We start from the raw sequence: 70,728 nt of genomic DNA on the forward strand, positions 1-70,728 counted from the left end.
CCATGGCCCTTTCTTACCTACTAACCCCATTGAGACGCAGAATTGAGATTCTGTTCCTGACTATATTATCTATACCTTTGATCAGAACTGCAAGAGGATTTGGGGCATCTCCATGCCTTCTTCCATTCCTCTCTTTCCATAAAGTAGATAATGTAGCTTGGAACACATATCGTAGCAGGAATAGTTGAGTCTTATGCCTTGTGTGGTCAGTTAGTAGTCGGATTATATCTTCCCATTCATTGGTGTAAAGCGAAGACAACAACTTCAGAGTGAGGTTTTTCCTACTTCTTCTGAGTATTGGCATTTGTAGAAAAGGTGGGCTGGAGTTTCAAATGGCTCGGTACAGAGTGAGCAAGCAGTAGTCACAGTTGTGTTCTAGTTTAAAATTCTGTCTCCTGTGGGGAGCCTGTTCTGAATAGCGGTCCAGACTGTAAAACAGTATCTAGGCGTATTGTATGGGAACCAGACCCCTGCGCACCAGTTGACCTTGGCATAGATTGGTCGAGTTAGGTTCCATGTCATCTTCAAGTTAAACTCTGGTCTGTAAGAGTTATCCCCTGATCTCCAAAGTTTGACATCCTCACATTGTCTCAGTCCTCTCATTAAGAAAACATTTAATGTTTTACATTCTCTAAACAAAATCATCATAATTATTTATCTAACCTAAATTTAACAGACAATAAAATAAAATGTAATATTATTGGTCATATAAACATAAGTTGTTATAAATTTTACATAGAAAATTTAAAAATACTATCTAATTTGAAACAATATATATATATATATATATATTTTTTTTTTCTTAAACGTCAAATATTAAAAACACAGAGAAAATCAGAATTAATATATATTCTACTGAATTTTCATATAATTTATTCTTAAACGTCATTTACTTTATTTTCACTCCAAACTATATATTAGAATATAATTTTCTACTTCTCCTGCATTTCAAAATTTAAAATAAAGAATATTCAAAAATAAAATAATTATTTGTATTATTATATTTTTATTTATCTTCCATTTCTTTTAAAAGTACTTTATTAAAAAGTAAAAATATATTAGAATACTCAAATCACATTTGCATTGTTAATGGACTAAAATTCATGAATCACCATTCTAAACAATAAAAATTAAAATGTAGTTATTTATTGTATTTTTTTTTTGAAAAATATTAAATTTATTCACTCAAAAAAGACCTTTTGTAACATGTGTAACATATGATTTATTTTTTTAAAATATAGAGCTTTGCTAAAAAGCAAAGGAGATCTCTGTTAACCAACTGTAGAGCTTTTTTCAGCTTCCTGAACCAAGCCGGGCTGCCATTGCCTTATCAAATCGATGCCCTTCATGTCTAGTGAGTGATGATATCCTATTTCGAACCACCTTATCAATGAATCTTATGAGAACAGCTGTGCTCTTGTGCTCCTCACTGCGTCGTCTCCCATTTCTTTCCCTCCATGTGGTGTGTACTGAGACGTCAAACACATATCTCAGATAAAACAAGTTTGTACTGTCTCTTTTATTGCTCGGCAGGATCTCCAAGACTCTGCTCCAGTTGTGCGAATAAAAAACACCAAGCAGCTTTCCCGTTAGGTTCAGCCAAATCTCTTGAGTATATCGTAGTTATTATTTATTGTAAAATTGCCTGTGTTTATGATTTATGCTACTTAGGTTAGGCCACAGGAGCGGCCCTGAAAGGAAGCGGCAGAAGCATTGGAGTCCGGCCTTGGTATTTATAAAATAAAATTCGGCCTTCAGTTTCAGTAAGTACCTTTGCTGTAGTGGTTAAGTCTCTGTCCTACCTGATTAGTATATACCCGGGTTCGAAACCCACAGATACCAATGTTTTTTTTCTGGTTATTTCCGAAAATATTTTTATTTAAGGAATATTTCTTTTATGCTTTCTGTAAATAAGGAAATCAAATATTTTTACTTAGTAATTAATTAATAAAGAGTAATTATCTATTATTGAAGTAATCTAAAAGAGAAAAACAAAAAACAAAAAAGAAAAACCTAATAAGCGGCTAGTTCACAATCATCACATCGTTTGTTATTTTTCTTCTTCATTGGTTTCTCTGAATTGTGATTTGAAAAACTTAGATCAGCAACGATTCAGATTTGTTATATGTTCACCAAGTTATTATCTTCTGTTTGCTGTATCTTAATTTTGTATAACGGGATAGTTATTTACATGTATTTTTTCTAGTTCAATATCTTCCAAGAGAATAAAGAATGAGAAGGGAGGCGCAGCAAAAATAAGAGAAAAGAAGAGGCAAGAAGCATTAACAAATTCAATGGCTGGTTCCATATTAAGGTATGTTAAAAAATCTAAACCTTCTCCACCCGATGAATCTGTAGAGGAAGAGAATGATAAAAGTAGCAAGGAAGCTAGTGGGTTTGATCATGATCAAGTTGAAAACAGTGGTGAGCATAGCAGTGAACATGAGTTTGATGAGAATGAGAATGAGAATGAAGAGGATAAAGCTTTTGGTGTTAAAGAGTATCAGATAGATAGAGATATAAATGATCCGGAAAGTTGGGGAAAAGTTGATAAAAGAATGAGAGATTTTATGGTTGAAAAAGGTCCAGTGGCAAGACCTTCAATTGATTATCACTTTCTAAGAGATCATCTAGGCAGATGTTTTTCCCATTCGTCTTATACCAGAAAAATAATGAATGGAGAGAAGCAAGATCGGCGATGGTTACTTTACTCCAAAGTGAAAGATAAAATCTTTTGTTTTTGCTGTAAGTTGTTTAGGCAAGACAAACTTACGAATTTGTTGGCGACTACTGGGTCTGATGATTGGAGAAATGTCTCGAAACTACTTAAGGAACATGAAAAGGGTCATAAGCATATCACATGCATGATTCAATGGTTGGAGTTGGAAGAGAGATTACAAAAGAATCAGACAATTGATAAGCATATTCAAGAAGAGCTAAACAAAGAGAAAAAAACACTGGAGAGATGTGTTGCTGAGGATAATTGCATTGGTAAAAGTTCTTGCCAAACAAAATGTTGCGTTTCGTGGAAGTAGTGATAAGATCTATATAGATGGTAATGGGAATTTCTTGGGCATGGTTGAAGTATTTGCAGATTTTGATCCAGTGATGAAAGAGCACGTTAGACGGATCGAGAAGCGTGAAACTCATTATCATTATCTCAGTCACAGGATTCAGAATGAGTTGATAGATATGCTTGGGAATGAGATCAAACAAATGATATTAAAGAAGATTCGGTATGCAAAGTATTTTTCAGTTATTCTTGACACCACTCCTGATATCAGTCATCGGGAACAAATGTCCATGGTTATTCGATGTGTGGATATTTCTGAGACTTCTCCAAAGGTTGAAGAATTTTTTTTAACATTCTTGGAAGTGAAAGACAAAACAGGAGAAGGGCTTTTTGACGCCCTTCAAGATGCGTTGCATAGTCTTGGACTGAGTATAGATGACATTAGAGGGCAAGGTTATGATAATGGATCAAACATGAAAGGAAAAGTTAAAGGAGTACAAAACAGGTTGCTTGAAGTTAATCCCAGGGCTGCCTACACACCATGTGGTTGTCATAGTCTGAATCTTGTACTTTCTGATATCGCTTCCTCATCATTGATAGCAACATCATTTTTTGGAATCATTCAGCGCATCTATCGTTTGTTTACAAACAACTGTGACGTTTTTAGAGAGATTGTGAATGGTTTTACGGTAAAACCATTATCACAAACTCGTTGGGAAAGCCTCGTCAAAAGTGTTAAAGCAATACGGTTTCAGGCTCCAAAAATACAAGAGGCTTTGATTTACTTGGCTGAAAACAGTGCAAATCCAGGAAATAAAAGTGAAGCTGAGTCTCTTGCAATGAGTGAAACTTATGGGATTGGAAGCTTTGAGTTTTTGATTGGAATGATTATTTGGTATGAGCTTTTGTTTGTTGTTAACAAAGTGAGCAAGATTCTACAGTCAAAAGATATGGATATTGATGTTGCTATTGCTCAAGTGAAAGGTCTTATTTCTTTTTTAAAGACTATAGAGAAACAGGCTTCCAAGCAGCAAAAGTAGAAGCTGAAAAGATTGCTATTGCTACGGAAATCGATCATGTATTCTCTGTGAAAGCAAAGCGGTTCATTAAAAAGAAGCAATATCATGATGAAGAGCCTAGAAAAGATGATGAAGATGTGATATTTACAGCAGAAGAGAACTTCAGAATCAATTACTTCATCAAAATTGTGGACCAGAGTTTGGTTTCTTTCGAAAAAAGGTTTGATCAGCTCCAAAGTTATGAAAAAACTTTTGGATTTTTGTTTGATCTGAAGAAGATGCAGTTGACAAATGATGATGAGTTGATGGTTTCTTGTGTCAACCTTGAAGTTTTTCTCAAGCATGGTAATCATTCTGATATTGATAGTAATGAATTATTTATGGAGATAAAGCTCTTAAGAGGGAGTTTATCAACAAATATTCAGAAGACGGCTGAGGTATTGGATTTTCTTAAGAAGGTGGATACTTGTTATCCAAACACATGGACTGCATATCGCATAATGATGACAATTCCTGCTTCAGTTGCATCGGCAGAAAGAAGCTTTTCGTAGTTAAAACTCATGAAATCTTATCTACGGTCAAGTATGTCACAGGAGAGATTAAATGGTTTGGCGATTATATCGATTGAAAGGAAGATGGCTAAAAAATTAGACTACACAAGTTTGATGAATGAGTTTGCTAATAAGACTGCAAGAAGAATTATTTTTGAAGAATAATGTATTTCCATCTCTTAGATACTATAGAATATCTATATTTTTGTTTGACATTGGTTTTTTTATATATATGTTCAAGTTTTTTTATACGAAAAGCGGCCAATTTTTTTTTTCGCTTCTGGTCTTTCAAAACTCAAGACCGGCACTGTTAGACCATCATTATTGCTGGCACGATTTTGAGTCCTTAAAATCAAAAAAGCAAAGGACGCATGACGCATCAAAGGACGAAGCAGGAAAGACCAGTAAAGACGTTGCTTATATAACAATTTTTCACCTCGGTCCTAGTGTTTTTGTGGATCCCTTCTCTTTAAAGATCAAATCAGGGACGCCGATGCAGATGCTCTTACTACATAGGGCTGGGCTTTTCAGACACCAAAATATAAATATTCTGGCATAGCAATTTCAACCTTTCTCAGACCGTCATGAAATATATCTACCAACCAAACCTGGAGGAAGAAATCTAACGAAAATGATTACCACGTTTTAATCTATTTGAAAATGGATCGTTAAGAAAATAATTGTGGGTCCAAACATATTTATCGGTGATTTAACACCACACTAGATCATGACCCGCTCGACTGAACGGGAGTCAATTTTTTTTTATCTTTGTTTTTACTAAATGTTATACATGATCGCAATGTGTATTAATATAAAATTTTGATAAATAACAATGTGTACTATGTGTTTAAATAAGCAATGTGTTTAATTACTAAATTTGATTTTTAAATTTTATGATAACGTAAAGTAAATTTTTCTATATTATTTTAAATATATAGTGCTACATAGTTTGTATTTTCAACATTTTCATATAAACTTACATTGGGATGTTATTTATATGAAAATATGTATAACATAATATATTTATATATTATATAAACATATGCACACCCGCACGGGTTTTATTTTTAGAATGTATTCTATATTATTTAGTTTTATGTAGTATCGAGTTTGTATATTCAATTTTGTGTTTAAAGAACAATATCAAAACTGTCTTTCGTATGTAAAAATAACATTTTGCAATCGCGAGTTGTGTCTTTTTATTGTAACACAAAATTTTATATAAAACTTATGTTTTTTTGTATATTGCGAAATTTAATTTTTTAAAATAATTATTACGTAATTTCAAAATGAATTTGATCTCTGATGTCTAATATATTTTGTGTGTAATGGTTCAAAGCATTTTTGATATATATTATATTTCAGTTTGGTTTGTTTTTAGTATTACTGTATAAATATAATACTATACAATATTACTATATTCTATACAATATATGAAGCTATGTGTTATTTGTTTTAGAAAGTAGATTAGGCTCAACATAGTTATAAGAATAGTCATATCTTTATGTATGTGTCTATGACTTATCTACCTAATGTTATTCGTACTAATAAAATTAATATGGCCAATAAAAGTATACTGATCAATTTAAAATGAATTGTATAGGGTAATTATAGAACGATTAATATTTTTAGTATTCTTAATATATATCTTATTTAAATCGACATGTAATAAATGTTAAAATCATATATGAAATATGGACAAAAAGAAGAACTGTATTTAAGGAAATACATCAATGCAAAGTTAGAGTATGATACATATTATATATAAAGAATGAGATATTTAATTTAAATATATGAGGTCCATCTTTAAAAATCCACCTAGAAGAATTTGTAATGTTTCTGTTTTAATAAGATAGAGGTAAGAAAAAAAACCTTTATCTGACCTGTAATCACGAAAAGTGGATCCCAAATGTTCTATTTTAAGTGGGATCTGCACAGTAAGGCCCATTCGGTGGTCGTCAAGAAAAGCCTAACGCTCCTCACCTCCAAAAGTAAAAAGCTATCTTCTTTTGTCGATAACTAATACACAAAACTATACAGTATTAATTTTCGTTAATGCATCCTACTAGCTTTATTCGTCCGTTTAATCATGTCGACAAACGACAGCGATGTCCATCATCATAATTATCCTCACTAGTTTATATACTTAAAAGAGACATTTTCCTATCCATGCACAACATATACCGAGTTTTAAGCTGTATTTATGAATCCATCCATATCCAAGTTATGATACAATATAATAAAAGAATACCCAAAATAAAACAATAAAGTAAAACATCAGCCCCATCTTTGATTAAGTTTCTAATAATTCTTTTCTAGAGATGAATACATTCACTAATCCATTTTTTCTTTATATTCTCATTGCCGTGTCCTAAGCAACCGGTTACCGATCGTTCTCATCTCGAAAGTTTTGACAGCGAGGCCAACATCGCGGATCGTAGTGTCCAACACATAAGGATTGTTCTCGAAAACAACTCGAGAGTCGTTGAAAAGGTGACGGCAAGGCTCACGGCGCTGAGAGATGGAGCCGTGGTAGTGAAAGTAACGGATCTTGCCCTCGGCCTTGTGGTATGTTTTCCCTTGTAAGTTCTGAGACATGTGGACACCCGTCGCAAATACATTACTCGGCTGGACCGCGTATTTGCGGTCCCGTCTTGGAACTTTCTTGACGTCTCTATATGCCATTTTCTCAAATCCCCAGTTCCTGGAACATAAAAAACATAAATTAGTATTTAGACATCAAATCATGTGATGTGAAAGAGAAGCAACCGACATAAGAGACTAATACAGAATGCACAAAGACTTTTACAGGCCAAGTGTTGACAGAATCAGATGCCGCCTACTTGTTCTGTGATCTATATTATAATTCGAAAAGGCCAATCAAAGACTTGTGCTTTTATTATTCTAACGTTACTCAACACATGGGTTTTAGTTAAAGTGTCAATCATTAAACCGACAACATCACGAGAAACAAAAAAGACCAGAGTCATCTAATAACAGCTTGTTCTGTCTGAACAATCAAAATCCAGTTAATCTGAATTACTGTAAGATAATAATTTTTTACCTGTAAGTTCTCGCAGGACCATCACCGGAGTAACAAATCTTACTACTCATCGGCATCTGCTCAATAGTAAACTGAGAATATTCCTCCAAAGATTCCATAACCGACGAGATCGTCTCCTTCTCCGGAACATACATAAACTCATCGACATCAAAGAAGAACATCCACTTGGCCGCGAACCTATACCTATGCAAGCAATCATTCACGACCATGAACTGGTTATGATAATACCCATCGAACCGCTCCTGCCCCCTTATATCATGCACCGTCACTCTCCCTAGCTCGATCCACGGCCTCAGAACCTCGAACACATCCCCGTGGATCCCTCCGGCGTCGTGGAGCACGAAATGCGACCGTTCTCCGAAGAACCTCGCGTGGTACGCGATCCATTCTCTGACACGTTGCGGGCTCAGGTTCCCGTAGAGAGACGAGCCGCAGTAGAGGTAGTCGTACTGCTTCTTCTTGGTTGAGGAGGTGTAGAGGGTGAGGTCGACGGAGTTTGGTGGCTCCGTTAGGACGGGGATGGAGTCGGTGAGGTTTAGGGATGGATCTCCGGTGGTGGCGTGGAGGATGAGGTTACCTCCGACGGGGGTGGTGGTTGATGGGAAAGTGCAGTTGACGACGACGGTTGTGTAGATCCGTCCGTATCCCCAGTCGGTTAGGATTTTAGACCCGGTTGTGGAAACCGGGTCGTGAGTCGGGTCGAGAGGGACCCACTCGCAGCGGTAAGAAGGATGGGAGTACACGTGGAGGGGTTTGGAGGATAGGCCGATGACGGCGAAAGTGTTGACGCCGCCTCTGTAAGCGCTCATCGATACGAAGTTGTAAGCTGCTGAGCCGTAGCCGGTAAACGTCCGTTTGATAACGCCGTTATCTAAAACTCGGTCTAGGACTAGCTCCGTGGTTGTGTTGTTTTCGGGTGAGAGTTTTGTTGGGGTTGTGGTGGTGGTGTTGACGGAGGACAAGCGTGAGATGCAGAAGCGGAAGTCGGAGGCGGAGAGTGAGAATGAGGAAGGTATGAAAGGTAAGAGAGTGGCTAGAGTGAATATAACGAGTAACGCCATGAGGATGAGCTTGAGCTCGGTGGAGAAGTTCCATATGAGGCTGACGAGGAGCTTCTTCTCCTTATTAGAGTTTTGCTCTCTGTCTTTGACCATGATGGTGAGTGATATTCACTTCTTCAGTACTGGATCTGAGTCGAGAGTCAGAGAATGAAGAAGAAGAAGAAGAAGAAGAAGAAGAAAGTAGAATTTGTTTCTCCAAATGTCTCTCTGTCTCTCACTTTCAATGAGTCGGCGAGTCGAGTCGCTTTCTGTTCTACTCTCTGTCTTTTATTGTACACCTGTTCTTCTTTGTCTTGTTCCTTGCGGCTGCCTTTATGTTTATTTATTTTTCTTTTACAAAATTTTAATTTTTTCTTTTCCAAAATTTTTAATTGAATCTTAGCAAACAGAGGATTGATGAAATTTTTTTATAAAAGATTACTAGAATTAAACAAAACACTGAGTCCATAACTAGAGCAGGAAAACATTCCTATGCAGGGAAGGGTTTTACTAAGGATACTAGATCTTGATCCGCGTTTTAGAAGCGCGGAATATTTTACGATGAAAAATTTCATTAATAACTTAACAAATATTTTGTTAATTTTTAAAAAGTGTGTATTTAAAATATTTTTGCATTTAAATCAGCGTTTTTAAACTCAACCCGATTGTGATTATACTGGTTAATCCGGAGATCTAACAATTCAATTTAGTTTTTTAAAATATTCATATTAAAAAGTTACTAAAACCCGAGACTAACCGATTGAACTGATGGATGACCGATATGTAATCTAATTTGATTAAAATTGTAATAGTTTCATAATTTGTAATCTTATAATCCAACTTTAAAGTTTATTATTTTGTAATTTATGAAATTATGACGTTTCTACGAAATTTTAAAGAGAAAATGATGGATATAAAATAATTAAGATTAATTATTGTATTGTTTGGAAACGTTGATAGTAGTATATAAAATATATTGTTTGGAAACATTGATAGTAGTATAAAAAATAAGTATATTGTTTGGAAATACGGATAGTACTATAAAGAAATGAACATTAGTGATTTAATGTAGGTTTCATTATAAAATATAAAAGTGTATTTAATTTAAAAACTTACAAAATAAATGTTAGGTCCAACAAAATGTTTCTGTTTTAATAAGATAGATGTTTACTAAGGATATGGTTTGGTCGAATATTCATATAACTTAAGGTTTTAATGACATTATTAGTGTTTACAAATACGTAACTTCTATGGTCCCTCTCCTAATATTTCTCTTTCTGTATTATTTTGACTTGCAGACGTCACAGAGAAACGGATAATAGTGAAAGGAAGGAACATAAATGTGAATATGGGCTGCAGCGCGTGGATTGGACCCAAGTAAACCTCTCATCGACATGTGCTAAAACGCCAAAGTCATACCATTATCAACAAGTAAATAATTTATGATACCTATTATTACCGGCCAATATATATCCAACAAGCATTAAAGCTAAAAGACAGACTTCTCAAAGGGCATGATTTGTCGTTTTTAATTACCACTATTTGCCTACATTTAAATTCTTAAAGAAAATAAAATTACGTGTTTCTCATTAGTTATCTTTTAACCAAAATTGAATTTATGATAGCTTGCTTATAAAAAAAGAATTGTAAGATAGTCGAATATGATTTTTATACAAAAAATGATTTTTTGAAAATAGTCAAACCATAAAATTGGGCCTATTCTCTTTTATATACATATTCTTTAGGTTTAAGGCCCTTAGGCCTTAGGCTCCAATCTTGGTAGATGCAGATAAGGACCAATCATAGCGGACGAAAGCCCATTTGAACACAAAAGTAGCCTTTATGTGGGGGGCCCAACGCCGTCAGGCCCGAGTAATCACTTAAGCGGAAGAGATCAGAGACGGACTCTTCGACTAAAGTAAAAAATCACAAATTCAACAAATTTCAGAAGATCGAAAAAGAAGAAAGGAGGATGGCTCTGAGTGCGACGATGGTGGGAGCTTTGCTGGGTCTCGGTACCCAGATGTACTCCAACGCTCTCCGCAAGCTCCCTTACATGCGCCGTAAGTCCACGAATCCGAATCCAAATTAGATTCCGATTGGATTATGTTTTTGTTGAAAAAGGGATTGTTTGAAATGGTGATAGATCCGTGGGAGCATGTGGTGGGTATGGGGCTCGGTGCTGTGTTCGCGAACCAGCTCGTGAAATGGGATGTTAAGCTTAAGGAAGATCTCGAGGTCATGCTCGATAAGGCCAGAGCTGCCAATGAGCGCCGTTACTTTGGTATGTCTCTCTGTTTTTCTTGAAAGTCTCTGTCTTTTCGGGGTTTATTACTTGATGGGTCTATCGTCTTGATTCATGTTTTCCAATGTATTCATTAAAATAATCACAGGTTCTGACCCACAAGAAAGTTTTAGGCCGCTTCATTTCGTTTTTATGGTTTTGTTGTTCTTTGTTTAAACTCAAAGGTTTGATCTTTTTTAGAAAAAAAGTTTTGTTTATGAAAAATTAGATACTTTGAGCAACATATTGTTTGTAATACAAGCTCGTAATAAGCGGAAAGATAGATGCTTTGGATATTTTCTTTGGTTCGAGAATGAGATCAGGCTGCAACGTGCGAGTAATACTTTTGCACTATAGGATACCGCAGAAACTAGAATCGAATTGTAGGTGTACTTGGTTTTAGGTAGAGTTCTACATTTTCTCTATTTATTGAGCGTGAGGGTGTTGCAGAGTTTGGTATATTACACTTCTTGTTTTGATGAATAAGTTTGCATACACAGATGATTTTGAATAATGAACATTTCAAGCTTTTCTATTGCTTTTCTGATGTAATGCAGATGAAGATCGGGATTAGTTATTGAGTGATCTTTGAAGTCTTCAGAAAAGAAGTATCTTCCCCTGGAGCCATCTCAAGTGCTTGTTTTGTTTGTTCTTCCCTTGTAAAAGCTTTTCATCTACTTTTTTTTCGTAGAGCTTGTTCTCTTTTGCTTCAGCACTAGAGTTCGTTTCACTCAGTTGTGGTTTGCACAATCCAAATCACATGAATCTGCGTCTACCTTGCTAATAATTTCGAATGATAAACCTTTCAATGCTTAAGGGGATATTTTTGAGTGAGTCTCAGTACTAGTCCATCCAAGTTGTTTTTATTTGTAACCACCAGCTGAAGACCACAAAAGAGCCAATGCATAGCTCCAGTGCGTTTGTTGGCTAATTCAAAGTCACTAAGAACAACCCAAAACTGAAAAACAGTTGTGATTGGTTTATGCAATTATATCAATCTAAAACATTAAAACTAAATGTTCCATACAGATGCATAAGCTTAAACGAAACAATAAAACACAATCTTTCAGTTTCATGGTACAGTTTCCAAATAGCTCAAAATGGAGTGAGGACCAAGTATGAATCCACCGCTAAAGAATCCATTTGATCAAAACAGTAACCGTTCTTGATAAATGTCAAGTGCCTTGATGATCTTTCCAATGAACATCTTCCTGTGCATTCTATACTTAACCGCTGTTGCAAACGTTGTCCTTGCTTCCGACAGTGAATCTGTTTACAAAACCAAGGAAGATCATTGATCTTTATGCTGTAAAGCATCAAACTTTAATGGTTATGTATATCATACCTAGCAATTTCTGGTCTTGCTCTGAGGTTGTGGGATATTCAGCAAGCATCTTTCTACATTCATCTTGCAACTCTTTAACCGCTTTTCTCTCGGCACTCGGAATTGGAGGAAGATCTATGTCTGACCAAATGGGCAGTGTCCTTGCTGCAGCTATAACAGCTCCATCAACAAAAGAATCATCTCCTGATAACTCGCCTGCCACATAGCGTCAACACAATAAGTAAACAACATTGCTCCTCATTTCTCCAATAGAGTGCGGAAACTAAAGTAACAAGCTTACTATCATGGTAATAATCTTCTGGAAGACCAAAAATGTTGAAGACAGATAAAAAAGAATTCAAATGGATACGAGAATCTCCAGAGAAGGGTATAGCATCCCACGGATTCTGCATCAGAGACATACAACATTGCATAAACAAGCAAACTTACTAAGTGAAAACAGTAAAAAAAAAAAGCATTACCACAGGAGTTGAGAAGCCATATCTTTCCATAAGCATATTGTTTTTCTGGCCTGGCATGTAGTTAATGGTCATCTGCAAAAAAAAAGCATTAAACTTGAAATCCTGCAATAGATAAAGCTATTGTTTTTGCGTCCCTTGCCTCTTCGCCTTTCTTAATTGCCTGACCAGCATTTGACATAACCTCAAGGATACGATCTTTGGGGCGCCAATGTAGGAAACAGTTTGGTTCGAAGGAATGGTTTAGCATGTCTGCAGAGAAGATGTTCAACCCGCTTAGAACCGTGAGAGCGTACCACTTATTATTAATAATAATAACACTTACCAGCATAAGGAATCATCATGTTCAAGTCTTGAACCAAGGCACCGACCCTTGTTTTCATACTAATGCATCTTGTCTGCGCGATACTAACCGCCCATATAAACCTTTCTGCATCTTCAGCAAGCCTTTTGATCTTGAGAGGAACACCTGAATGCTGTTTTTTCGAAACACAGTATATGTCAATGAACAAAAACATAAAACAGACATAACAGAATGTTGTCTGAGATAATGTTTACCCAATTCTTTTCCCAAAATTCAAGGACTCGTTGCTGTTGTTGTCTAATAGTTGAAACAAGTTCAGGATCTTGAAGCTCCGCAAGGTCTTCCTATAGCAAAGAAAACACTGAGAAGTAAGATATCACCAGTGCATACCTCAAAGGAATCAGTTTAAAAACAATGATTAGACTCAATCAAACCTCAGTAGCTAGAAGCAAGCTGCTACACTCATCAGCAGCAGGCAGAAAATCTCCATAGAGACGCCAGAAATGATCTTCCCGATCAAATGAGAATAGCAGAAGACACGCTAACCTGAGATCCCAGTCTCTCTGTAAACACACAAACCAGAATAAACTTAAGTTACAGAATAAATCATGAAACCAAAAGCAATATGCAACTTTGTTGTAACCTCAGGATCAGTTGAGTTGATGATATCGAAAATGGGATGACCAATAGGAACAATGTCAGGGAAAAACATCCAAGGGTGTTTCTGTCTGATTGTTATCATCAACTCATGAGGAATCTCCATTATCACCTGACACAAGATTAAAAAGAAAAACAATAAAGAATCTATAAAGTTGTGAACTTTAGAACTAAGAAGAAGACTGACTCTAGCACGACGACGAGGTTCAATATCTTTAGAAGCATAGACACCAAAACCATCAGGGCCTTCCTTAAACTCAACTCCATAAGCTCTCACTCTTCGAACATATCCAATTTTGTAGAAATCAGGATCTGCTGCCTCCAACTAGTCACAACAAGCTCTAAAGTTACAACCTTTTTCGAACTCATATGAACCTTCTTAAGATACTGTTTCATCCTTACCTCGGACGAGGAGGATTCTTCGGAAGGAGGGGACTGAAACAGAGGGAAAGGTTGTGTCTCGAGAGAAGCAACTCTGATGGGTTTTACACTGTTTTGTCTCTCTCTTGCGAAATTGCTTCTGGGTCTTGGCGCTGAGACAGTTCCGTTGCAGAAACCCTTTTGTCCGGACGGTAAAAATATGAGGAACTTAGACAATTATAGGATAAAGACAAGAACAGAATACATAGAGAGAGAGATTAAAGAACCTGAGGTTTGGAGATGAAGGTGTTGATCAGGTAGTGAAGAGAGACCGGAGAAGCCATTGTTCCGAAACTGAAATGGGTTTAGGAGAGTGGGGGGGAGACAAAGATCGTTATCCTTTGTTTTCAAGTGTTGATTCTGTGTAGATATAATTAAGATTATTAATTTTATGTAATCAAAACGCTTTCATAGCTCAGTTGGTTAGAGCACCCGTTTAGTAAGCGGGAGGTCTTGAGTTCAACTCTCAATGAAAGCAAATGTTTTTTTATTTTTGTGAAGGTTTGCAAGTAACTAGTAAATGTATTGCAATGTATTTGGTTTGTAAAGCTTTAACAAGAGATTCTTTTCTTGGGATCCTTACTGAGAATTTTCATGGTTGGAAGGTCCAGCTATATCCCTGTAAACTTCACATGAACACACACTTATCAAGTAACTAAACTGACATAATTGGGAAATTGAATCCTGAAACATACAGACTCTTTGATACTTTGGAGAAACACGACGGTATTCCGATTGAGTACATATTTTCCTGATGATGTTGAGATCCTTGTTCATTTGAGAAAATAAAATCTGAAAATTTTCTCGGTCAATGAAAACCAATTTAGAGGAAATAAATTAAGTTAGTTAAAAAAATACATGCCTCGAAATTAATTTGACATGAGTGAAATAAAGCAAAAATTTCATCTGAATAATAAATAAAACTATTTTTCGTTAAATAATTATAAGATATATAAATTTAATATAATTCAATAGTTTATAAGAGTTTCATAATCAAATTGGTCATACAAATCTAATAAATGTAAAAGCTGCAAAAACATACCAGATAAGAGTTAGTATATCAGTTAACGAAGCTAACTCTTAAAGCAAATGCTGAATTAGCACACGGTAAAAAAGATGAGATATAGATGCAAACACATCAACCTTTTAAGCTGTTCTCCCCAGGAACTGAGAACTCCATCCGGTGAGAATTAGTTAAAATTGAAGAGCACGGTAGCCACTATAGTGGCGGATCTAGGAGAGTTTATAGTTGGGGGCACCATCATAGAAATTGAGTTAGTTGGGGGCACTACCATAAGATTTGAGTCAGTTATAAACTATTATCATAGGATTAGTTAAAGAAAATAAAAAATGAATCGGGGGCACGTGACCCCGTTGGTAACAACGTACGTCCGCCCTGTCGGTAGGTCTACATATTCAAAGCAGAGAAACATCTGAAAATTAGAGAACATATTTCACTTTCACGTTATTTGTTAACTTCCACAACAAGAAATGGTTTCTAAAAACCTTAAGAGACTATCACATGTTACGGACACAACCCTTGACTCAAAATCATATTCCATATATGTTATTTAATTGTAGTAACTACAAAAATGATTGTTTATTTTTCAACTCTTCATTTAACATGTTTTTCATTAGTTTATTCAGCTCTCTATTTATCGTGCAATTGACATAACTGATTCCCCCTCAACAACCTTTATAAACAAACTTTCTTTAGCCTATTTCATTGGTCCGGCCAGAATCTGAATCTTTTTCAACAGAACCATATCATAATCTAGGTCGGAACTGCGATTTCGTATGCTATAAACATTTTTAAAAGATTTTGATAAAGAAATAACAGATATTTTTATAATTTTAGGGATAATGTACCTATTTGATAAACCTCCAAAAATTTCGGGAGTGAAGACCAATTTTCAATAGCATTGTGTCCATATTCGCCCCTGATCATAATCTCAGCGAGAAACAAACGCAGATCGAACCAAAGGATAATCCCAGTCTTCCTGTGTTCTTCACCTCAAGACTTGGACATATAACGATATATATTTTTCTTAGCATAAAACAAACATGGCCAGAAATGGAAGTACTTTATTCTTATAAGTGATGCATTATTTTGGAAAATCTTCATAGTTTATAACAAATAAACCTTAATCTAATCCTAGTCAAGATAATAAACCTCTGGCGCCAGAGAAGCACAAACAGATGTGAAGATCAACGTGCGCTCCTCTTAATAAAAGTGTAACAATATAGTAACGTGCGCTTCTTCGTAACCAATCTCTCTATCTCACTATCTCTCTCAAGAAGAGGATTAGAGGACAAAAAAAAATGAGACTCAGTTGCTTTGTTTGCTTGTTACTATTTCTCCTCACAGTTTCAATGAAGTTTAAAGAGACATTATCCTTCAGAAGAAGAGATATGACAAAGCTTTCCGAATACCAAGACAGAATCCAAGAAAGACTCGCGATCATTCCCACTCTCCCGCCATTGTCATCTTCTTCTCACTTTCCCAAAATAGTAAGCTTCTACAAATGGTATATACATACATATACGTGTTTTTAAATTGTGAGTTTAATTATGAGATTGGTTTGTACAGATGGGGAAGGTGATATACCCGATTGGTTATGGAGCTGATCCGACAGGTAGACTAGACAGTAGTGACGCAATACTTGAAGCTTTAACCGACGCTTTCAAGTTGCAATCCGGGCTTCACATGATGCCACATGTAGCTGATCTAGGAGGTATGGTTATTGATCTCCAAGGTGGCCATTACAAGATCGGGAAACCTCTCAGATTCCCTTCCTCCGGCGGTGGAAATCTAGTGGTTAGTCCCTGAGATTAAATCTGAAGTCTTTGCTTAAGCATTTTACAAAAAACAAAAGATATATGACATTAGCAATAGCGTGTTTTTGGTCTACGAACTTTAGTTTAGTCATAAGACTATGCTACAGGTTTTTTTTACCTAAATTGGTGTATGGCTTTTTGAATTTTTCAGTTAGATTTTTTTTTTCCGGACGGGTAACAAGTAATTGTGTCCATCCCTAATTATCATCCCCAATCTTATATTAGTCATGTTTTGTGGTAGTTTTGTTTCTGTTTGTTTCCTAGTTGCGTTTTCTTCTTTCAGCTACTAGTCGTTTTATAATTCTGGTCAAAAATATAAAATTAGTAAAAAAAATTAATATTTTACCAAATAAATATTTTACAATTCAGGTAAAAGGTGGGACATTCCGAGCATCGAACGTGTTTCCTGGTAACCGGCATATTATCGAACTCGTCCCTCCACGCTCCGGGATCTTCTTCGAGGACGTGACCTTTCGAGACATTCTATTCGACTCAAGCTTCAGAGGAGGGGGCATTTTGGTAATAAACTCAGCTCGTATCCGTATAACCGATTGCTACTTCCTCCATTTCACAACACAGGGGATCAACGTCAAGGGAGGCCACGAGACATACATTTCAAACTCCTTCTTGGGACAACACTCGACAGTAGGGGGAGACAAACAAGAACCATCGTTCTCCGGGACAGGAATCGACCTCTCGAGCACCGATAACGCCATTACCGATGTAGTGATCTTCTCCGCTGGGATCGGTATCTCCTTGAGAGGAGAGGCAAACATGGTCACGGGAGTGCATTGCTACAACAAAGCAACATGGTTCGGTGGGATCGGCATTTTAGTGAAGGCGCGTTTAACGAGGATAGACAATTGTTACCTTGACTACACAGGTATAGTCATTGAAGATCCTGTTCACGTCCATGTCACAAACGGTCTCTTCATAGGAGATGCGGACATCGTCTTGAAATCGGTACACGGGAAGATCTCAGGTCTAAACATCGTCAACAACATGTTCAGCAGTACGTCGAGAAAAAATTTCCCGATCGTGAAAGTGAGAGGAAAGTTTCGTGAGATTGATCAAGTTGTGATTGATCAGAACAATGTATCAGGGATGATGTTGAAGTCAACGGTAGGGAAGTCAAAGGTTTCTGGGAATGGGACAAGATGGGTCGTTGACTTTTCACATGTCTTGGTATTCCCTAACCGGATAAACCATTACCAGCATTCGTTTTTGGTTCGGTCTGGAAAGGTTGTTGCGAGTGCAGTGACAGAGGTTTCTAATAATGTGGTAGTTGTAGAAACTGATAGAGCTGTAGCTGGAACTGTGTCAGTAGTTGTTCATCAGTAAAACAACATTCTTCATGCTGATCATTGATTCATTGTCCTAATGAGTAAGCTTGCTTGGAACATTTTGTGTTGAACATTTTGTATCTTTCATAAGCTTAACTATTTTGAACGATAAAGAGTGAACTTATATAGACCAGAATTTATAAAGCTTATCTTAAAATCCAAACTAGATCTTTGACCCGCGTTAAAACGCGATTATATTTTTTTTATTGTTTAACTTTTTTTTGTAAATTCTTTATTATTTAATTTAAAAAACTGATAAATAAAATTGTTATGAATGTTAAATCATTAAATTAGATGCGTGGTTGTTTGAGTTTGTGATACTATAGTGATCGGTTATATTCGATTTTATTATCTATGCTGTGAACATGAAAAAAGTCATTATAAATTATATTAGTTAGTTATACTCTATATTTATCACTTTGTTTATTTTTCTTTATTTTTTATAAACTAATATATTTTCTTCAATTATATTTGTTTACAGCTATTTTACATATTTTGTTCTTTTTAATAATTCAAACTTAATGTTTATATTACATAAAGTTTTGTTATTAGTTTATTTTTTAAATATATGAGCCCAACAATCAATTTTAAACAAAATTGTGTGTACACTACCCGAATGTTCTTGATGAAGTCGAGTAAGCTTCTCCTTTACATGTATTTGTGATCGAAAGAAATTCTTCACTTTTATCATCAATTAGTTCGCGAGTTTGTTTAAGAAGTTGTAGGTTCTTAGTTTTTGGCATAGAGGAAAGGGTTTAAAGGTTTCCGTAAAGTACGAGCCTGTTTGTTTCTCCATCTGAATGAGTCATTTGGATGAAGATGAGAATTTTGTTTGTTTAGACACTAAAAGTGCAACTCATTCAGATGAATCATTCGGATGACTTTTGGAAATCTAGGCTTAATTTTAAAGTCCATTCAAATGAACCAATTTGGATCATTTGAATGGAGATGGTTCATTCAAAATGGTATAATGTCTATTATGCTCCTAATGTAATTTACAAATTATAAACCTAAACATAATATCATTTTGTCCTACGTAAAAATTGACAAAAGCACAAAAACATATTTTTCCGCCAAAACCAAAAAATTTCGTTTTCCCGCCAAAACTGAAAATCTCGTTTTCTCGCAAAAACGTGTTTCCCGCCAAAACGGCAAAAACGCGTTTTTCCGCCAAAACCAAAGATTTTCCTTTTTCCGCAAAAACGCGTTTTGATGCCAAAACCACAAAACATGTTTCCCGCTAAAATCAAAAAAAAAATTATTTTTCAGCGAAAATCGCAAAATCTCGTTTTCCCGCCGAAACATCAAAACGGCGTTTTCCCGCCAAACCGAAAATCTCATTTTCCCGCCAAAACCGCAAAAATGCGTTTTTTCCGCCAAAACCGTGTTTTCCGCCAAAACCACAAAATCTTGTTTTCCCGCCAAAACCGAAAAACTCATTTTCTCACCAAAACCGAAAAATCTGGTTTTTCCGCCAAAGCAGCAAAAACGCGTTTTTCCGCCAAAAACAAAAAAAAACTCATTTTTCCGTCAAACCGCAAAAACGTGTTTTTCCGCCAAAACCGAAAATTTCATTTTCCCGCAAAAACGTGTTTTCCCGCCAAAATCAAAAATTTGTATTTTTACACCAAAACCAGAAAATGTGTTTGTCCGCTAAAACAGAGAAATCTTGTTTTCCCGTCCAAACCGCAAAAAAAAAAATTGTTAATTTTTGAAATAATTCTAATGTAAATATATTAAACTAAATAATTAAATGTAATATAGTTAAAAATAATATCAACCATATGATTAAACTAACACAAGGGTATTTTGGTAATTTGTTTACTAAACTCATTTGAATGGAAATGAAAATAAAGAAACAAAAATATGATTCATTTAGATGATCTATCTAGATGAGATATCTGGATGAACAAACAAACATGTACAAAAATCTGAATGGATCATCTAGATAAATCATATAAATGAATCATCTGAATGGAAATGACAAATGGTGAAACAAACAGCCCCTACATGAATGGTCTGATGAGGCAGCTTAAGAAAGTTCTTGGCATAGACTGACACGTTTACATTTACATTTACGTATCTCTTTATTTCTAGATGTCAATTTCGTTTATCAAAACCCATGTTTCCACATCTCATTTTGATTACAAAGTTGAGGCTTGAAAGTTAAAATCGAAACATGTATTGTTAGACTTTTTAAACTCACTTTTCTTTGAAAAATTATCACTGAAAACTGAGACTTCTCCACAAAGAAAAATAAAAAAATCAATAATAATAAGAAAATGAACCAACTGAATTCTCTATTCTTGTTCTTAATCTTAAGATATGTTAAGAAGAAGAAAAATGAAACAAAATAAGAAGAAAAGGAAGCCATAGAGCTCAAACTGAAGAAACTCACCCTAATTGGTCTGTTACAGTGTTATTGCTGCTGTTTCTCTGCAACTTTAGTCTTCTTCTTCCGTTACCAGACCAAGGACACCAAGAAGAATGAATTCCTTCAACAGAAGCGTGTCCACATCTTCCCTAAATTTCTCAGGGAATCTCTTGCCTTTTCTCTTCTCATTCTTTAGATAGACTGTAAGCATTATAGTTAAATATATAATTATTTATTTATTTTCAAATACCTAAATATTATAGTTTGTTTGTTTTATTATAGTTTGTTTGTTTTATTCAATTAATTATATCAAACTCAAATGTATTTGTTGATTCTTATTATATTTATGTTTTGTTGGATTTTTGTCATTTGACAAACTAATATATGCAAAGTTCAAAAAAGTTGAAAATTATTTATATTTCTTTATATATTATTAAAACTAATAGATGGATCTAATTTCAATTTATATTATGTAGTAGTAAGAAAATAACTATTATTTAGTAATTGTTTTTGAATTTTGTGACAATTTTATAATATTCACATACACTAATCTCTTAGCATTTAGTTTTAGATATTTATAGAAATGATAAAACAAACGATTGAATACTAATTAAAAAAATTATTTTTGTTTTTAATATGTAGATATGGAGGTATATTATTAGAATATAAGTTTTTGTATAATGTGATTCAAACACATATGAATTTAAAATGAGATTTACATAATATAGAGATCTTCTTATCTATTAAAACAATAAACCTCTTATAAATGGGTCAATATAGTATGTCAATATCAAATGGATCATTACTAATTAGTAATTCAATTATGTTGTTCTCAAAAGTCAAAAGTATAGGAACTGATTTTTTTTTTGGGAAAAAACATATGTATGTTTCTAAATCAAACAAATACTTTAACCCTTTTTTATTGTCGATTAATTTTTATGTCTATGTCATAAATGTATAACTTTGATATAATCGTAAACATTTCAATTATATGATTTGCATTTAAATGCTATATAATGTGATTCTATAATTTATTTTTTAAGTTTTTATTTGACGTTTTAATATATAATCTATTTTATACCTTTTATTTTCTATAAATTGTTATCACATAATAAGATAATTTCAAATTCGGTAAAATAAATTTATAATTTGAAATAATCAAATAGATTTTTTAATTTCTACAGTTTCAATGCAAAATATTTTTTTTGTCATCAGCATAAAATTTTTAAAATATAATTTAAAACATATTTAAAATTTATTTAGTTATACTATAGAATATAATTTTTTAGGATCATTTATATTTCCTTTTTGTGTTTTAAAAATATAATTTAGCATCTAAAAATTTAATATATAGGAGGATTTTATAAATAAATATATTGTTATGTTCAAATAATTAGGATTATAATTTTAGCAAACTTTTATACATGGTTTATGTTAAACCCCTTTTAATGGTGAATAGTATTTATAATGAAAGATTTTTAAAAATAAAATAAGTTACTTTATTAATTTACTATAATTTTATTATTTAATTCATATGGTACTTTCATTTTACTATAATAAATACTATAATTAGAGAGTTTATGAAAATAGCATAAATTTTTATTTTTTTTTTATAATAAAATTTTAATTTTAATTTATTTTAATAAAATTATACTACTAATTAAGAAATTGATTAAATGCATTCTTTAAAAATATTTAAATGTTTTTGTAAGATTTTCTTTCATCTTTTCCAACAGAATTTTAATAATTGAATATAAAATTAAAACAATTTTATAGGTAAAGTTGTTATATGAGTTGATTATATAAGATGTGATATCTTAATGATGCCAATAAGTAAGAATAAATGAAATATGATTTTCTAGAAAATATTCATTATTTAAAAAAAATCACATATGAATAGAAGTTATGACTTGTATTTTAATAGAATAGATTATTAAAAAAAATAATTAGCTAAACAACATGCAAGTACAAGTGTACAACAAGTACGTATATTAACTTAATTTCTGCAGCCATTTCATACATCGACATATAAATGACAAACATCTCACCTTTCATTCACGCTATAGCCGTATTGTTCAGAAATTGTAAATTGCTATCAAACGTGTTTTTTTGTTGGGAGATACAATTAAACTAAGAGCACCTCCAACAATAAGAACTCTATTGAAGTTCGTTTAAAAAAAAGAATGTTGATATTTTAGTAACTTATAATTAGACAATTAAAATTTATTTATAAAATACAAACCAACCAATGTAAAAGTTACAAATGTTATGTAGAGATATAGTGGGATTTTAAGAATATTTCCAATAGAAATTTTTCCCATTGGACCTCTTAGAATATGTATTATATATGTATACATATATAATACTTATATAATACATATTTTAAGAGCTCCAATTAAAAGAACTTCATTGGAGATGGTCTAAAAATCTTGAGTTGAGAACTTTTTTCCAGTCTCTCTCTTAATTTTATTTAATTTTTTTAAAATGTTTATAATGATAGAATATGCCTAACCATATTTTCCTATATTCTATGATCTTGTTATTTGAATATATCTCTTGTATAGAGGATCTCTACAAACGACTTCTACTATATATTGATTGTATCGTTGTACGTTATCAATCAAAAAAATACATAGACTTTCACCTTCCTCCTTCTCTATGTCGACGACATCCTATTAACGGTTTTTTCTCCTGCTCTACGTCAACTTATTACTGCACTCCTAAAGAAAGAATTTGAGACGTCTGATGATGGGAAACTCAAATACTTTCTAGGAATCAAAGTTGACTACAACGCAGAAGGAATGCTCTTGTCACAGTCGGCTTACGCAAAAGAGATATTGGTCCGAGCGTCGATGCAAAACTGCAACCCTGTAAGTACTCCAGTTGATCTAAAGTCAAAGCTATCTCAAGACAGTGGAGACAGAGTCGCTGATCCAACCCTCTACCGAAGTCTAGCCGGTGATCTGCTGTACCTCACACTCACGCGCCCATACCTTCAATATGCAGTGCAGCAGCTCTGCCTGTTCATGCATGATCCTCGCGTCTCACATCTCAATGCTATGAAACGAGTACTACGCTACGTCAAGGGAACTATCACCGACGGTCTACAGCTATACAAATCCAGCAAAAACACTCTCACGGCCTACACTGATGCGGACTGGGTAGGTTGTCCGGATACTCGTCGCTCCACATCTGGTTACTGTGTCTTCTTAGGCAGTAACCTCGTTTCTTGGTCTTCAAAGCGACAAGATACAGTTTCACGTTCAAGCGCCGAGGCTGAGTACAAAGGTGTTGCAAATGTTGTAGCTGAAACTTGCTGGATAAGGAACCTTCTTCTCAAACTCAAATGTCCTATCTCCACTGCAACTCTGGTGTATTGTGATAATATTAGTGCCGTATACCTATCCACAAATCCCGTCAAGTACCAACGAACCAAACATGTGGAAATAGATATCCATTTTGTACGTAAGAAGGTTGCCATGGGTCAAGTACGAGTCCTTCATGTTCCATCCTCATCTCAGTTTGCAGACATTTTCACTAAAGGTCTTTCTACACTGATCTTCAATTACTTCAAAACCAGTCTTTCTGTTAGAAGACCCAACGATAAGACTGAGGGAGGGTGATAGAATATGCCTAACCATATTCTCCTATATTCTAGGATCTTGTTATTTGACTATATCCCTTGTATAGAGGATCTCTACAAACGACCTCTACTATATATTGATTGTATCGTTGTACATTATCAATCAAGGAAATACATAGACTTTCACCTTTCTTCTTCTCTATGTCGATGACATCCTATTAACGGCTTCTTCTCCTGCTATACGTCAACATATTACTGCACTCCTAAAGAAAGAATTTGAGATGTCTGATGATGGGAAACTCAAATACTTTCTAGGAATCAAAGTTGACTACAACGCAGAAGGAATGCTCTTGTCACAGTCGGCTTACGCAAAAGAGATATTGGTCCGAGCGTCGATGCAAAACTGCAACCCTGTAAGTACTCCAGTTGATCTAAAGTCAAAGCTATCTCAAGACAGTGGAGACAGAGTCGCTGATCCAACCCTCTACCGAAGTCTAGCCGGTGCTCTGCAGTACCTCACACTCACGCGCCCAGACCTTCAATATGCAGTGCAGCAGCTCTGCCTGTTCATGCATGATCCTCGCGTCTCACATCTCAATGCTATGAAACGAGTACTACGCTACGTCAAGGGAACTATCACCGACGGTCTACAGCTATACAAATCCAGCAAAAACACTCTCACGGCCTACACTGATGCGGACTGGGCAGGTTGTCCGGATACTCGTCGCTCCACATCTGGTTACTGTGTCTTCTTAGGCAGTAACCTCGTTTCTTGGTCTTCAAAGCGACAAGATACAGTTTCACGTTCAAGCGCCGAGGCTGAGTACAAAGGTGTTGCAAATGTTGTAGCTGAAACTTGTTGGATAAGGAACCTTCTTCTCGAACTCAAATGTCCTATCTCCACTGCAACTCTGGTGTATTGTGATAATATCAGTGCCGTATACCTATCCACAAATCCCGTCAAGTACCAACGAACCAAACATGTGGAAATAGATATCCATTTTGTACGTGAGAAGGTTGCCATGGGTCAAGTACGAGTCCTTCATGTTTCATCCTCATCTCAGTTTGCAGAATTTTTCACTAAAGGTCTTTCTACACTGATCTTCAATGACTTCAAAACCAGTCTTTCCGTTAGAAGACCCAACGATAAGACTGAGGGAGGGTGATAGAATATGCCTAACCATATTCTCCTATATTCTAGGATCTTGTTATTTGACTATATCCCTTGTATAGAGGATCTCTACAAACGACCTCTACTATATATTGATTGTATCGTTGTACATTATCAATCAAAGAAATACATAGACTTTTATATAACATCTCCTCAAACTATGGTCAGAGGTGCTCTAGCTACCATATTCATCACAAAAATGTAACTACTACTGTATAGAGTTGGTCCTTGTTTTTGTTGTTGTTATTGTTTTTTTCTTTTTTTTTCTTTTTGAGAAAAAGGCTTATAGTTTTTTTTGAAACTAAAAAGGCTTATACTTGGTCCTTGTTGTTGCTTGTTAATTCGTATGTTTGCTTGTGGAAGAAGTTAATTGTCCTTACTTGACTCTCAATAGTCACTTTATATTTTAAGAACGTTACGTTCAGAGACACTTCGTCTTTTTTTGGATCACAAAAGGACACTTTGTTTCCTGAGCACAGTTTCCTTCTTGATGTGCATCATAGAGTGACGAAAATACCCCCAACGAGGAGATATGTAGTTTGCTGTGTGCTTTAAGGAAACCAACCAAACCAGTTTATTTTTGTAACTAGGTTTCTTTTCCTTCTTTCTACTTACCATAAATGATGCTCATTTATATAACTTAAAAAATAGTAGTTAACGAGGTAGCTAGAGGAAGGCAATAAATACTTTTAAAATCATTTTAAATTAGTAGGTATATGGGGTGAAGAGAGTATTTGTGGGCTGTTGGATGTAATGCAAAGTACAAGATCTAACGGTGGAGAATATCCTGCGATTGTTTTAGGTGAATGGTGCAATTAAGAAGAGAGAGTAAGCATGGGAGGTTTCTCGTAGGAAAAGCAAAGTAAACACTAATTTTCCTTCTTTGAAGTGTTGAGAGATAAGGCGATAGTTTTGTGGTTCTCCGCTCTTCCGTCTGGGATCTTCTTGTCGAAGGTACCTTCTTCCTGTTTGTATATCTTGTTTTATAGTTTTGCTCGCGTTATTCTTCTGTTATAGGTTAAACTGATAAAAACTTGAAAACTGATGGTTAGGTTATTTTCGTGGTCGCTTGCAGATGGATGAGATGTGTCTGGTTTTTTGTGGAGCATGGGTTTGTGGTTCCGATGGGAAATGGGAGTTTATGGTGGACAAGAATAGGATGGCTAGGATGATACCGGTGGATGAAGGAATAACCATGAGAGAGCTTGAACGTAGGGTTCTTGTTGAGTTCAATGTTAGTGGACGGTATGATGTAGCATTGTCTTATTGGCCACCAGACAGCTTGGGTTTGGCAACTGGAATCAAAACACCTCATGTTCTGCTAACAAGTGACGGAGCTTTGAAGTACTTTTTCTCTCATATGAAGGTTATTAGGGGCTCACTTAACCTGTTCGCGACCTATGAACGGCTGGTAGTGGATGTCTCTAAAGATGATAACGGCATTGGTTTTGAGACACCTGTGTGTGGTAAGAGCGGTGTTGGTGTAGGGATGAAGAGGAAAGGGATAAATGTCTCTAGTGTTGGGTCCAAAACTAGCTTCATCGATCTGGACGATGAAGATTTGGTGAATGAGGTTGAAAAGTTTGAAGAGAGGATGAGGTCGGAGAGTAACCCCCATGTTGGAGGTTCATCTAGTGGTCTCAGCGGGGTGGACCGTACTGTGTCGGAAGATGGTCATGCGTTTGATGATATACGAGGAACAAGCGAAGGTCTTGAAAGTGATTACATTGGTCCGCAAGAGGTTGATGAGAGGGATGTCAGACCTAGAGGTTATGACTATGATTTTTGGTCCCCTCTACTAGAAGGAGATTTTGGAGGCTCAAATGCAGTTGAGTTAGTGTTCAATGATAAAGATGCATCAGGTGTGATTAAGGGGGAAGATGCGAGATGGGCATACATCCCCGGTGTGGCTAGCGGAGCTGAAAATTCCGAAGAGGTACCGATGGATGACTTCTCTTGGATGGGGAAAACAACTTTGGGTGGATGTGGTAATCGTGGTCAAGAAACCGGTGGATGGGGTGGTAATAAACGCATGCTTAAGGAAGTCGACGATGAAGAGTTTGACATTCCCCCCCCCCTCTTTATGATGACAATGTTTATGAGGCTGCTGAGATACCAAGACTAGATGTGTCAGAAGCGGATGGTGTTGTGCATGTGGGTAAAGTTTATGGTAGCAAGGTTGATTGTCAAATTGCTCTGGCCATTTATGCAATAAAGAGGCAGATCCAATTCAAAAAGACACGGACAAAGGTGGGCTCTTTTGTGTGCGAGTGCTCGGATACACGCTGTGATTGGAGAGTAACAGCGCATGAAATAAAAGGGGCTGGTTACTATGAAATTAGGAAAGCGCAGCTGGAGCATTCTTGCCCAATTGAGAGTAGGAACGAGTACATGAAAAGAGGGACTGCAAAAGTAATAGCGGCAGTGTACAAGGCTAAGTTCAAAGACCCTAACGTCCGTTACTTTGAAATTCTCTTTTAGATGTTTAATTTCGGTGTCTTTCATTTGTATTTCTTCTTCAACTCTTTTATGTTCGTTAATCAGTTTTGATGGACAAGGTTTCATGGACGAGATTTTGTGGATGGATTTATGTGGACGATATATTATGGTCAAGGTTCATGTTCTAACAAAGTTCCTAGACATTGTATACTAAAGCTTGCACTTGCTTGTACAAAATCTTGAAATTCAAACATTCAATTGCATATCTTCTTTATGAAAACGTTAACACAATTCTTCTTGTCCATAACTATTTCCTCCTCCATCTCCGTTACCACTTTTGTTTTAATCACCACCTCCACTATCACCTACACTTCTATTACCACTTTTGTATCCACCTTCGAGAGGCCGTCTGCAACTCTTACGATGATATCAACACAAGTCTGACCACAAGAACCTCATCCACAACTCTTCCGACCACATAAACAACATCCACACACACATTGACCAAGAGAGCCATCGTCACCTCCATACATACCACCGCCTCCACTATCTCCTCCACCTCCATTATCCACAATTCTTCCGACCACATCAACAATATCCACACACACATTTCCAAAAGATCCACCATCTAAACCCCACCGCCTCCGCTATCTCCTCCACCTCCATTATTAACTTCGTATCCACTACATGCACCTCCAAAACCACCAACACTCCACTATGGTATCCACCACCACTGCCTCCACGATCTCCTCCACCTCCACTACCACCTTCCACCACCGCCACCTCCATAACCACCACCGCCTCCACTATAGCATCCACCGCCATCTCCACCACGGTGTCCAACACCTCTTCCATTTTACTGAGCACCACCGTTCATAACTATCACCGCCTTGTTCAAGATCGTGGGAGACGTTTGTCTTCTGGGATCTCCGGATCTAAAAAAAAAAAATTTGAATCAACCGTCTCTCACATACAATTGAATTAAAGCTTATCACAACAGGCAATTAGTTGCTTAGATAGATTGTGTGGGCTAACATTCCATGTCGAGAGACCACGGTGTCAATGGAGATGATTGGAGAAGGTAAGTAGAGAACCTTCGGGGTCGAGGTTTAGATTAACGGCGTTGATGGAGATGATTACGGAAGGGTATGATGAAGAAGGAGAGAGATTCAGAAGATGAAGAAGAAGGGGATTCCAAAATCAAGAGGAGATCTGAAGAGGAAAGTATCGATAGTCTAGATACTAATTAGGTTTTCTCTGTTTTCAATTTTAGATTGAAAAGTACGAAGAGGAGAGAGTTCTTGAGAGTATCGATAATGTTTATTATCATTATTTTTATTATTATTAATTTTTTTTAACTAAACTCAAGTTAGATAAAACGTTTGGTTAGAAGGTTTAGTTGAGGGTTATAAGAGTAAAAGATGTGGGTGGAAAGTGTGTGATATAGGAATGTGTTCTTTTATGATATTAAGAAGTCATAATGTGCCTCTGAAGGTAATATTCTCTTATATTTTCTTAATTTAAGAATCGCTATCAGAACATCGTTCATTACAGGATACAAAGGTTATCTATCTTATTAAAACAGAAACATTATAACTTTTTCTAGGTAGATTGGACCTTATGTATTTAATGCTATATTAATCTACTTATTATTAGACATGCCTTTTTATAAATAATTAATATCAACCATTACCATAGTTTTTCACTTCTTACCTTATTATTATATTCACTACGCATGTTTCCTTATATTATATATATTTTACTATAAGCTAGATACATCTACTAGCATATTATACTATAAGATAGATTATTTATGATACATCTACTAACATATAATACTATACGACATATTACGACATATTACTAATAATACAATATATTATCTGTATTCATTAACTTGCATCTATCAATATTAGCAATACTATGAAGACGACTAATTCTATACTTTGAACCTATAAACCATGATATACTAATTTATAACAAAAATGACATTACTGTTACAAATTAGTTTTTATAAAAATTATTTATAGCAGCAATTTGTTATATAAGATAAATTTAATCAAGACCCAAATCTTTTTTTTTTCCTGTTCAGAAAAAAGAAACCTACGAATATATACCATTAAGTTAGCCAAAAATCTTCCGAATAAATAGTAAATCTCACCAATCCAACAAAATGAATTAAAAATATAACAAAAGATATTATGTTTGAAATTTAGCTCACTGGGTCGGGTATAAATCTGTTCATTTCAGGTATAAGTTCTTCAAGTTCTCAACATTTGGATCTAAGTAGGTATTTGATTTTTTTTTATCCGGGTCGATTTTTTTGGTTCCGGATCATTCTAACTTTTTATATTATAAATTTTAAATAATATACCAAATGTATATAAAATATGTGAATCAAAAGATAAATCAGCGCAGGTGCGCGGGTCATGATTTAGTATTATATTATATAGTGTCTCTATAGATAGACTTGATAGACACCAAATATTTATATTCATAACTTCTAGGACCAATAGCTTATACTTACAAACTAAGCTATGTATCAGCTTGTTTGATCGGGTCAGCTGTCATTATACAAAGTGAGTCCAATCGAAAATTAGAGGTTTGTTGTCCAACTACCATTCTCCGATTCTTTTCTACAACTGATATATGATGTACAACATTTTACTCATTTGGTAATTACCAAAAATTTTACGTTACATTTCAGTCTTCAGTTAAAAACAAAATTGTATATATTCCCTTTAGCTCACTCAAACGGACGAATGAATGAGACCTTATTGATCTGCCACCTAATATATGTATTCCAAAACTCTGTCTAAACGGCATTTAGACGAAAAACGGTCATAACCAAAACATTTTCCTTTTAAAAATTGACTTATGTGATTCAAATTAATTTAAACCATTAGAAATCGATTAAATCAGTTTAATATATTTAAATAAGTTTTAATATATTATATCAAGCAATAAAATCAGTGCAAATCCACAAATTTTCTTCTTTTTATCTTTCAATCTATATTTTTATAATTGATCAAATAATTTTACAACTAAAATAAATAAAAATATCTAATGTAAATATAAAAATATATATATATATAATAAAAAATAATTCAGATGACAAAAAGCAATAATTCGTTAACATTAAGACAAATAATCTGTACGTAATAAATATTTTTAACAAAATTTATGGTTACCGCCTATCGATTTCTTGAACATTTTGTATAACAAGTCAAAGTATTTTCTTTTAAAAGTTATGGCCCTGAGTTTAAGCATGTGAGTGAAATGTGAAAGGAATTTATCAATAGTATGATGCAAATTTGACTTTGTCATATACATCCAAAGGAGTGGTCATAAACTTTGACCATAAAATAAGGTTTATGAATATCTCTATATCAATTGAAAACAAAGTTTTCTCAAAAGAAACTCGAAAACAAAGTTGAGTAATTTTTTTCGACTGCGGACATTGTTCAACTGTTGGCTCTTTTGGCATTTCCCTTGATTCATTTTCTCTGTCGTCTTAAGGAAATTACAGTATAATAAAATAACTCCCTTACGTTTGTAAAATTTCACCGACTAAAAACATTGAAAATTTACGCGTTTTTAAAAGAGTATACGACCAAAACTAGATTGCAACATTTCCAAAACGTTTCCATTCCTACAAAATTTTAAAATTACATTTCGAAACTTTGTTTTCTTAATCTATCTAAAAATATAAATCAACAAATAATAATTTTATGTTAAGTATACAAAACTAAAACAAGTAATAATTAAATATTGAAATTATATTAATTTTTTTAAATAGCAGATATTCAATACTTAAATATTAAAATGTTTAACACAAAATAAAAATATAAGTTATAAAATTTGTATTTTAAATATTTCTTCACGTTTCCAAAATAGAAATTTTTAAAATGAAAAAGTAGGTTTCCATTGAATTTTCAAAATGACATTTAGAAAACAAATTTTAATGAGTTCTACAAATTTCCAAAAAAAAAAATGATTTTAAAACATTTTTGAAATGTGAAACGGATTTTTATACGAGTTTCCATGCAAACTAGCAACCAAAGTCTCCGACATCATCTTACATCTTTACTAATTTTAATTTTATTATTCACTGTTCGAAGTAAAATAATGATAGTATTATCTACTACAACAGTGCAACTAATTAATCAAATTAGCAGTCGGCAAAAAAAAAATCAAATTAGCAGAACAAAGATTTTTCAAAAATCGGCGTACAAAATTTACATCTCTATTGCAATAGAAAACAATATATTTGTTCAGCAAATATTTTTAGAAAATGCTCGCTGGACTTGTAAAGCAATATTCTCGAATACTTATTCCCCAAAGTAACATCGATCATCATGATCATGATTAACATCATCTTCATGATAATCAGATGACTAAAAACAAGCTATATTATAAATCAAGATCTCTCATCATAAACTCCTCCAACGTGGCCGTGTCCACGTAAAAGTCATGATAACAATAATCCTTATGATCTAAAACATCATCATAACTGCAATTGCCCGAATATTCCGTCAAAAGATCATGATCTTGATAAAACACCGAGTTACTTTCCTCACCTAATTGATACAACGTCGTTGCTTCCTCACCTGACCAAGTCACGTGACGCTGCACACTACTCACATGCCGGTTAAGCGCATGATCATGATCTTTATCATAATTATTGTGGTCTCGGGAGACCGGAAAGATAGCTTCTTTAGAGAGTGTAGTTGGGGACCTGAAATCCAGAGTCACCGGACCTTTTCTACGGATGGATTCACCGACCGCAGAGCGTCCCGTGAATTTCTGGACTAGAGATCGAAAATTGCTAGGGTTGGCATTTAGGCGAGTAGTTGGTATGGCTCTCCTCGGAGCTCTAGCTCTTTTTCCGGCCGTTTCATGCGCCGCTGCAACACCACCGTCTCCGAGGGAAGATCCTGATGGTGAATTCATACTAATAGCATTGAAGCACGGAGTGAACTCTTGAACTTGGTGTGGTTCGTAGTGGTGTAACCACTGGCCTGCTCTAGATGAGTTGTTGTTATTCATTGGATATTTTTTCTTTGTTTTTATGTTTCTATTTTATTTTTTCTTTGGTGTATTCATTGCATAGGCTTTAGGATTAAGGTTAGGGTTGCTTTATAGCATACGCGGAGATGTATTGCCGTACAAACCCTATGGATGATCGTTGACGTTGACTTGTACCTTGAAGTTTTTAATATGGTTTAATTGTAGTTTAGTTACTCAATAAAATATATTGGGCAGTGTGTAAATCATTAAGAGTGTTGAGCAAGTAATTGTATATTTTAATTGAAGTATTTGAATATTGCTCTCTTGATTTAAACAATGTATATGATGATTTGCTCATCACTATACTATTATGATCCAAACTATATATGGTTTCATGGATTTTGATATTTTTCGCGTCGTGGCCCAAAATTGCTTCGGTATATAAAATATGGGTTTAGTGCTAAGTTGCTAACTTTTCTTGAAGTAGGTACTATGTAAATTCATCACTAAATTTTGAATTTAAAAGATAAAATGTATTCACTTTTGCAACTTTCTTTGACTTGTGATCATCATTCCATCTTTTTTTTTTTTGTAAAAATCATCGTTCCATCTTTAGGTTGAAAATCATTTCTCGTATTGTTATCTACATCCCCCGGGATTAGTAACCAACGGTGATCACACCAAAAATTATCAGTTGATTAATATTTTTATTCTACTTTTCATTAGAAGTTTTAGCTTTAGCTTTTTGTTTGTTTTTGGTGTAACATCTAAAGAATAACAAGTTTTAGCTTTAGTTTCACGCCAACTTAAGTTTCAAAATATCTTTTCGTAGGAGCGTTAGCTTGGATGCAAGGTTAATTTCGATGTTGTATCGTTATATACATATGTATGTACAATAATATTAATATATTAGGTGTGGATGGAGATGGACTGACAATGAACTAATTTTATATGAAACGACAAATGGTGATAACATCAAGCATGATCTACAGAAAGACTTGACTTTGATGATTTCCTGTCTCTTCGGTTCTCCCGATCGTTTACTGGTCAATATATTGTTTTTAAAGTGTTTTCTTATGATTATGATATTAAATTTGGTAGATCATAGAAAAGTAAACTACTACTCACGTTCTACCAAATATTTTGGTTATCTATAAATTTTCATCACTTTACTTTGAATGCATTCAGGTTTATTGCATATTGACCAATGACCAGCTATAAAAACATAGTAATCAGTTTTTTTTTCTTATTTTGACCAGCTTTCAGAATATATTCCCGATAATTGCATATGTAAAGAAGTTCATTTGGAAAATGTGATCAATTTCGTAATAAAAATTTTGGTAGTGCTTCAGTCAAGAAAATATTGGTAGTGCTGATAATTATTCTTGATCGACCAGTTGTTCATATATTCCTTTATGATTAAAAGAAAAAAATATTAGAAAGAAGGCCTTGATATCAATGAGTTTTTTTTAACTATAAGTCTATAACATGTAAAAAATTTAGATTGTTTGTAAATTATGTTTACACTTTTGATCAGCTTTGGTCTAAACACGTACAGTTGGACTTACCAAGTTACCTTTGTTTCAGGTGACCAATTTTTTACCAAATTAATATTTTCCTTAAAATAAAGATAATAAAACTGAAGCAAAAAAAAAAATTTTTTTACTCAAGTTTGAAAGTTGTCGTTAAGTCGATATCGTTTTGACAAAAGCCATTGTCGATATATATGGTGTGAGCAATGATCAGTGGCGGATTCAAAGATTATTTTTATTGGGGAAAATAAAAATATATAAACTAGTAATAAAAATATTTCTATTATTAAAAATAAAATATATATCTAATATTTTAGTCAATAAAAACATAAAAGTTATTTTTAATCAAAACCATATATGTAACTAGTAAAACTTACAAAATTTATATAATACATATAAATACAATTTTATAAACTATAGATATAAACACTAACTATTTTTATATGGCTAGATTAATCACTACTCTATTGATCTTTGGGAATTTTTTTTTTTGAGAATTATCTTTGGTCTTTGGGAATTTGCTAAAGGCTTGATGATCTACTGACCAAACAAAAAAAAACATGGGCTTCTGGCTATGAATTTAAAGATTTGTTTTTATTTTGATTGATTTAATGAATAGTAAGGCCACGTAGATTTAAGTATACCTAACTTTAAAGTTTTAATGTTTTGTTTTTTAGTTTTGTCCATCGACAAAGAAAACAGTGGGGGCATATTCACAATTTTTAGTGGGGGCAAGGAAAAAAATTAAATAACAATTACATTGAAAGTCAAAAACTTACTGGGGGCACTTCCCCGCACCGCGTGAACAGTAGATCCGCCCCTGGCAATGACACGAGAGCTGATAATGCCGTTACAAGTTATAGAAATATAAAAGTTCTAAAAAAAATTAAAAAAAATACGCATAAATAAGTATATTGTCACTTTTAATGAACCTGAAAACAGATTTAATGACCGTTAAACGAGCTGTCACTAGCTAGTTCGCAATTAGGCGGTGGGTTTATTTGACGAATCTTCTTTACGAACTATTAAAAAAAAACTAAAGCCCTTTAGCAAAAAAAAGAATTATTAAAAGAACTTTTTAAAAAGAACACGAAGGATGGACCAGAGTCCAGAGACATTGTTCTTGGAAATTACCAAAAAGTATTTCAATATGAAATGTCTCTGGTATATTAGGAAAAAAACTACCTGTTTCAGGTCCATTAAAGTGGAAAAATATATTAGTCAAAAATACCTAAAAATAATTTTTAAACATTGAAGTTCACTTCTTTTTTGTCAAACCATTGAAGTTCACTTCAATCGGCTGATTTTAGGCTTAAATTTAAAAAATTCACGATTTTCTTTTTTTTTTTTTCCTTACAAAGCACCTCAAACCATGATTTCATCACATGATTCATGCAATAACGAGTATGAAAAAGTCAAACACGAAATCTATAGATACAGATACAGCTATAGAAGATGCCTTCAGGAGTCAATAGTAAGATTGGTCAAAGCTTCTTGACCAGAAATCCTAATTCTCAGTTCTCACAAATGTTCGGGGGGAACCACGATTAAGTCGTTGATATGTGACTTATATTATCTTTTTACGAGTTAAACCTCCAAGATGATCCCCTTCATTTGAATTCAAACTTCTAATTTCTTTTACTTCAATATGATTTAGTCCAACTACTTGTTAAACAAAAAGTACAGTTTAAAATATTTTTTTTCACAATAGGCGTTTATATGAAACAATATATAAAAACTGTTATACTTCTCATATGCAAACCATATCTCAATTAATAACACAGACCATAATGAAATGTGTTGATGTTGTTATATCACAATCCGATTTCAAACTGGACATATGATTTAGAAAACGAAAATTGAAACATTTCCATACAAGTGGACTACGAGCAGTCATTCTTGAAAAACGACTAGCTTTGATGATGGTGTTAAACCCAACAGATTTGGCATTCTCTTTGTAGAACTCAAATGCTTCTTCTTTTGATTCAAAGTCTCTCCTTTGATCATCAGTCTCGTGAATGCATTTCTGTCTCTCGCGTTTTTTTGTCACGATTTTGTTTCTCGCGGTTATGTTGCCTTTTCCCGCTCACTTCTGGCTCCCTACCGGTTATCGTGTACTAAACCTGATTCTATCGTCAATAACCGGATTCCTTTTGCCGCTAAACCCGTTTTCATTTTTCTTACGCCAAGAAAAATCTTGAGGCACATAGTTCCCTTGTTTTCCCTTAGTTATATTTGTTTTTATATTCATATCCTGTTTCCTGTGGTGGAATGTTGTGTGACCAAGACTGCTGGAAGAAATAGGTTTAACTGTTTGTGTTTGTAATGCGTCTCTTGTAGTTGTATCTATGGAACTAAGATGGGTAAGAAGAATCAAGTGTGATTGTTCTGCATCCGCATTGCCTTGTTCGATACTAGTGATACGGACGATGATGATGCGTTTTAGTGTTTGCCTCATCTTTGTATCCTTCAGACTTGGAGGAAACAGAACAAGAATGAGAATTTTTTTCATGACTTGTCTCATCTCACTCTTTCACTGGCCAGCTTGTTGGATTCGGTTAGGCTGATTCTGAGTATGGATTGACCGCTTCTATCAATGATCTAATGGTACTTAAATCTATATCACAAGTTTCACAAATTGTTTAGTTGAGTTTGCTTTCATTACAAGAGCTTAATAGCTTCTGCTTTGGTGCTAAGATGTGTAATTTGGTCTTAATGTCTTCAAGGTTTTACCTTCACTACAACGGATGGGGATTGGTAAACTGATCGCTAACAGAATTAGCTGGTTTTCTGAGAGTGCTTTGATTAGAATGCTTAACCTTCTGTCCATTGCCTCATTCATCGTTAAAAACTGTTTCAGTAGGCTTCTCATAAGCAGAGTTGTCAATAACATAGCAGTTCTCTCCTTAGAGCATGAAAGGTATCCCCTATGCCTCTGACATAACAACATGATAACTAAAAACTATCTTTAGCATAGCTTTGTGAGTCTGTTGTATCTTTCCACATAAATTTGTTCTACCAAAGGATTTGTGTAGTGGTTTCTTAGTGATGATAATCTTGGAAATGAGTGGGATTGATATTAGTACAAACAGCTTAGAGGCCTAATTTGAAGCAGGAAAACCGTTGGATCTTTAGAAACTACAGGTTAAAGGAAGTTTAAGTGTTCTTGTAAAATATTTTATGAATCATAGAAAAAGGCCAAAGATTCAGTGTCTTTATATTGCATTTGGATTTGATATATATTAGTTATATAGCTTACAGTTCATGTATATATATATATTAGTTATATAGGTTACAGTTCATGTATATTTTATTAGTTATAAAACTTACAGTTTCTGTATATATTACTAGTTATGAAACTTACAGTTTCTGTATATTTTATAGTTATATTTTATGAATAATGTATAATTAAATAAGTGATAAATAAATAAATTCTTTTCAATTGACTTCAAGATATTATACTATTAATTTTCTATATAAATTTATTAGTAAAGAACTCTTTTGGAAAAGGTTATCTAGGCATGTTTACTCAATGGCTTCTATTGGTTTGTGAGAGTCTGATGAGGGAAAAATGAACAAAATATTTAATATATTTTTATTTAAAAATTAGATTAAAAAATAGATTTTATCTCAATTTGTTTTTCATCAAAACTAAAAATATTCTTAATTATTATGTACGTGAAAAATGAGAAAATAGAGTAAAATTCATATTTTAATAATTTCAAAAAAAATCAGCTTAACTAGTATAACGTTGAAAAATAATGAATTCATGATAATTTTTTCTCTCTAAAATGTGATCACTAACTGAGACGAATAATTTTGAGGGTATAAACAGAGGCGGACCATGGTGGGTCAGCTCCCACATGTTAAATTTATAATCCATCTACTTTTGTTATATTCCAGAGAAGATTAGGTAATTCATTTGGCTTAATATCCCCTCTATTGACCTGCCTAACCTGAGTTCAACTCCATGTATTGTAGTTTTTACTGTATTTTTATAAATTTATTTTCATTTTAGGCCAAAACCTAATTTATGCCACACCTAAAATCTAAGTCTGGGTCCGCCACTAGGTAAAAGTATAACAACTTGTATCATATGTACTCTCTCTGTTTCTAAATGTAAGATTTTAAGAAATTTTTGATGTTTCAAAATATAAGATGTTTTCAATGATCTATATATGTAACTTTTAAATTTATTAAAAACTAGCAACTAATTATATATTATGGTGTATTTTATAATTGGAAATAGTTTACTTTTAATTTATATATTTATTGATACTTTTTAGGTAAAAGTATTTTTTTTAATATAAGAGATTGTACCCAAAATATCATACATATTGAAATGGAATGAGTATTATTTTTAATTTTGATCTACATATTTATGTTAAAAATATATATTCAGTATTTTCATATCCGACATGGACCCGTGGTTGAACTGATAAACTAGGTGATCAGTGTACAATCGAGTTAAAATGTTAATTAAAAATATGATAAAACCAGATAAAATCTATTTAAAAAAAATCAGTAACTTGTGATCTAACCATGGTTGACCCATTAAAGCCCTAGAGAAAACTAATAATATTCTTAAAATTATTTTTACATACTTTTAAACTGTACATAAAATTAAAAAAACTATTGGATTTGTAATTTTTTGTACTTTGATGATTTTTATATTCGAAAACTGAGATTATAATTTTTTATTTTTTTATATGAAAATATTAGTTTATCTTTTTTTATATTTCGATGAATAATTTTGTAGATGTCAAAAATGTTTCAAAATATAATTTATCATAGATTGCATCAAATGAAATATGATATGGAAGATCTTAATTAATACATAATTGATAGAGATAGTTATTTAAATTTACTTTAAAAATCTTACTTTATTTACACTATATTTAAGGGTATATAGTTAGTAGTATTATATGCTAGGAAATAAATATTATATGTTAGGCAAAACTGTAAAAGGTATAGTTTTTTAAAACCTATTCTACCTAGGATCAAGTTATAATTTATCATAAATTTCATTAAATGAAATCTGATATGGGAGATCTTAATTAACACATAATTGACAGAAAATATTTGTTTAGATTTACTTCTCTAAATTTTAATTTATTTACACTATATTTAACGGTATATAGTTAGTAATATTGTTAGGTAAAACTGTATATATAAGATATAGTTTTTAAAAAATATTTTACCTATGATTAAATTGGGTCCATATGTTTTCTTTCTATTTGAATAGTATTGATTTTTACATGAACATTCTTGTTTGGCAATCAATAAATTTAATATTTCATTAAAAATGCAGAAAACATTTTAAAGAAAGCGATGAGTTATTGAATGGCAAAAAAAAAAAGAATGGACTTAAAAATAAATGTGTGTGTTGGAGTATGAATGTATGTTTGTTTGGACTTTGAATGTCTGTCGGATTCGATAATAAATGAACCCGAAATTATACTAGTACTAGTATAGTAGTTTACATGTGTGTGATAACTTTTTAAGATCTCTTTTCTTTTGTTGGCAACAACTTTTTCAGCTCTCATACGTATGATTTACCTTTTTAAAAGATTGTTCCAAATAGTAAATAGTTATGTTCTCTTGGAACGTTATTTATTAAGAAGTGTGAATTAGTCTTTTACCAAAAAAAAGTGTGAATTAGTCACTCGTCGCATGGGCTGGTAAATTTCCTTTTTTCTATTTTCTTTGTTCTTTTTTTTTTTGAACATGTTTTTCTTTGTTCTTTTTAAACCTTAAATTTCTATTAATACCAAAATCATATTTTTAAGTATAAAGAAAATGAAGTTTTTGGGCTAAGATTCTCTCTCGTTTAAGATAAACACGTTTAAGTGAGTAGAGCACAGCTGTCGTTTAAAAGTGACACATCCGCCACAAAGTTTAGCTTTCCGATAACTTTTTCGGTGGAATCTTCAAGCGGTTTAGGATTTGTTCTTATTTCTCACGGTGGAGGAAATCTTTTCCAGATCTGATACTCACAAATTTCAAGATGTCTTATGCAATGGACAAAGCGATGATGGCTTTATCTTTGGAGGAGGAAAACAAGCCTTTTGATATGCCGAACCTCCTTCAATTTAAATCATCTGAGAGGAACTCACGAAGCCTCATCAGACGAATTCTAAATCCAGATATTCAGAAGATGTCGGGTCTTATTCATGATATGCCAAGGAAGTGGCAAAAACAAGGTCGAGTAAGGGGATTTGCGTTGTCAAAGTAGCGATTCCAATTTATCTTCGATCATCAACATGATCTCGAGGAGGTGCTGGAAAAGGGGGTCCATACCTTTAGCGATTGGACTCTGGCGATTGATCGGTGGGTGGAAAAGCCTCCTACTAACTACTTACAGTTTATCCTTATCTGGATTCAGATTAGAAATCTGCCGGTCAACTATTATACTAAGGAGGTTATCACAGAACTGGGAGAAAAAATCTTAGGTGAAGTCTTGATGGTGGCTTTTGATCCAGACAGACCTCAGATTCAGGACTATGTCAGAGTCAAAGTTCGTTTTGATGTTTCAAAACCTTTGAGGAAGACGAAAGTCATCAACTTACCTGAGGGTGGCTCTGTGGAACTCCGGTTCAATTATGAACGAATTCAAAAGCGGTGCTATGAATGCCAGAGATTGAACCACGAAAGAGATGTGTGCCCCCTGGTGGTCAAAAAACGTAGAGATGCTGCATCAGAGAGAAGAGCAAGGATTATCCAGGAGAACAGAAAAAAGGAATTAATCATTGGCGAGGATGACCCTCTCTTTGGTGTTCTATCAGAAGACCAAGTGGGGATTTGCAAGACGACAGGAAGAGAAAAGATTGCAACGGAGGTGTTGGATGAAATGAGGATGTACTTGCGAATGGCGTCTGAGGAGGACAAGGCTATTAAAATTGATCGTGTTCGATCATCTGTGGCTGACGCAGAAAAGGACCCTATCACTCAAAAAACAATGCTGAGACTGGAAGCTGCACCGATCTTCACTAATCAAGTTGACAGAGGCAAAGGGATTGTCTTTGATCTGGACCTTAATTCTCCAGCCCAGACAAAGGCATAAGTTGGGGTTCCTCTCGTGAAATTTATGGGTTCAGCGATTTATGCTCACGAAGGAGATAACTTGCGACAGCATATTGAAGATTTAAAGATGCTCAAGGAGAGTGACAGGGTACAGAAACAGACTCATCCATCTGGCGTTACTTCTCAGGGTGTCTTTACTTCTAGGGAGCTGGTTCTGCTTGGTGAGGCCTCTTCAACTTTTGGTTGTAACTCTACGAAATATGGTTCGGGGTACCTAGTATCTCAACCATCCGGGGTTAGCCAAAAATCTGCTAAAGCACGACGAAGGCCATATGTCAAGAAAAGAAAGGAGCAGAAACGGGGGGGGGGGGGGGGGGGGAGCAGGCATTCTCCAAGAGCTATATGGGGAGCACGAAGAGATGGAACGTCCAAGAGCTAAGAAGAAGGTAGAAAGTGTAGGTGCCGAAGAACACAAAGTCGCTGGGCGCAAAGAACCAAGGGTGGTCCCGAATGAGGGACTGCCGAAATCCAATGAGCATAGTATCTTGGAATTGTCAGGGCCTGGGGCGGCCTCAGGGCCTGACAATTTCACGCCTACGGGAGATACGTCAAAAACATTTTCCGGAGGTGCTTTTGTTTATGGAAACTATGAATCGAAGGGATGTTCTAGTAGATTTACAAGTATGGCTAGGTTATGATCAGGTTTTTACGGTGGATCCCATATGGCATGCTAGGGGTCTTGCTTTGTTTTGGAAGAAATTAGTTAATGATAAGTTGCTGGATGTAAATAAGAACTTTTTGGATTGTATAATACAATATGGGGATGTTTCTTTTTATGCGTCCTGTATATATGGCCCCTCGGTGTACAGAAGCAGAATGGATTTGTGGGAAAGATTGAGTAGAATTGGTGTAAACAGAGAAGAGAGCTGGTGTGTCTTTGGAGATTTCAACGACATTCTCCATAATGGAAAGAAAATAGGAGGAGTTTGGAGGTCAGATGAATCATTTGATTCTTTTACTCAAATGATTAAAGCTTGTCGTCTTGAAGAACTTCCAAGCCATGACAATGGTTTCACTTGGAGTGGTCTTAGAAACAAGTCTTGGGTTCATACACGACTAGATCGCTGTTTTGCAAACAAGGCGTGGTTTCAAAAATTTCCAAACTCAAGCCAGACTTTTATGGATAAACGGGGATCTGATCATCGGCCGGTTCTAATTCATCTCATTGAAGCTCAGGAGAAATATCGGGGATGGTTTCGGTTTGATAGAAGATTCCTAGATGTGGATGGGGTACAAGCTAATGTGTTAAATGCATGGGAGTTTGCAAAACACAGGGAAAATGCATCGGTGACAGATTGTCTCAAAGCATGTAGAAGATCGCTCAGTCTTCTGAAGCAAAGCAATATGAACTCAAAAGATAAAATCCATCATCGGGAAATGGCTTTGGAGAATGAGCAATCGGCTCTGCATCAATCATCTCAGCGGATCTCTTTGATTAAACAGAAACTTATGCGGGCTCACAGAGAGGAAGAGATGTACTGGTGGCAGAAGAGTAGAGATAAATGGCTAAACCGAGGTGATAAAAACTCAAGGTTTTTTCATGACTCTGTTAAGGCAGCTCGAGCAAGAAAATCGATAGACAAACTAATCGACGTAGCAGGGCAACCGGTATACTCAGAGGCAGCAAAAGGTGAAGTAGCGGTTCACAGCTGTTCACGTCATCAAATCCTGCCCCATTCACGTCATGGTTTGGATATATGGTACCACGAGTATCTGATCGAATGAATCAGGAGTTATGTCGACCAGTGTCAGCATTGGAGGTTAAAGATGCGGTGTTTTCCATTAATCCTTCGAAAGCACCGAGGCCTGATGGTATGTCTGCTCTATTCTTTCAGAAATTCTGGTCGACTATTGAAGACCAAGTGGTGTGTGAAGTGCAGCGATTTTTTGAAAATGGTGTTCTGCCCAAGGAATGGAACTATACACACTTATGTCTCATTCCTAAGATTCCAGATCCAGAGATGATCTCTGATTTACGTCCAATCAGTCTCTGTTCGGTGCTTTACAAAATAATCTCTAAGATTATGGTAAAGCGACTACAGCCATGGATGCAAGAGTTGATCTCGCCAACACAGTCAGCATTTGTGTCTGAAAGACTTATGACTGACAATATCACTATAGCGCATGAGGTGGTACACTCTCTTGGGGATGTGTTATCACTGACTTCAGAATTCATGATGGTCAAGACAGACATGTCGAAAGCATATGATCGTGTGGAATGGGGTTACTTGCGATCATTACTGGAGGCGTTAGGGTTTGACAGGAAGTGGATATACTGGATCATGAAGTGTGTTTCGACGGTGACTTATTCAGTATTGATTAATGATCAACCTCATGGCATGATAACACCGCAACGGGGCCTGCGTCAAGGGGATCCGCTTTCCCCCTTGCTCTTTGTTTTATGTACTGAAGGTTTGACACATTTGTTAGCTCAAGCGGAGAGTCAAGGCAGGCTTACAGGCATCAAGTTTGGTGAACATGGACCGTCTATACATCAGTTACTCTTTGCAGATGATTGCTTGTTCTGTAGTAAAGCTAATGTGATGCAAAGTGAGGTACTGATGCGAATTTTGAGAAGCTATGGAGCAGTGACAGGTCAAGTAATTAATCCAGCCAAATCTTCTATCATTTTTGGTAGAAGAGTTGCCGTGGAGCTTAAGACTCAAGTCAAGCAGGTAATGGGTATTGATGCGGAAGGTGGAGAGGCTAAATATCTTGGATTACCGGAATGCATATCTGGATCAAAGGTCCATGTTTTTTCATACCTAAAAGAAAAGCTTGGCAAGAAGATTTCGGGATGGCATCTTAAAACTTTATCTCACGGTGGAAAAGAGGTTATGATAAAGGCTGTTGATGCGGCCTTACCTGTTTCTGCAATGTCGGTGTTTAAACTTCCCAAGTCGATCATAGGCAGTCTTTCCAGTGTCATTGCCAATTTCTGGTGGAGTAATGTTGAACATAAGCGGAAAATTCATTGGCTGAGCTGGGAGAAGTGTGTTTTCTGTTTGCAATGTGCATAGCACTTTAACGAGATTAAATGAATTAATTAACAAACCAAACATCAAAAACAATGGGCCAATGCAATTGATAAATAAGGAAAGGCGACATAAAAGGAAGAAGGAAGAAGATGAGCTCTTGACTCAGCTTCACGTGTTTGATTTTTAGCCATGTGCACTACCTACCATAAGCTACTGACTATTCTATATATGAACATATAAAACTTCTTTTTGAACAGATAACATGTATGATGTATGGTTATTTGTGAAATATAGGTTTCTGGATAATGTTTAACTAAGCTCGACGGATCGATGGCTCTATCCGATGAGAGAAGCGACGGCGGTTTCTAAAGTTGGTGAATGGTGTCTACTTCTATCCTAGAAGAGAGCGCGGTATGGTTCCGGTGAAGCTTTCCGTGGAAGAAGAGGCGAAGATGAGGGGTACATGCGCTCCGGTCATAGCGAGATCCGACGAAACGGTGGTTGCCGCGACGTCTCCGGCGAACATCGACGTTGTGAAACGTGATGTGATGTTTCGGATCTCGAGGTGAGGAGCGGGGTGACGTGTCTAGCGCGTGACGATGGAGCGTACGCGTGGGCGAGTTTGTGAGAGTGGTGGACACGTGGCGTCTAAAGAATTATGTGGGTTTGGGCCGATGGGTCTTTTGTTTCTAGTTTGTATGCCCGCTGGGCCTTTGGGCTTCGGTCCCTTGTAGTAGATTTTGGGCTTCGGCCTTGTACTGGGTTTGACCCGTTTTATTAATTAAACTTGACGGAAAAAAAAAGCTAAAATTAGTATAGTTGTAGTCGGCAACTGCAAGTCAATATATAAATTATATAAACAACATGAAGTAAGGAAAGTTGGCATCTCTCTAACAAAAAGCACTCGATAATTATTTTTTTGGGGGATTACGAACCCCTATTTTTCTCAAGTTTTGTTCTATATAGAGAAAAGAAAACATTTGTGTATTCTCTACGATCAGTTATTTACATAGTTCTTCCTTCTCTTATAGTCTTATTTGTTATGGTTGCGATCATAGTTTAGATTAGAAAGCAAAAAAGAAACTGATGTAGAAAAGCAAAAATATGAAAACAAATAAAACTTGGAAAGACGTGAATATTAGCTAAGACCTAACGATAATTCTATAATATTTAAAAACTAACTGAACTAGAAATAAACTATAGAGCAACTGTATCAAATAAATGTGTACATGTTTCGCTTTTCCCATCCCACTTTTAATAGCAAAATTTCCTAAGACAACAAACTTTTAAGATTTTTTTTTTTTTTTTTAACTCAACATCAACTATTTCATTAACCTATAAATTGGTACAACTCATTTGACCACACCAGTTTAACCACACATACAACAATGCATCTTAGCAACACCCTGGAACACTCACTAGGTGATTTCTCACTCGGATCCAGCGCAACCTAGAGTACATCATTGTATTTTTGACCACTGTGAGAACAAGTTCATCCCAAGACTCGGAATAAACCGTCTCTTAGACCACCTAATTCTACCACTAAAAAACAGATAACAAAACATGACTATAACCTATAAGACTTCTATATTGAGAGAACATTGAAGCACATAGCACCCTGGAACTTAGAATGGGACTGTTAAAATACAGCCAGTTGCTGCATCGCCCGTAAGACGCATACTCTCGCCAAAGAAGACCATACGCTATAATCAGTGGTTCTGAAACTGTTAAAAATCGGGTTGAGGCAGTGGCTCCATCCACGTCGAGCCAGAACCCTGCAAGTTAGGAGAAGTAGCTCCACTACCGGATCTGTCACTAGATCGGTATCGCGAATGTGATGCTACTAAACGCATTGAACACCAAGCTTCATGGCTTCTTCCGTAGACCACACGGAAGAGCTTGAGACTGGCCACGTTCCACCTCCGAGAACCGGAGGACGGACTCCTCTTACTGGTCGCTCTACACGCCAATGACGTAGCTTCGTTTGATCAAAGTGAAGTACTTCCCTTTCCTTCCCTAACCGAACCATAGACGATTCAGGTCGAGTTGGAATTGTTCAGTACACGCAACTCAGAGAGCCATTCCAGAGAACACACATCCTCTCTATTTGCTCCGGTACGCATCCGAAGGAGATCCTCCGAAGTTCACCTGGGCGAGCTTAAGCGATGAAACACCCACATGTTAGGCCAGCTTCACACACAACCACTCTCCCTTTTGCTTCCACATCTGAGTATCAAGCCGCCTCCAAGTCTGGCTTCCAGATTTGCAAGTAAAATGATACAAAACGCTACCACGCACCATCGCCTCCGGGAAGAACAAACGAGACCGGGAGAAAACGCTCGTCAAGTTCCGGAACCTGAACCCTAAAAGCCGACCCATCTCTAGATCTCCGCTTCACACGACTCGCATCTGCTCCAGATTCGCTGTTGGCCTGACCGGATCTACTCCGCCGCGGACAGAGCACCACCGGGGACCTCCGTTGAGCTCCAGAGACATCACACATATCGTCGGGAATAACGAAAATCGTCGAGAGGGCAAAGAGAAAAACGAGATTAAGGGAAAGAAGGACCTCCGACGCCGGCCAGGGGCACCAGACGTCGGGGGAAAAACGCGGCCGTCAAAGTAGGGTTTGGTTCGATGGGGTGGGTGTCGGGAGAGAAAGGGGTTTTTTGATTTTTTTGTAATAATGTTCTTTACTTTAAGATTTATTATGCTTGGCTAAAAAGAGTTGTATATTGTATTTATCCTAATTCTATAATATCAATTATTCTATTCATTTCATGCATATATACATACACTTATATATAGACACACATACGCTTGTATTATCAATTAGATTCTCTTCATCATAACACTCAACAACACTCTCGCTAACTCTCTATCTCTCTCTCCAATCTCCGACAAGTCCCATAAATAAATGACATTTTCCCGGCATATACCCGACGCCAAGATCTCCGTCTCAACCACCGTGACTAAGAAGCTCGACGTCCCAAATCCGCCGCCAAAGTGCTGCATCACGTGCCTTGCGAGACTCATCAGAAAAGTGAAGAGTAAGGGGAGGTTGCTGCTGTCGGCAACAGCGTCTCGGAGACAGCAGAGATCGCTGCAATGTCGGTATGATCCAATGAGCTATTCACTGAACTTTGACGGTGGCGCGTGTGGTACACTTGCTGATGATGAGGATTATTATTTCCGGTTCTATGCATTTTCTTCAAGATACGTTACTGCTAATACTATCAAGAAGAGACCACCTCTTTCCTCGTGACACCCTCTCCACCTCTTTACATGAATTCGTGTAATCTTATTTGTCATGTGACTTTTCTTTTTCTTTTTACTAAAAGCTAGTTTTAGTTAATTTTTTCTTTTTTAGATAATTTCCTATTTGGTGTTTTAGTTCGTACATTTTATAAATCTAAGTTTATTTTTATTAATTAAAGTGTAATTCTAATTATACGTATTGAAAGAAACTTCATTACGTTATAGTTTATTAGAATATCTCCAGAAATTTATAGGAATATTTAGCAATTAGAACAAAAATGAGAGTAAGGGAGAAAACGAAGACGTGGGGAGAACTAGTGGATTATGTGTCAACGGCAAGGGCGCCCCGCCCAAGACCCCTCTCTTCCTGGTTCGTTATGTTTTTCAGGCCACAATATATATGCTTTGGAGAGAAAGAAACGCTAGGAAACATGGAGAGAATCCACGCTCCACTGCAACCATGTACAGGACCATTGAGTCATTGACCGAGCGTTTCGAAATCGTCTCCTGTCGATGAATGAACTAAGAGTTGGACATTACCAAGACGGCCTCCAACAATGGTTTGGAGCTGTCTCTATAGTATAAGGCTATGTTGTTTTGTTTTTCTTTTGAGATAAGATTTTTGTCAAGATAGAAAGTCTAAATTTCAAAGTTTACACATGATGTAACACAGTTTAGTTTTCTTTTGAATCCAATTTAATATTTTATTCAAGAAAAAAAGAAAAGAAAACAAAGACATTTCGTGAACAGAAATAAACTTAAGTTCTTCTCTGTAATTGGTTCACTTGTTAATTATAGGGAAATTGCATTTAATATGTTAAAGTTTTATTTATGAGATATTTGTTATGTATTTTAAACCAATAGATATGATAATCTCATTCATAAGAAAAACATCGCATGTTAGTGTCACTGATTTCACTTTGGTGGACTAATGCATGCGCATGTTATTTTCTAAACATACGACAATATCAATTATTATATTCCTGAACCTATAAATGCATCCAATATAACATATGTTATATCTCTAACGCGGCACAATGAATCTGAAACATTCGGAAATGTATAATGTCTCGAACGGAGACTGAAAATTGAACCTTGAACTTATTGTAAAATATTTTTAAGTTTTCTGACGATTAACCATCAAATGGACAAAACCTCTGCCGTCCTTTTTTCCGTTGTTACTTGTAAGTCAATAAATTAATTAACACTACCGAGATAGAGCTTATCCTTATTTCTGGTAGCTTTGGTGTTTATCTTTTATTTATTGGTATTTATTTTACGATTAGATAAGTCCTAGCTAAGTTAGTTTTGAGTCAAGTATTGCTCTTAAATAAAGCAACGACATCTTATGTAAAATGGACGTTTTTGATTGAATTAGTATACAGAGCTTCTCATAGCTTCTCTTCTCCTTGTTTTTCAGGTATTCCACTGAGAAGACAAAAAGCTTAGATCGTTCTTCGGGTATTCATAGACTCAATGAAGCTCGATCTATCATCTTACGCTGCGCCGCGTTATAACCAAGGATTGAAAATTAGTACTATCATACTGATCGTTTAGCGAGGAAAATGTAGTGATTAGTCACTTAATAACACTACCTAGTATAACCTATTAAAAGTCATTTGTCAAAATGAATAAAACTATAACCTAATAACCATATGAGTGAATTATCATGTCACTATAAGCCACACAGGCCTAATATAAAAATATTAATATCATATGTCTAGCTAGCCGTAATTCTAACCAAATTTCTTCCAATGGAAACAAAACAGTTCTTAACTAAGGGAGTCAGTGTTCAACATATTTTCTTTGTAACAGAGTGAAAGTGACGTGCCATCACCACGACTACAAGATTTTCCCCAAAATTGGTTGGAATAATGTGCTTCAACTGTTTAGCTGTAACTGTAAGCATTAAATCGGTTAACCACCACCGGTTTGAACCATCTGGTAAAAGGCAATGTTTTGAAAACAGGACCGGACACCGACTCGGTGTAGTTACTAGTTAACTGGTTTGACCGGTTCAATCGGTCGAACCGGATTTTCTATCTATTGAAAAAATATATAATTATATATCTACATATAATACACTCTTTTTTTATTAACTAAAAATAAACAACAAACATAAATCTAAGATGTGAATACTATGTGAAGTGAATTGAAAAAAGCAAATAATTTACAGTTACAATTCTCATATTTATTTATTTTACAACTTACATCTCAAATTTTATAAATATGGCAAAATAAATATAGTATATATAGTATATGAGAATCAAAAATCAATTTTTACATTATTTCTTAAGTACATAAAAAATCAATTAAAATACTAATAGTTGAACATTAATTATTAAATATTAAATTTTAGCTAGTATAATAGAAAATACTTAATTATATGTTCATTTTTAAGAACCAGATTTTAAAATTAACCCGGATCACCGGTTTTACCGGTTTTCAGCCGGTTTTACCGGTTTTTCTCAAATCCGGATCTTAAACCGAACCGGACTCGGCTTCTTCAGCGAGTCACGGTCGGACCGGTTCTACCGGCCGGTCCGATCCGGTTTTCAAAACACTGGTAAAAGGGCTCACAACTTCTAGTACATGTAACATAATGTTTCTAGTTTTATGTATACATGCTAAGAAAACACAAGGATAACATTTGTGTTTTGCGCAGAGTAAAATATTTATTAAAAAACTTATATTTCATATTGTAAAATCTGATGATTTTTACATACATGTTTTTATGATCAAAATATATTTGATATTTATCTTTTTCTCAATATAGAATAATTAACTAACTATAAAAAAATGGTACACATAAAAAATATAGAAGTCCAAACCAAACAATTAAAATGTGATATCATTGATATTCCTATAATCATATATTAAGAGTTGTGAAAACATTTGATGTTATTTCTAAAGGAAAATTCAACCGTATATATATAGTAGGTATAGGTAGATTCTAGGATTGTTTGGAAATTTAAAATAATTAGCATTAATTATCTAGAAATTATATTTTATCATGATACATTGAACTAATATTTATGTAAATTTTCAATAATTACCACAAATATATTTGGCAAGTTGTTTTCAATGGTCGAAATTGTAGACTTCGTGACAAAGTATATTATTATCTTAAACTAAATTTACTATATAGAACTTCTTCAAAATTTTGTACCAAACTTAAAATTCTTTAATTTAGACTTACCAAAAGAGCTTGATTCTAAAATTGTGTATCACGAAAATTTGGTTCAAATTTTAGAATTTTTATTGTCTTCTAATGATAATAATACCGGCAGTTTATGATTGATCCTCTTTCAGCTCAATTGAAAAAAAAGAAATTTAAGCGACCTTAATTATAAATAATCCGAAATAAATAGTTTTTCTGATTAAACATGTTGATTGACAAATTTAAGATTTATATATGATCTAATTGTTTTTATATGTATACAATTTTTAATTGTTTATATAATCATCTATATGTTGGCCGATACATTTGAATATTTTCTTTCACTAACTTGCCATTAAATAAAAATTATATATTTTTGATTTTGAAGTTACACTAATTTTCAAAATATCATATTTTTACTTTCGTTTTGACAACGTAATATGGAAAATTAAAATATTAAAAAGACAATTACAAATTGAATTAAGCTTATAATCTGAAGTATATTTTGTTTTTCTTTGACAACGAAAGAATATTCTATTACTCAAACTTTAGGTGGTATAGGTAACTAAACCGGAATAGAACAACTAATAAAATAAAAAATTCTATGAAAAGACCTCGTAATCCTAGTTAAGAAGTCGGATATTTGTAGTATAGTTTGTTTATGAGACACATTAAGACAACATAAAATTTTGCAGCATGACTATTATTATACTTAAGGCCAAAATATAGAAAGATGATAGTAGGCCTAGGCAAAAAACTGGAACCGAATAATCGAACCGGAACCGAACCGGAACCGAACCGGAACCAAACCGAGGACCCTAAAATACCCAAATGGTTTCTATATTTCTATATCCAAAATAATCGAATCGAACTGGAACCGAACCGATAACCGAATGGGTACCCGAATATATAAAATATTAATTATATATACATATAACATAACTAAATATATATTAATAACTAAAAAATTTCTTATAAGAATCCAAAAATATCTGAAGATAATTACATTATTACAAAATATCCGAACCACTCGAACTATCCGAAAGTATCCGGATAATTTTATCCGAAATATCCAAAGTAATCCAAAATATCCAATTTTTGTTATCTAAATCATCATAGTTATTTGATATTTTATCCTAAATAACCAATATTTATCCGAAATATTTGAACTACCCAAACTATCCGAACCGGAACCAAATGAGAACCGAAATTATTTTGGGTAATTTCTGGTTCCTAGTTTTACAATCCAAACCGAACCCGAAACTATCTGAACCGAACCGAACCAAAAATAGGTCAAGTAATCAGTGGATCCTCTAACCCCCTATCCGAACTATCCAAAATATCCAAACCGAACCGATACCCGAAATACTGAGACCTAAATGATAGTATTATTTGTTTGCAACCGATAATTTGTACAGAATGAAAGTTAGTTTAACGTGATACATATCATTAACTAATATGAAATGTCATTATTAATGTTTTCTTAGACTACAAAAAACAATTAGGTAGGTACCAAAACTTTTTCTTAATCTTCAATGTACATTTCATAATTTAAGTTCTAAAGAATTGTGTTGCAAGGAAATATATTTGATAAATAAGTTTGTTTGGTAATAACAAAACAACTTAATTTCTGTATTACTCTTTATATAAGTTTCTGTAGGCAAGGAAAAGGAAGGCTTGAGAACCGAACAATATTCTTCTTTTTTGTTTATTAACAAAACAGTTTTGAATAGGTGTGTTTCTTTGCTAATTTTTTATCAAATCGTTTCTTTACTATTAATAAAAAAACTAACACTTAAAAAGTCATTACTTTATTACTTTCCAATTTATCGCAAAAGCATGCAATACTTAGGACATAATATATAGCAAACTTTGTTTTAAATTGATGTCCAAGTAATACGGACTAAGATTATATGTTACACTTTATAAAAAAAGTTATTATGTTGGATCACAATATAAATCAACCTTGAACCATTTAAAGAAAGTCTCATTTAGTGAGATCGTCGGGTATTAAGTTTATTATATACATTTATGTTTGAATTAATATAAGTTTTTCTAACAATTGGATTTTGGACATACTAATTTTTCAATTTATTATTATGTTACCACATAAGCCAAATTAATATCTCAATTAGATTTTGATGTGTGCGTACCTACCGGTTTTTATTTAGTTTTTATTAGTTTAGATTAAGTGATACCTAAAAAGCTCTTTTTAAATAATATAAAGAGATTGCAATTTTTTTAAATGTTTCTCCATTAATATGTAGAAAATATTTTTTTTTATATTTTCAAAATAAAAATATAATTACCTATACTAACCATCTTTTAACCAATAAAAAATAAATTAGAAAATTTTATTAATAAATTTTGCAATAAAACTATAAAATGATATTTATTTTGAAACAATTTTTTTTCTTACAAAAACAATTAAATTGAAACGGAAGGAGTATCATATCAAAGCCATAACAGTTTCTATCGCCTAGTCTTAACACTATCTTTTTTTCTTTTTTTTCTTTATTCCCCCTTTCTCTATACTTGTTTTACAATTTACATACAAAATAAACAAGCTAAACATAGAAGACTTGGCCAACGTTCAAAAGGGTTTCATGAGGAACATGCAAGATAACACTATTCTCCCTACAAATCTTAGCAAGAAACGCATAAATATAATCAATCGCTATCTTTTTGGGAAGCCATGATCCATTTCTTGCTTTCACCACAGTGTTTCCCATGATATGAACAACCCCTGATTCTTTACAAGTCTTTAGAAACTGCAATTCATCCTCCTCCTCCGCTTCCTCTTCGTCCACCGTGTTGTTCTGACTGAAACTCAGCCTATTATCAGCAGGAACTATCGTGTCTAATGTCGATACCGTGTAGTCCACCATCGATGAGAACTCATCAATGTTGTTGTTGTTATGGATCAAATCCTCTCTAGACTCTTGTGTATGGTTGAGTGAATAAGCGCTGCTGTATGTGCTTGAGTTTGAAGCTGGCTCCATCATAGTTTCGATTCGGATAAATGAGAAGAGATTGTTCAACAGCTTGTTTTCGAAATCATCATCTTTCCTATGTAGATCTTTGTAACCATACCTGTTTCAATGGTCTTTTAAAACTCCTTGGACACACTTACAAGTTGCCAACAATAATGCTCTGAAAGAACATAGAAGAAGCTAGGACATTACCTGGCTACACAACGGAACATTCTGAACGTCTTTGGTCCAATCCTCTTGACAAGAAACCTCTCTTCTTCAGGGACAGTGTAAACCGGAAGGTACTTGACGCAAACAAAGACAACAACCGAGTGAATAGCAGGCAAGTTAGTGATGAAATGAGAGAAGATATGAGGGACGCCACTCGCTAACTCCGTGTAGACCAACCCTATCCCAGGGACACGAACAAGCCCGAGACTAGGACCGAGGCCAAGTATCCAACTCATGGAGACTTTACTATGCACTTCAAACTCATACTTCTTGACGGTTGCGTAATGCCAAACCGACATTACAAGAAGAGAGATGGCTGCTATGATGAGTGGAACCCATCCTCCTTGATTTATCTTCCATGTCACAGCCGAGAAGTAAGACAACTCCACACCTAGTGAGAGGACTGCGAATATAAGGACAAGGATCCAGTGACACCTCCACACGAGCAGCATGATCAGGATCATTAGTAATGTTGTCGCAAGCATCACGAGGACAACAGCAGTCCCTAAGATATACACAAAAAAAAATTAAGATGCAAAGCCAAATAACCAAAAAAAATATTTTAAAAATAACAATAACATTATCCAAAAAAGTTAAAATAAAATATAAACATTTATGAGACCTCTACATCTTACCGTATGCATTTCCTATTTGGCTCTGGTTCTTGAAACTAGCAGTGACGGCGATGCAGCCGACCATGAGTATCCAGTTAATATCAGGACAATAGATCTGTCCAAGGAACTTCTTGGAAGTATGAACAATTTTAACACGTGGGAAACATCCATGAGAGACAGCCTGCTTGATTATAGAATAAGTCCCTGAGATTGTAGCTTGGCTCCCAACGATAGCAGCTCCTGTGGCCACTACAAACATTGGCCAGTACACACTATCTGTAGAGTTTTCAAAACCAAAAGAGAGTTGTGAGTGTTTTGTAAAATAGCACTATGTATGTATGACTTCAAGATGAGAGGACAGACCAGGCATAGATGCATAGAATGCGTCTTTGTAATGATCTTTGTTGTTCACAAGATAAGCAGCTTGTCCACAGTATGCAAGTAGAAGACAAGGGAACACAAAGAATGTGAAAGCGAGCTGTATGGCCAGTAAAGGGAAGTAAGCAATGTCTGCGTATAGAGCCTCAGTGCCTGTTATGCTGAGAAGAATACCACCTAGCGATATCCAACCATCTAGTCCTCTTCTTTTGAAGTATAAGTAGATATACGTCGGCGAAAACGCTTTCAAGACGCTTGTGTCGTGTTTGCAGATGTTGTACATTCCAGTGGCTCCAATGAAGAGGAACCAAATGAAGACGATGGGAGCAAAGAGCCATCCTACTTTGTCAGTACCATAGTGTTGCATACTGAACAGTCCTATTAAGATGATGATAGACACAAGCACAACAATATCTGCAGAAAACAAAAAGCAACATAGAAAAGTGAGCAAAAACTAATCCGAACCGGAATATGGTATCACCGTGAAACGTTACCGCTGCTCATCTTTGGACTGATGACTTTGATCCCACCAGTAGCTGAAAGAACTGTTCAAAGAAGGTTCTGTAAGCTAAAGAGTTTTTTAGTGAACTTAAAAAATAAAAATAGAAAAGGGAAGAAGCTAGTTTACCTGAGATAGCTGGGGTTAAGATACCATCACCAATCATCATACAAGTTCCGAGAAGAACAATGAACAGAAGAGCTTTCTTTCTTGATTCTTTACTCTCCAACCACTTCTTTGTTTTAGCAGCAAAAGATCCTTCAGGTAGCAAAGTTCGACTATAAGTAGTGAGATCCTCATCGCTGCGTTGCTGATTCGGTATTAGCTTCACTTTAGCATGTCTACAAAGCAGCGAGTATATTGCTAAAGTCCCACCTGCACACAAACATTTGAGTATGAACTAAACCGGTTTGGTTTAAAACAATATTGAGTCATGCTTAGCTTTACCTTGACCATTGTCATTAGCTTTGCAGACAATGATGACATACTTGATGAGAGGTATAAGCAGAAGAGAGTAAATGATCAAAGAAAGAGCTCCAATTACATCTTCACTATCACTGATTCCATCAGGGAATGTATTGTAGAACACATACAGTGGAGAAGTCCCTAAATCTCCGTAAACTATGCCTAGACTTTGGAATGATAGTCTCAGTAGCATCAACATCGACAGGCCCTGATCAAAAAAATTTAAACTTTATAACTTTCTCAAACTCTATATACGGAAACTGAAACAGAGTAACCACTTAAACAGAGTAGGTATTAAAACAGAGTAACCATTAGAATCAAACTCTTTTGTATAGAGAAAGAGAATACCTTTTCTCTGTACATGTTCTTGAGCTTATTAGCTTCTTCATCCATGGGTTGATCAAGTTTCTGCTCTAGCTCCCACATAGCTCCGACGTGTCTTTCTTCTATCGTGTTTTCTCCTTCTGTTGCATATCCTTCTACCCTTTCTGCCATCTTTTGGTAACAACAGAGCTCGAGTTTTCCTGCCCCTTAAGATTGATTCCTGCACCTAGAAATCGATAACCATTTGGAGCAGTTTCGCCTCAGATGAGACCAGAGTTGAAACCTTTTCTTTTGTGCCTTTTCTGAGTAAGGAGAAGCGGTTTTGAGTTATTACAGAATAATAATTGATGTCTTATCAACTTTGGTTCTTTGGATAAAGGCTACACCAAAAGAGCCTCACATTTGTGAAGAAAGGGACCCTCCTCTTATCATAATAATTGAAAGAAAATAAAATTAGAATCGGCTAATCAAAATCAGAAAAGAAAAAAAAAAGAATCTTTGAAAACTATGTTTTAGATTACGCGAAGAGAACACGGTCTGAAAGAACTATGTTGTTTTTCTTTACTTATTTATTTAATTTGTTTCAGATATTGACAACAGACAGTGAAAAAACGAAGAAGAGAGGTGCAGACAAAAAACGATGACTTATGACGCCGCTGACAAAATTGAAGATGAGTGGACAGACGAGCAGTTTTAACTCTCTTTCTTTCTTTCTCTTTAAGTTTCTGTTTCAGTTTTTTACTTTTTGTTGAAATATATACTTCTGTTTCAGATTGTGACGTATGACATATCCAACTTTGCATAAAAACAAACGAGGAAGAAAAAAGAATAAGGAAACTACAAATTAAATTTCATCTTTCTCAATTCTTTTTTGAATGACCTGAAAGTGATCGGCACTTTACGCTCGACTAATCTCCTAGACTGGGCGCAGTAGTTGATAATACGAAGATATGACATAAACCCGTCTTCCCAATTAAAATCAAAGTAGGAACCATGGTAAAGGGATTATCATGTAACCATGTTTGGCCTAAAGGTGAAAACTATAAGAGATATATGTAAATACTTTAAGTTAAGACCCTCTGTTGTAATTACTAGTACTTAGTATACCCTAATCTCTCTGCTATACATGTATTTATACGCTTCCCTTGTCTAATAAGAAAGTATCTTTACCACAATCTATATGGTATCAGAGCTTACGCTCCTACAAACCTAAAAATCTTCTCCTCTTTTTCTCAAAGCCGCCATCATGAGTTCCTCCACAAACACCAATGAAGTTGTCTCTCTCAACACCAATACCATCCTCAACATCAACATGTCCAATGTGACAAAACTCACAAGTACCAACTACTTGATGTGGAGTCTCCAAGTGCATGCCTTGCTTGATGGCTATGCACTCGCCAAACACCTTGATACCGCAGCTGTCATACCAGAGGCTACGGTCGATGCTGCTGATGGGGTTACTGAAAACCCTGAGCTCGTTCGCTGGACAAGGCAGGACAGATTGATCTACAGCGCTCTTCTTGGAGCAATCTCACCATCCATTCAGACGACTGTCTCTCGGACCACTACTGCTGCTCAGATCTGGGAGAAGCTCTCTGAAACGTACGCCAAACCAAGCAGGGGACATATCAAACAGCTTCGTGATCAACTGCGCTTCTTCACCAAAGGTACCAAGACCGTTGATGAGTATCTCCAGGGAGTTGTCGCAAAGCTGGATCAACTTGCCATCCTTGGAAAGCCGTATGATCATGAGGATCAAGTTGAAATTATTCTCGGTGGGCTCCCTGAAGAGTACAAGAATGTTGTTGACCAAATTGAAGGCAAAGACACGGCTCCAAGCATCACTGAGATACATGAGAGACTTCTCAACTTTGAGGCAAAGCTTCTCAATACCAAGGAGACATCGTCGGTGATCGTCCCTGCCTCAGCGAATGCGGTTCAACATCGCAACTACAACAATGCTCGTCCCTCCAACAACTCCAACAATCGCAGGAGTAACAACAACTACGTCCACGATGGTAACCGTCAAGCTGCTACAATGCCACACCGCCCTGAGACTCGAGCTTTCAGACCATATTTGGGCAAATGTCAAATCTGCCACACGCAAGGTCATAGCGCCAGGCGTTGTCCTCAGTTTCAAGCAGCTCAGCCTCTTATGAATCAGCAGCAGACCACACCCTTCCTCCCTTACCAGCCGCGCGCAAACATGGTGATGAACGCTCCGTACACTGCAGCCAACTGGCTCCTTGATTCCGGGGCAACACACCACATCACCTCTGACCTCAACAACCTCTCCATGCATCAACCATATCAAGGCAACGATGATGTTCTCATTGCTGATGGTTCGATATTACCGATCTCTCATATGGGTTCCTCTTTACTTCCAACACATACTCGTGATTTATCACTACAGAAAATACTATGTGTTCCTAATATTAATAAGAACCTGATATCGGTTTATCGTCTCTGCAATACTAATGGAGTTTCGGTTGAATTTTTCCCTGCTTCTTTTCAGGTGAAGGACCTCAGCACGGGTGTCCCATTACTCCAAGGAAGGACTAGGAATGAGTTGTATGAATGGCCTGTCTCTCTGTCTCAAGCCAAGGCCATGGTTACTGCATCAAATCCTAAAACTTCTCTTCTCTCGTGGCATTCTCGGCTCGGCCACCCTTCTTTTTCAGTTTTAAACACTATTATTTCTCAGTTTTCTTTACCTCTTTCATCTACCAAACAGAAACACTTATCTTGTTCTGAATGTTTAATTAATAAGAGCCATCGTTTACCTTTTACACACTCTACAATTACTTCCCATCGGCCCCTAGAGTACATTTTTACCGATGTCTGGTCATCTCCCATTACATCGGTCGACAACTTTAAGTACTACATCGTACTGGTTGATCACTACTCCAGATACACCTGGCTTTACCCACTTAAAAAGAAATCCCAAGTAAAAGAGGTCTTCATTGCCTACAAAGCACTTGTTGAGAACAAGTTTCAGACCAAAATCGGCACACTCTTTTCTGATAATGGGGGCGAGTACATAGCATTGCGTGACTTCCTGGCACAGCATGGCATTACTCACCTTACGTCACCACCACACACGCCACAACATAATGGTATGTCAGAGAGAAAACATCGCCACATTGTTGAGACCGGCCTTACACTCCTCTCTACGGCGTTGTTACCAAAAGAGTACTGGACTTATGCTTTCTCTGCTGCAGTCTATCTTATTAACAGACTCCCGACACCACTTCTGAACATGTGCTCGCCATTCTACACTCTCTTTGGTACCACGCCAAACTATGAGAAGCTGCGAGTGTTTGGGTGCTTATGCTTCCCGTGGCTACGCCCCTACACTGCTCACAAACTTGATGATAGATCAGTCAAATGTGTCTTCCTTGGATATTCTCCGACACAAAGTGCGTATTATTGTCTTCATGTCTCCACTGGTCGAATATATACCTCACGGCATGTTACCTTTGATGAGAGTGTGTTCCCGTTTCCCTCACTATCATCAGAGCGCAACTCAGCCGGTGTAGAAGAAGCTCCCCCTACCTCGTCTCCTCTGTTTACACCAGCCACGACAGTGCCATTATACAACTCGGGACACCCAAGCTCGAGCCTTCACCAGCCTGCAACCGTGCTTACGCCTACGCCACCTACACAGGTATTGCCTTCTAATCCTTTACATCTATCTTCTGCATCTCCCTCAGAGCCCACTGCTCCTTCTCAAAATGAGTCTAACCCGACTCAGCCTCCCCTTGCGCCAACAGAGCCCACTGCTCTACCACCAAATGAGTCGCAACCCACGACTCAGCCTTCACCACCATCAAATACAAATCCCTCCCCATCTGCCGTGCCTTCTCAGCCTACTGAACCACAAAATTCATCACTACAACAACCACAAAACATCCACAAAATGAAAACTAGAGCCAAAAATAAAATTTCAAAACCGGTTCAGAAACTAACACTTTCAGTTGCAGGAAAGAAAAGATTGGATTCAGAACCAACTACAATAACTCAAGCACTCAAAGATGATGAATGGCGAGGTGCAGCGATCTCAGAGTTTGATGCTCATATCAAGAATCACACATGGGACCTGGAACCACACACGAACCAACACAATATCATTGGCTGTAGATGGCTCTTCTCTACGAAGTATTTTCCAAATGGTCAGAAACGTTGCCGCAAAGGTCGTCTCGTCGCCAAAGGCTACACACAACAACATGGGATAGATTATGATCAGACATTCAGTCCCGTCATCAAATCAACGACGATCAGGACTGTTCTACAAGTTGCGACTACAAAATCTTGGCCGATTAAGCAGCTGGATATCAACAATGCTTTCCTTCAGGGTGACCTCACCGAAGTTGTCTACATGATGCAGCCTCCGGGCTTTGTTGACAAAGATCGTCCGACTCATGTCTGTCGTCTGCGCAAACCTATCTACGGCCTCAAACAAGCTCCCCGCTCCTGGTATCTTTCGCTTAAACAGCACCTCCTCAACACTGGCTTCGTAAACTCAACTGCTGATGCGTCTCTCTTTGTTCACGTCCTCAACGGCAACATCACTTATGTTCTTGTTTACGTTGATGACATCATCGTCACCGGCAACAACTCCACACTGGTCTCACGGGTCCTTACTGAGTTTGCTCAACGCTTCTCCATCAAAGATCCCACCGAATTGAACTACTTCCTTGGCATTGAAGCCACCCGCACTGCGAATGGTCTACATCTGATGCAGCGCAAGTATATCACAGAACTTCTCCATCGAGCCAACATGTCAGACGCGAAACCCGTTGCCACACCCCTACCTGCATCGCCAAAACTCACACTTAATGGAGGTACTCTTCTCAGCGATGGGTCTGAATACCGGTCTATAGTTGGGAGCCTACAATATCTTGCATTCACAAGACCCGATATAGCTTACGCTGTCACACGCCTCTCACAATTCATGCACAAACCGACCAGCGATCACTGGCAGGCCGCAAAGCGAGTCCTCCGCTACCTTGCCGGTACACGCTCCCATGGGATCTTTCTCCATAAAAACTCAAGCTTCACACTTCATGCTTTTTCCGATGCCGATTGGGCAGGAGACACTGATGATTTTGTCTCCACCAATGCCTACATTATCTACCTTGGTAAAAATCCCATATCATGGTCATCAAAGAAACAGAGAGGTGTCGCTCGCTCATCCACGGAAGCAGAATATCGTGCTGTAGCCAACACGGCGTCTGAGGTAACATGGATATGCTCCTTACTCTCTGATCTTCATCTCTACCTACCAGTACCTCCGGTTATCTACTGCGACAACGTGGGTGCCACTTATCTCTGCGCTAATCCGGTTTTCCACTCAAGGATGAAACACATCGCCTTGGATTACCACTTCACAAGGAATATGATTCAGGCTGGTCAGTTTCGCGTACAACATGTCTCAACACGGGATCAGCTTGCCGATACGTTAACCAAGCCCCTCGCAAGAAATCACTTCCAGTTGGCATGTTCCAAGATTGGAGTGAGCTCAGTCCCTCCATCTTGAGGGGGCGTATAAGAGATATATGTAAATACTTTAAGTTAAGACCCTCTGTTGTAATTACTAGTACTTAGTATACCCTAATCTCTCTGCTGTACATGTATTTATACGCTTCCCTTGTCTAATAAGAAAGTATCTTTACCACAATCTATAAAAACATCCTTTTATGGCAAAAAAAAAAAATCGAACTAGGACATAGTAAAACCGACTTCAAGCGTCTACTATCCCAATGGACTGTTAGTACCTTTTTCATGTTTATTGCCAAATTAATCATAAAATTCTAAGAGAAATTGTTACTAATACCATAAATTAAATGTCATTTTTCAAAAATACCATCAATCAGAAAATATATTAATATTTTCGTTTAAATTTTAGTAATTATTGGTTAAGGTTTAATATTAGAGAGTTGGAGTTGTGTTTATAAATGTTCTATAAATATTTTTGAAGATTAATTTAGTGTTGTTTTATCATAAATTTAGAGTATTTATAAAAATAATCATCCGTTTATAATAAATTTGAAAAAATGGTATGAAATTTGTGGTAGAATTGAAAATTTTCCATTTTTTCGATATGTTTGTTTATTTTCCTTTTGTTCAAAATAAAGTTTTCTGTTTATCTTCCATTTTTAGATATGCTTGTTTATTTTCCATTGTCTTTGCATTCATTTACCTGACGTATGCCGCACAACTTTTAGAATCATGTACCAGGATGTTTTTTAGTTTACTATTTATCTATTTATTTATTGGTACGACCAGTTTAACTCTCTTTCTTTCTCTCTCTCTCTTTTTCCTCTGTAAGTTTCTGTTTTAATATTTTTGTTTCGGTATTAACTGTTTCCTTTTTCGATTGTTGAAACTTGAAATGTGTACTTTTTTTTAAAAAGAACTTGAAATGTGTACTTCAGCTTCAGATGGTGACGCGTATGGCATATCCATCTTTGCATAAAAACAAACGAGGAAGAAAATATAGAAGGAAACTACAAGTTAAATTTCATATTTCTCATGTTCGTTGCCAAAGCAATCATACTTAAATTTTAGATATGTTTGTTTATTTCCGTTGTCTTTGCATTCATTTTCCTGACATATGCCGCCCAACTTTTAGAATCATGTACCAAGGTACTTTTTACTGTTTATTTGTTTATTTATTGGTATGAAAGTGATGGCTTGAAATACTGTGGAAGTTGAATAAGATTTGATGAAAAATTGTTCGGCAGAATATGAGTAAAAAGGTTATATTTATATGATCAGATTTCAATTTTTCGTTAAGTTTGGTAGCAGATGTTATAACAGAAAAAAAAACTATCACACTGTATTATATGGTCAGATTTAAATCTTCATTAAGTTAGGAAAACAAAGACTACTGTACCAAATAAAGAAGTATATTTCTATTGATTCAGCAAGTAGTTATGGTTTATGACGTCCGCAGTATATATATACATATATTTGTATTAAGGACTTTTGCTAAGAACCTTTGCAATAATCATGCTCTTATGGTTTATGAGTAGTGGATGACAAATCTATATTATTAAAAGAGAAGTACAAAATAAAAAATACTTTTTAGTTTTACTATTTATTTTCATTAAAAATTCATTAAGTTTTTACTGAATTTATATTTAATTATATTTGTCTTTTCTTAATTTAAATAATAAATCTAAGCATTTAATATTTTCTATTAACATATTAAATATTTTAATATTTATTAGTAATAAATAATAAAATAAAAAACACACATCATAATCAATTTATATAGCATATAAATAAAATATAAAATAACTTATTCATATAGTTTTTGTTCATATAAATAACTTATTCATATAAATAAAATATAAATAACTTATTCATATAAATAAATATAAAATATAAAAATATAAAATATTTTTTGTTCAAAAAAAAACTTATTCATATATTATTAGTATAATGCTTTCATAATATAAGTCCAATTAGCTATAAATATATTATTGGTATATATGATACACTCTGATATAATAGACGGTTAAAAACACAAAATATAATTATTCAAAAGTAATAAATAAAATTGTTATATCTTAAATGTTATATTAACAATTATGTAATACATATTAATATATATATATATATTTTTTTTTTCTAGAAATAAACAAAAACAACAGAAGATTATTTTTATTTAACAAATTTATTTTAATAGAAATTATAGTTCTAAATATTTTTTTATATTTTATGTATTTATAAATTTATTTTCTTTTTGTAAGGGATGCTAAGATTTTGGAATTGGAAAATATTATGACCCACCTCCATATTATTCTAATTAGAAAATTTAAAATTTAAATCTGAATATTTATTAAACTTTTAATTTTTATTATAACTGCAAAGATTAATTTTCAATCTAAATTTATATTTAAATATTACAAATAAATCATTTAACACAAAAAAAACTAAAAACATAAAATAAATATATATCTACCCGGTCGTGCGGGTCAAGATCTAGTATTAGTTATTGCTGGTGATGGATTATGAATTCATATTAAAATTAATTGGTTAAACGCAAACAAATTATTAAAACAATATATGATTTTGAATAAAGTGTGAATCATTTCGATTGTTTCTAGTTGATTTTAAGGTTATGACTAGATTTTGATCGGCGATTAAAAAGCACGGATATGTTTTCATTTATTAAACCAAAATTGATTTATAAATTACCATTATTTATGTTTTTATTATTTGTTTTTTCTCTTCAAAATAAAAAATAGAATAAATATTTGGTCAAGAGTGATTTGCATGAATTTATAACTTTTTATTAGAGAACATATAATTTTAAAGTTTTTTGAAAATAAGTTTTGAGTTTTAAGAAGTTTTCTCATACCCGACCCAAATCTGGCTGAATTGGTAGACTCGTATTTTGTATATAATCCAATTCAGATTTAATGAAAAAATCGTTAATTTAAACTCCGATAGAACCCGGTAAAAATCCAAAAATTCGCTATTAACCTGTGATCTGATACCAATGATCCAATAAAACATAAAATCTCTGGTAGTATTTTATTTTTCTATTAAATTAATCATATACTTTTTAATATTACATAAACTTGTGGTCTTTAAACTTTGATGATATGTTTATTATGTCATCCAATAAAAAAATAATAAAGAAACTTATTAATATGACAATATTAGTTTATTTATGTTATTAATAACCTATTATAAGTTTGTATTTTTTACTTTTTTTTTACATTTAAAATTAACTTTATGATACATGGATTTGAGAAATCAACTTTATGATGTCATTATGTTTCTTTGATTAATTTAGTTTCAAAACATATATGTCTAATATTTGAATTTAAAATATTTATATTAAATAAAAGTAATATTATAAGTATGCATAATCCCATTATTTATTGATCTGTTTAAATATATATATATATGCAGGTCCAAAACCAAATGACTCAAATGTCATCAGTAAATTTTATTAATTATTTGTAAAAGTAAAGATATTTTTGAAAAAAATGAATTTTTTATTAAGAGCATAAAATGAGAATAGTCTCCTTTTAATGGTATATCCCCTATATATTAATTGAGAAACATTTCGGAAATTAGAACCTTAGTTTTGTATTAATTAAAAAAAGCTCCTATCCTACATGTCATTCAATTAGAATGTTCAATTATCCTACGTGTCATGATTATATTGAAATTGAAAAAATGAATGGTCCAATTTGATTTATTTATGTTGCTAGAGAAATTAAATGAGACCTATGATATCATATCATAGCTTTTGCATATGTTTATATGATATCATATCATATCTCCGACATCCTCGCTTCTACCAGCCGGAAACTCGCCGATTTTGCAACCTCCTTATCCCTCCCCTTCGAGTTTCATCCCATGTCGGCGTAATCGGAGACGTGACCGATCCGAGTCGAGGCCCGGCGAGGCTGTGGTGGTTCACTGGATCGATGCAGCACCGGTTATACGACGTCACCAGGAGCTATCTCGATGCCGTGGAAATCATACGGAGGCGGAAACCGAGTATGGTGACGGTGATGGAGCAGGAACTGAGCTGCAACAACGATGGAGGAGGAGGATGCGGTGTTGTTCGACGCGCTTGATCCGGTTTTCAAAACCATGGCGACGATGATGGAGGAGGAGGCATGGTTTTCAAAACCTGACCGGACCGGCCGGTCGGACCGGTCCTACCGTAAATTGTTAAGCTAACCGAGTCCGGGTCGATTTAAATTAAACCGGCTAACTCAGTTAAAACCCGGCTAAACCGGCGACTCGGGTCCGTAAAGAAAACCGGTTCATCAAAATATTAAATGTCGTTTACTAAGTTTGATATAGAAATTGTAACTTCCTGATTTGATTACAAATTCTTATCTTTTTGTTTGAAAATCCAAATCATTTATTTCCTTTTATATTTTTTTTATATATTTTTTTCCTTCTCTTCATTATACACATCTATAACAATAAATTATTATCCACTAATGTTCATGTCTATTATAACTTATATGTATACCATCGTGGTCACGCGTAAAACTATAGTGATCACAAACATTATTATTTAATAATTATTTTAATTCTATGTTTCATTTATAAATTATAACATCAAAGATTCATCCTTTCGATGGCTTTGTGTATCTTCATGTTTTATTTCAAATAATTTACATGGAAAAAAAGAAGAAAAAAAATTATAACATCAAAGGTTTCTAGGTGTCCTCTCCGGTTATCAGATTTTCACTTATGTATATGTATATATATATATATATATATATATAACAAAAATCACTGAAAACCCGGTTGAACCGATTGGACCGGTCCGACCAATCGCCCAGTGATAGTTCCAAATCAGTGACCGGTCCGGTTTTCAAAATATTGTGAGATATTCACGGTGGAGAAGATTGTGCTTGCGATGGAGATAAGAAACATTGTCGGAGGAAAAAGGAGGAGGGTGGTAAGGTGGAAAGAGGAGCTGAATCGGGTCGGGTTTAGACCCATTTCGCTTCGGGAAAAAACAAATTTGACTAAATATGAATATTGCCTTATTAGAAGAAACAATAAAAGATTATTAACTTAATGCACGTAAATTAAATGTTAAATATACACGTTCTGCGTTTAGACACTAGATACACGAATTAGTGGAAACTTAGCCAATATGTAGTTACGGAAAATCTTTATCACCAAGGCAAAAATTAATTACATTTATTTGGGAATTAAGGAAAATCTTTATCAACCCAGAAAAATCTTAGTAACTAATGGTAAAAATTAACGACATGGACCTGGAATAAGACCAGCACCCATTAAACATATAATAAAAAATAAGCATAGAACAATTTTAAATTTTATATCATTAAAAGAAATTAAAATATCACATTTATTATATAATAAAAATAGATTTTTTCTTATAAGTTATATTTGGAATTTTTTAAAGCAACTATAAACTACAGAATTATTAAATATCTCACTCTATTTTTTATGATCAATGGCTTAATTGTTTTGTTATAACAAGATACAAATGATCATAAAGTCGTATTAACATCAATTTATATATATATATATATATATATATATATATATATATATATATTATTTTAATATTGTTTAGTTAAACTATTTACATGTAAAAATATATAAATATGTTAATTTTGAGATTGCATTGAAAAAGTATTGGTACCTTGGTATTTTAGTTTTAAAATTTTCATGGAAAAATATAACATCAAAAATGTTGAGATTAATGGTTTAAATTTTTTGTTACATCAAATATACAAACATTAATAAACCATGTGAGTGAGAAGTCTTAATAATAAATATTTATATTAAAAATATAATATATTTATTCAATATCATTTAAATTTATTATATACCATATACAATAAACAAAATAATTATTTCGATTTATTTACCATAAAATTATTGTAAATAAGAAAAAGGTATTATTTGTGTGATTACCCTGATCTCAAATATTAATTGATTAAAACTATTACTTTTGCAAGTGTAAAATTTTATTAATTAATATTTTCGAAAATCTTACAAGAAATCAATAAAACAAAGATTTATGTAGAAGTAATTAAAATCGAGTTATTTTTGGGTTTACCCCCTAAGGTGAATTTCTAAGTTTATCAACCAATACTACTTTGTTATTTGATATTTGATATTTGATATCTTTTAAAAAGGAAAACAAAATAATAAAGAATTTAATTATATATTGTTTTCAAAATAAAATAAAAATAAAAAACCTAAAAATAGTAATAGTTGCAAGAAAACAATTGTTAACGCCGTCACCACAATACTAAACCATAAACCCTAAATCATAAACCCTAAATCCTAAATCTTTGGGTAAATCCTCAAATTTTGGGTAAATCTTAAATCCTAAAAACATTAAAAATGAAGTCCTAATAACACTAAACCATAAATCCTAATCAATAAACCCTAAACCTTTGAGTAACCCTTGAATTAATGATAAACTCTAGGGTTCATAGTTTACCAAAGGATTTAGGGTTTAGTGATTACGATTTAGGTTTAGTGTTATTAGGATTTCATTTCTAATATTTTTAGGGTTTAACATTTACCCAAACTTTTAGGATTTACCCAAGAGTTTAGGGTTTAAAATTTATGGTTTAGGGTTTAGTATTGTGTTAACGGTGTTATCAATATTAGTTTATTTTTTTAAATTATTACTATTTTAGGTGTTTTAATATTTTTATTTAAAATATATAATATAAATTAATTTTGTTTCCTTTTTTAAAAGTTATCAAATATGAGATAACCAAATATTATTGGTTGATGAACCTAGAGATTAATCCTAGAAAGTGAACCTAACGAGAACATAGATTGCACAAAGGTTCATCCTAGGGAGTGAACCTAAGAAAACATAGATTGCACAACAAATTTCCTTTGCTAACCCTAACTCTCCTTTCTATTCGTTACAACACCGACAAAGAATATATGAAAATGTCGATTGACAATCTGAAATGGTGATGGTTTTTAAGTCTATCCCATTTTTTCGTAAATGGGTATAGAATAGTTTTTAATGATTAAGTAAGTGAGCCACGTACATAGTAAAATGTGTTTTGGTTTAAAATTTATTGCATACACAAATTTAATATGAACTATCATCATTTTGTTTTAAATTTTGTTAAATATAGTATTGGGCGAAAAAATCCAAATACAAATTCCGAACCAAATCACGATCCAAATAAGTAGTACTGAACTTTAACCAAAATTGGTTAGATATCCAAATGGGTTCAAAATTTCAGGATATCTGAATATATCTAAACCAGATTTATATACTTAAATATATTAATTATTTAAATTTAATATCTAAATTAATATACAAAATATATAAGATTTTTCTAAGTTGATTAAAATACTTTGAAATGTATACAAAATAGTTACAAGTACATGTTTAAAATAGTTAAAAGATATTTAAAATAGCTAAAAGATATTTAAAATACCTAAAATACTTAAATTATCTATTTATTTCTTATCAAAATATTTAAGCTAAACAAGTTTTTATGTTAAGTTTAAGTATTCTGGCATACATTATTAAAATTTATATGTTACATATTATTTTTATTTTTATATTTGAAAAATTTAAGAATATATAAACTTTAATTTTCGGAATAAATTAGATATGTTATATAAACCCAAACCCGAAACAATAACACAACTCCAAACCAAACGAAACCTGCAAGGATTCGAACCAAACGGTACTCGAATTCCCACCTCTAATCATTTAAAAAAAAATATTGGTAAAAGTGTATATTATTTATAATTATTTAAATACAATATATTTTTAAAAAATTCACTTCCATAGAATGTGGATTACCTTTAAATTCAATATTTTAATATTGGCTTTTTGGTCCAAGTATAATCAACAACATAATAATAGCAAAGTAATAAAATTAATATTACATATAAATATGGTTAAACTTGGCAATTTTGGCTTAACAAAACCAATATTTACTTATATTCGAAACTGTTGAACAAAAATACACAGAAAACAATTATGCAAATTTCCAATTTTATTTCCGAAAATATAATCTCATCCCGCGCAAGGGTAGATATTAAAAGGTAGCTTTTCATAGATCAATTGAAGATGTTAGGGTACTATAATAGTATATGAAATGAATATTTCCATTGACTATAACCAATCTTGAGACGTCACGTATAAACTTTTTTATTTATGGAAAACATCAAACAAAATATGTATTTCTTCAAAAGAAAATCATACAAATATGTATTCTAAAAACACATATATATGTCTTACTGTTTTCAATTTATATGGATTCTGTAGACGCACGTACGTGTGATACTATGAAGAAGCTTTTATTAGGGGGTCAAAACATTTCCAAACTCTAATAATTTTATTATTACGAAAATATAGTAATCTTGTAGTGAATTTCTGGAACTTCTATGAAGAAGTTGACCCCCAAAACAAGTAAATTATAAAAATAATAAACTTTAGTCTTTTGGTACTTTTAATCATTTTAAAATCAATACTCCATTATCAACCGAAAACAACAATCAATAATTGATTTTTAGCAAAAAGAAAAAACAATCAATAATTGATTTCTAGCAAAAAGAAAAAAAAGAATCAATAGTTGATTGACCGGAGATATTATTCTATCATGTCAATTTTCAAGTTTAATTAGTTGGAATTTTCGACAGTTGAAAATTACAATTGATAAAAACGTTTATCCTACTGAAAATAGTTGGCAGAAAGAGAAACCCAAAAACTTTGTCATTCAGCCCATGATTATGACAGGCGACGCATATCTATCTTATTAAAACAGAAACATTACAACTTCTTCTAGGTAAATTTT

General features: G+C 34.4%; 10 protein-coding genes and 1 non-coding gene across 11 annotated transcripts; 7 read left to right on the forward strand and 4 right to left on the reverse strand.

Annotated features, from left to right (window-relative positions):
* The first annotated feature begins 2,294 nt into the window (after positions 1-2,294).
* On the forward strand, positions 2,295-4,583 carry LOC108820014 (uncharacterized). The gene is made up of 5 exons (XM_056992851.1): positions 2,295-2,591; positions 2,751-2,991; positions 3,095-3,997; positions 4,108-4,235; positions 4,308-4,583. The coding sequence occupies exons 1-5, from the start codon at positions 2,295-2,297 to the stop codon at positions 4,581-4,583; spliced, it is 1,845 nt and encodes a 614-aa protein (XP_056848831.1).
* Positions 4,584-6,764: 2,181 nt separating this feature from the next.
* On the reverse strand, positions 6,765-8,947 carry LOC108823053 (galactan beta-1,4-galactosyltransferase GALS3). The gene is made up of 2 exons (XM_018596280.2): positions 7,648-8,947; positions 6,765-7,287 (listed from the first exon to the last, which is right to left on the reverse strand). The coding sequence occupies exons 1-2, from the start codon at positions 8,799-8,801 to the stop codon at positions 6,942-6,944; spliced, it is 1,500 nt and encodes a 499-aa protein (XP_018451782.1). The 5' UTR covers positions 8,802-8,947; the 3' UTR covers positions 6,765-6,941.
* Positions 8,948-10,562: 1,615 nt separating this feature from the next.
* On the forward strand, positions 10,563-11,811 carry LOC108818701 (uncharacterized). Its single transcript, XM_018591624.2, has 3 exons — positions 10,563-10,750; positions 10,834-10,971; positions 11,529-11,811. Exons 1-3 carry the CDS (start codon positions 10,660-10,662, stop codon positions 11,543-11,545), a joined length of 246 nt encoding a protein of 81 aa, XP_018447126.1. The 5' UTR covers positions 10,563-10,659; the 3' UTR covers positions 11,546-11,811.
* A 135-nt stretch (positions 11,812-11,946) lies between these two features.
* Positions 11,947-14,530, reverse strand: LOC108818700 (protein PLASTID TRANSCRIPTIONALLY ACTIVE 14). The gene is made up of 12 exons (XM_018591623.2): positions 14,383-14,530; positions 14,138-14,293; positions 13,923-14,060; positions 13,722-13,847; positions 13,513-13,641; positions 13,333-13,422; positions 13,100-13,250; positions 12,917-13,026; positions 12,778-12,849; positions 12,597-12,702; positions 12,317-12,511; positions 11,947-12,240 (listed from the first exon to the last, which is right to left on the reverse strand). Exons 1-12 carry the CDS (start codon positions 14,437-14,439, stop codon positions 12,119-12,121), a joined length of 1,452 nt encoding a protein of 483 aa, XP_018447125.1. The 5' UTR covers positions 14,440-14,530; the 3' UTR covers positions 11,947-12,118.
* Positions 14,531-14,559: 29 nt separating this feature from the next.
* On the forward strand, positions 14,560-14,633 carry TRNAT-AGU (transfer RNA threonine (anticodon AGU)). Its single transcript has one exon. It is a non-coding gene; the product is annotated as a tRNA-Thr (tRNA).
* A 1,844-nt stretch (positions 14,634-16,477) lies between these two features.
* Positions 16,478-18,334, forward strand: LOC108821799 (polygalacturonase QRT3-like). The gene is made up of 3 exons (XM_018594793.1): positions 16,478-16,666; positions 16,746-16,973; positions 17,363-18,334. Exons 1-3 carry the CDS (start codon positions 16,478-16,480, stop codon positions 18,332-18,334), a joined length of 1,389 nt encoding a protein of 462 aa, XP_018450295.1.
* Positions 18,335-24,574: 6,240 nt separating this feature from the next.
* LOC108820016 (uncharacterized mitochondrial protein AtMg00810-like) lies at positions 24,575-25,459 on the forward strand. Its single transcript, XM_018593012.1, has one exon. It carries the CDS (start codon positions 24,575-24,577, stop codon positions 25,457-25,459), a length of 885 nt encoding a protein of 294 aa, XP_018448514.1.
* Positions 25,460-32,110: 6,651 nt separating this feature from the next.
* LOC108821453 (uncharacterized) lies at positions 32,111-33,064 on the reverse strand. The gene has a single exon (XM_018594492.2). It carries the CDS (start codon positions 32,950-32,952, stop codon positions 32,317-32,319), a length of 636 nt encoding a protein of 211 aa, XP_018449994.1. The 5' UTR covers positions 32,953-33,064; the 3' UTR covers positions 32,111-32,316.
* Positions 33,065-40,452: 7,388 nt separating this feature from the next.
* LOC108820017 (uncharacterized) lies at positions 40,453-41,508 on the forward strand. The gene is made up of 2 exons (XM_018593013.2): positions 40,453-40,653; positions 40,831-41,508. Exons 1-2 carry the CDS (start codon positions 40,453-40,455, stop codon positions 41,506-41,508), a joined length of 879 nt encoding a protein of 292 aa, XP_018448515.2.
* Positions 41,509-47,335: 5,827 nt separating this feature from the next.
* On the forward strand, positions 47,336-48,473 carry LOC108821377 (uncharacterized). Its single transcript, XM_018594414.2, has one exon. The coding sequence runs from the start codon at positions 47,424-47,426 to the stop codon at positions 47,769-47,771; it is 348 nt and encodes a 115-aa protein (XP_018449916.1). The 5' UTR covers positions 47,336-47,423; the 3' UTR covers positions 47,772-48,473.
* A 4,824-nt stretch (positions 48,474-53,297) lies between these two features.
* On the reverse strand, positions 53,298-56,783 carry LOC108822610 (potassium transporter 9). The gene is made up of 8 exons (XM_018595728.2): positions 56,432-56,783; positions 56,066-56,291; positions 55,748-55,993; positions 55,614-55,664; positions 55,105-55,533; positions 54,763-55,017; positions 54,110-54,632; positions 53,298-54,017 (listed from the first exon to the last, which is right to left on the reverse strand). Exons 1-8 carry the CDS (start codon positions 56,576-56,578, stop codon positions 53,492-53,494), a joined length of 2,403 nt encoding a protein of 800 aa, XP_018451230.1. The 5' UTR covers positions 56,579-56,783; the 3' UTR covers positions 53,298-53,491.
* Positions 56,784-70,728: the final 13,945 nt, after the last annotated feature.

Source organism: Raphanus sativus, chromosome 8 (assembly GCF_000801105.2).
Source record: "Raphanus sativus cultivar WK10039 chromosome 8, ASM80110v3, whole genome shotgun sequence".
Taxonomy (NCBI): domain Eukaryota; kingdom Viridiplantae; phylum Streptophyta; class Magnoliopsida; order Brassicales; family Brassicaceae; genus Raphanus; species Raphanus sativus.

What these genes read in the sequence shown, in the direction of transcription:
- LOC108820014 (XM_056992851.1), top strand. Translation starts at nt 2,295, where the DNA reads ATGGCTGGTTCCATATTAAGGTATGTTAAAAAATCTAAACCTTCTCCA. An exon ending in TGCTGAGGATAATTGCATTG is followed by an intron (nt 2,992 to 3,094) that starts GTAAAAGTTCTT and finishes AAGTATTTGCAG; the next exon opens with ATTTTGATCCAGTGATGAAA. An exon ending in TGCTATTGCTCAAGTGAAAG is followed by an intron (nt 3,998 to 4,107) that starts GTCTTATTTCTT and finishes TCTCTGTGAAAG; the next exon opens with CAAAGCGGTTCATTAAAAAG.
- LOC108823053 (XM_018596280.2), bottom strand. Translation starts at nt 8,801, where the DNA reads ATGGTCAAAGACAGAGAGCAAAACTCTAATAAGGAGAAGAAGCTCCTC. An exon ending in GGTCCTGCGAGAACTTACAG is followed by an intron (nt 7,288 to 7,647) that starts GTAAAAAATTAT and finishes TTTATGTTCCAG; the next exon opens with GAACTGGGGATTTGAGAAAA.
- LOC108818701 (XM_018591624.2), top strand. Translation starts at nt 10,660, where the DNA reads ATGGCTCTGAGTGCGACGATGGTGGGAGCTTTGCTGGGTCTCGGTACC. An exon ending in CAAGCTCCCTTACATGCGCC is followed by an intron (nt 10,751 to 10,833) that starts GTAAGTCCACGA and finishes AAATGGTGATAG; the next exon opens with ATCCGTGGGAGCATGTGGTG.
- LOC108818700 (XM_018591623.2), bottom strand. Translation starts at nt 14,439, where the DNA reads ATGGCTTCTCCGGTCTCTCTTCACTACCTGATCAACACCTTCATCTCC. An exon ending in AACCTCGTCGTCGTGCTAGA is followed by an intron (nt 13,848 to 13,922) that starts GTCAGTCTTCTT and finishes ATCTTGTGTCAG; the next exon opens with GTGATAATGGAGATTCCTCA. An exon ending in GCAAGACCAGAAATTGCTAG is followed by an intron (nt 12,241 to 12,316) that starts GTATGATATACA and finishes TTTTGTAAACAG; the next exon opens with ATTCACTGTCGGAAGCAAGG.
- LOC108821799 (XM_018594793.1), top strand. Translation starts at nt 16,478, where the DNA reads ATGAGACTCAGTTGCTTTGTTTGCTTGTTACTATTTCTCCTCACAGTT. An exon ending in CTTCTCACTTTCCCAAAATA is followed by an intron (nt 16,667 to 16,745) that starts GTAAGCTTCTAC and finishes TGGTTTGTACAG; the next exon opens with ATGGGGAAGGTGATATACCC. An exon ending in CCGGCGGTGGAAATCTAGTG is followed by an intron (nt 16,974 to 17,362) that starts GTTAGTCCCTGA and finishes TTTACAATTCAG; the next exon opens with GTAAAAGGTGGGACATTCCG.
- LOC108820016 (XM_018593012.1), top strand. Translation starts at nt 24,575, where the DNA reads ATGTCTGATGATGGGAAACTCAAATACTTTCTAGGAATCAAAGTTGAC.
- LOC108821453 (XM_018594492.2), bottom strand. Translation starts at nt 32,952, where the DNA reads ATGAATAACAACAACTCATCTAGAGCAGGCCAGTGGTTACACCACTAC.
- LOC108820017 (XM_018593013.2), top strand. Translation starts at nt 40,453, where the DNA reads ATGTCTTATGCAATGGACAAAGCGATGATGGCTTTATCTTTGGAGGAG. An exon ending in AGTGGCAAAAACAAGGTCGA is followed by an intron (nt 40,654 to 40,830) that starts GTAAGGGGATTT and finishes ATCTGGATTCAG; the next exon opens with ATTAGAAATCTGCCGGTCAA.
- LOC108821377 (XM_018594414.2), top strand. Translation starts at nt 47,424, where the DNA reads ATGACATTTTCCCGGCATATACCCGACGCCAAGATCTCCGTCTCAACC.
- LOC108822610 (XM_018595728.2), bottom strand. Translation starts at nt 56,578, where the DNA reads ATGGCAGAAAGGGTAGAAGGATATGCAACAGAAGGAGAAAACACGATA. An exon ending in AGAACATGTACAGAGAAAAG is followed by an intron (nt 56,292 to 56,431) that starts GTATTCTCTTTC and finishes TTTTTTGATCAG; the next exon opens with GGCCTGTCGATGTTGATGCT. An exon ending in CTTAACCCCAGCTATCTCAG is followed by an intron (nt 55,665 to 55,747) that starts GTAAACTAGCTT and finishes TTCTTTGAACAG; the next exon opens with TTCTTTCAGCTACTGGTGGG.